The sequence below is a fragment of the Balaenoptera physalus genome, assembly GCF_965194825.1.
Source record: "Balaenoptera physalus genome assembly, chromosome: 4".
Classification (NCBI taxonomy): Eukaryota; Metazoa; Chordata; class Mammalia; order Artiodactyla; family Balaenopteridae; genus Balaenoptera; species Balaenoptera physalus.
Genome location: NC_138891.1, coordinates 114,359,387 through 114,431,475, shown reverse-complemented (window position 1 = coordinate 114,431,475; position 72,089 = coordinate 114,359,387).

The window sequence follows — 72,089 nt, the reverse complement described above, 5'->3', positions numbered from 1 at the left end:
GATCTGTACAGGCAATTCTCATTTTAGGAACAGATTCAATTCTTAATGCTCAGTATTAACTCTGTTATTTGAACTTTAAATCCATTTTTATATAGAGGCTTTATCTACAGGGGTTGGAGTATGGCTTCAATAACATAGGGAGATTGTTCTTGACTTGTCACTTAAACACTGGCTTCAACAACATTGAGAGACAGTTCTCCATAATATTAATATATCCAGTAATATTAAGATTTATGAATGTCTTAGCAATTGAATTTTAGGAAATGTCCCATGTTCACTCTGTGCCTTTATATTACAACTCCCTACATAATCTCACATAACTCTGGTGATGTGCTCATTCATATTTGAGAATCAAAATGATAGGCAATGGGCAGCCAAAGTAGCAAGGATATAACGTGATGAAAGTTCAGTGAAAAATGCCCCTTCTATTTCCAGTGGTTATGTTATAATATGTATCAGCATATATAATTGCTTGGACATGATTTATTTTGTTAATTCTTGTTTTAGAGTTGTTTTTTTTTTTTTGTAGTTGATAGAAAGGATGTTGGAAGAATTTCTTACTACTTTCATAAATCTTTCCAATAATTAGTTGAGAAAACAAGAATAAGATTGCCCTAATATTTCTCTAAATTTTCATGGTTCCTTGTCTACATAACCCTGCCATATAATTTCAATAAATCTTTGAAATTTTGACAACAGAATGGTTGATTTCCACAAATACATTTTTGTCTCCTCCAGAATGGGGGGGGGACCGTGAGAAATATTGTCTAGCTTCCTATTTTGTCACATCCTAAAATTTCTCCATGTATATCTTCATTTTTAAACATAGAGGGATCTTCTGAATTACTTAGTTGTTTCTGCTATGTTTAGCTTTTTTCTCTGTGAGCCACCTGAGAATTGCATCAATGTGCTATTTCTGTTCACTAATGAAAATGTCAAAGATCAGGTTTAAAAATGTTAAATAAAACTGAGCTAATCAGTCCCCCACTGCTGTTCATTTTGAGGCCAACTTTATTCAAAGACTGCTTTACTCCCTGTTGTTACTTCTTAGCTAAGCCTGTAATTGTCAGTAAACATTATCAAACAGGTTTTGGGATTGTCACTGTGAAATAGATGCTCCTGACTATGATCAAAAGTAACCATTCAAAAGCAGGATTAAGTCGAATATCATTAATTCATACTGCTAACCAGAGTAGTGCTGAAAATACCCAAGCCACCCTCTCAAACTTGCTAAAATGTTCTCAAGGATTGATTCTATTCTATATTTCTGTTGAAAACCATCAGGAAAATAATAAAAATTTTAAAAAGAAAAATTTTAATTATAAAGGATAAGAAATATTCCTCTTAAAACTTTGCTAATTCAAGAAACCACACCAGTAGAGATAACCACTGTTAACATATCATATTCTCTTCCAAATATATTCATAAATTTGATATTGTTACATATATAAAATTGTGTGTTTATATCCTGTTTTTTTCACTTAACATAGATACTGTGAAGTTTCTCACATCCTTAAAAACGTGTAATCTGTAATGTCTATATAACTCAGGGTGTCCACAAAGTTGGGGAACAGAGAATAAACTTATTTTTAAACAATATGTAAGTTACATATTCATATAATGCTCAACATGTTTTCAGGTGAAGTGCCCCTAAATTTATAACAATGGGTTCAATTGTTAATCTAAAAACAGTATAATAAATATAATACAGGGTACCAAAAGTATCTAGAAACACAGAGAAAAAAGGTGTATTTATTGCACTTCTGTCAGATTAACAATTACACCCACTGCTTTAAATTTAAGGATGTTTCATCTGAAAAGTATCTGGAGGCTAATGAAGAATGACTGGAGTATATTATTTAAAAATATAGCCAAGATATGATTTAAAAATAAGTTTATCTTACAGTTCCCAGAAGTAGTTTCTTTAGTTAAAATTACACACCTGTATTTGGATATCAGTTTTTGGTATCTTTTTTCTTAGTGGTAAAACACATGATCTGCCATTTTATTTTTATTGGGAAAGCAAAGATTGACAAACTTTCACTACACTAATACTGGCTCTCACCCTATTCTCTGTAAACTCTGTCTGGAATGAGATCTACCAAAATGTGAAGTCACATTTGAACTACATTCTTGGAACTCTCATGGATCCCATCCCATCCCATTAAATTGATTATTTTGTCTTTTTTTTTTTTTTTAATCCTCTTTGTAATACTCTTAACTGTAGAAAAGCAGACAGATATAATTATCAGAAAAAAAATCTTACCATTGGATCATCAAACATAAACACTGAACCAAGATGGAGTGCAAAAGAGTTATTTTGGTTTTTAAGTCCCTTATCAGATCATAATTAGGCATTATTTTCACCAGTATTATAAGAACCCCACCTTCACTTTCTTGTAAACGCCCTCTTCTGTTAGCTTGGTTAAATGTGGACCAGGGCCCCGGAATAGGGCTAAACACTTCACCCCAGGATGAGAAATGCTGCGGGGAAACCCCACCTGGCCAAATTTCATTTAAAAAATGGTGCCTGCCATGCACCAACCTCTCTACCAAGTCATGAAGATATGAAGTTAATTAAGACAGAGTCTCTGCCCTCAAGAAACTCACAGTCTGATGTGGAATATAGATAAGCAGGTCTTTGATTATAGAGCATCATGATAACAAAAGAACAAGTAACACAGTGGATGAGCCTAAATCAGACTGTGAGGTTAAGAACGAATTCCTGGAGGTGTCACTTTGAAAGCAATTAATAGTTAGAAAGGGAAACCATATGTATCCTGTGTGTATGCATGTATATATGTTTGTGTGTATCTGTGTGTGGCTTGTATTGCATGGGGACAAATGACAGAACATTCCAGTCAGAGTAGAGGTGAATTTAGGGAAACCAAAGGACTCCTTATTTCTAAGTAAATGAAGTATTAGTGGAGGAGCAGAATATAAAGCAGGTAGACAGATATTAGAAGAAAAAAGGACTTAGAACACTTGGTTAAGATATTTATCTTTTCTCTGAAAGCTCTGAGGAAAAATTTAGCAGTTTTAAGGAGAAGCATCATATGTTTATATTTACATTTTAGCTGCAATATGGAAGGTGAATTAGACAAAGGGAGCTCTACTGGAGGCTGCAGACCATTCAGGAGAACTGCATTATACCAAGACTGCAGGGCTGGCAGTTGAGAACAAGGCTGGTTGCCTGGTTGGCTGGTTGGCTGGTTAAGAGAGGGATTTAGATGTTGAATCCTCAGTCCTTGGTGAATGAGTTAGTTTGGTGGGGACAGTAACAGAAAGTGGGTGTCCAGAATGATTGCATGTTTCTAGCTTGGGCTCTCTGGGAAGTTAAAATAGACAATACAGGAGACAGTGTAGGTTTGAGGGGAAATACAATGAGTCCAGACTTGGATGTCATACTGAGTTTGAATTGCTCACAGAACCTCCACATAGAGATGTTCTTCAAACAAATCTATGGGTTTGCAGCACAGATCTGAGATCCCTAAGAATATCAACAGTGGTTAAAGACATGAGAGATATCTGATAAGGGGTTAATATCCAAAATATATAAAGAACTCATACAGCTCAATAACATATACACACACACTAAAAAACAACTGATTGTGGGCAGAGTATCTGAATAGACATTTTTCTAAAGAAGATAGACAGATGGCCAACAAGCATGTGAAAAGATGCTCAGCATCACAAATCATCAGGGAAATGCAAATTAAAACCACAATGAGATATCACCTCACAACTGTCAGAATGGCTTTATCAGAAGGATAATAAATAAAAAATAATTGACGAGGATGTGGAGAAAAGGGAACCCTCCTGTATTATTTGTAGGAATGTAAATTGGTGTAGCCACTATGGAAAACAGTATGTAGGTTCCTCAAAAATTAAAAATACCATATGACCCAGCAATTCCACTTCTGGGTATTTATCCAAAGAAAACAAAAACACTAATTCAAAAGATATATGCACCCCTATGTTCATTGCAATAGCCAAGATATGGAAAAACCTAAATATCCATCAGTGATGAATGGATAAAGAAGATGTAGTATATGTATACAATGGAATACTACTCAACCATAAAAAAGAATGAAATCTTGCCATTTGCAACAGCATGAACAGACCTTGAAGGTATTTTGCTAGGTGAAATAAGTCAGACAGAGAAAGATAAATACAGTACGATTTCACTCATATGTGGGATCTGAAAAAACAAAACAAACAAAACAAAACTCAAAGATACAGAGAATAGATTGGTGGTTGCCAGAGAGGAGGAGGGATGGGGGTTAGGCAAAATGGTCACCCATTTTGATCAAGAGGTACAGTCTCTCAGATGTAAAATAAATAAGTCATGGAGATGTTTAAAAAAAAAAGACATGAGAGGGAATGCAATACTTAGGAGGGAAAAAAATCCACAAGATTGCAACAAGGGAACATTAATAAGGTATGGATGAAGAAAAAGATCTTGTGAAAGGAACTGTGGCAGAAGTAGCAAGAAAAAAAAAAAAAGAAGATAAGGAAGGCAATTAGAAAAGTAGGATTTGCAACTGAAAAACTAATTTCTTTAGATTTAATATTAAAGAGGTCATTGATGACTCAGGTAGAACTGTTTTTGTAATTACTAGTTAAAAAAAAAAAAAGGAAATAAAGGTAGAAAAGAGAGATGATATTTGGTGGAGAAAGGTGCCAAAGTAGGCAGGAGGGTATTGAACCAAAGTCCAGGTGGAGGTATTGCTTCGGGTTTGGGGACACTGCTTCCACTGATACGGGTTGAAGGAGAAGAAGATGCCTCTTCCCATTTACAGCAAATCTGCAAATCTCATTAGGCAACAGTGGAGAGAGAATGAAGAGCTACATAGAAGAACTGTGTGAGCTGCTTAACTCTCTTTCTTATAGGCCACCTTCTACATCCTGAATATCAGAAAGTTGGAGAGATATGCTACCACTTGCTTTTACTCAGGATGCACATTTATTTTACAGTGAGGCTGAACTGAAACCACTCTGAAATAAGACAAAGCAGGTCAGTTTAGAAGAAACATTTAATGAAATAGTGGTATCTTCACACTCTGTCACTGGTTGCAATGATATACTCTTCATCAAAATCCTTTTCAGGACCATTTTTGAAACAGAGAAATCCCAAGGCACAGTGAAAATGAAGTCACAGAAGTTGAATTATGTGTGTATTCGTGGTGGTCGGGGCAAGGGGACAATTCTGCCCTAGTTTCGATGGGGGAGGGGAGACTGATTACATTGAGCTACGCTTCCTTTCAGGGTCATTATTCCTCCATCAACAACCTGAGTCTGGGACCTTGACCCTTGTTTATTCTGCTGTAGGGAGAGCTCTCTCTAGAGTACAGAGCCAGTTCTTGCATAGAAAGAAAAACTGTCCTTTTCAAATCACATGGCCCCCAAAATAGCTCTGTCAGTAGAATATCAAATATCTCTTCCCAAAGAAGCAAGACCCTCAAGCTCCTGGTTAGGTTGAGATACTGGTGATGAAGTCAGATGGCTGAAAGGAGTTCTACTGGCCCAATGGCTGTAGGTCAGGGAATACAAGGAACAGTCCAAGAAGTAGAATCTTGAGGAGAAGCAACATGCAAAGCCATGCCAATCATCCATGAGGAAACAGTCTGATAAGGCTATAGAGAATCCTACTGGAAGGCAACATGACACAAACCAGGGGAAGGCAGAGAGTTGTGGGTCTCTAGAGAAACGTTCGGATTAGAAAAGGTAGCTAGAGGACGTGTTGTTTACAGGGAGCAGGAAGTCTATAAAACTTGAGGTTCTAAACAAAACACCCAGGATTAAGTGGAAAAGTTACTCATTTTTCAATTTTCCCTACACAGTTGAGTGTTTGACATCATAGATAGATGACACAGATAGATGACAGTTTCAATTTTCATCTTGATGTTAATTGTCCTGCAGACAGGACTGAAATGTGGGAACAAAACATTTTAACCAGTAGTTTAATCCTTGGTATTAAAGGAAGTCTAACAATAATATTTGTGTGCTTTCATCCAGATGCTAGACTTATCATAAGTTTTTGTCAGACCTCCCCTTCTCCCTGATGGATAGTAGGAGGAAACAATCAGCCTAGTTCATGGGAATCTTATATGCCTCCCCTGGACAGCTGTAGGAATAACTTTCAAAAATTAACCCATAAGCCTACACTTCAAAAAATAGGACACACCATGGATATGCTTGAATGAAAAGTGGAAGCAAATACTGTTAAGCAAAGTCTACCCAAAGCCACAAAGCTCAAGAAAATATACTTTTGAAAAAAATTAATTTCTTAGTTGGATACTTAGGATGGGCTCCATATAAATTAGCATTCTCAGTGTACCTTTAGTGTTGGAAACAATTATAGAAAAAAAAAAAACCAGAATGTTTATGGAGGATCCCGGTTCCTAAACACTCCCCTCTTCCTGATCTGTAATGCAGGGTCATGAATCCCCTGGGAAAATAACAGTACACAATGTACTTTGTCAAGAACTCACAGTGGTCTGGCTATTGTTCTTGTCATGTCTTGTCCTACCATGTCTTAACTCATCTTTTAGGAAGGGAGTCTAGAAAGACAGAGCAACCCACAGAGGCATTTGGTTCATTTTATTTGCTCAGGATTTTGTATGAGTATGTACACACCGACAAATACACACACACACACAAAGGTGCTTTGAAACCCAAAGGAAAAAACAGCTCTACTGCTGCTATTCATTTCTATTAAGGATACAATCAAAATTTATCCAAGCATTTCAGAATTCTTCCAATTAAGATTTTGTATACTTCACTCTGTAATGTACTTGTTTCTTTCCTGACCTCTTGAGTATTTTTAAATGAAGGTTATTGTGATTATAGTGTGGAATAGCAACTGTCTTCTATTTCAGCCTTATTTATCCTACTCAGAGCCATTTCTAGGCTATCGTCCAAAATAGCCTCTAACCACCTAAGCTGTTCAATGAAGTGTATCAGAAAGCAATCCTTGAAATAACTCTCGAAATACATTCTTTTCCTTCATTTGAACATAGTTGCATGCCAATCACCAGCAAAGCAATTAAAATCCTGCCAGGATCAAAAAACTTGCCTTGCCACAGCTTTTGCCAATCTATAAAAACATTTCCCCATCTCCTTTTGTTAAGGCCTTGGCGACCTACACTACAGCAATATCCAAGAATCTATTTATTCTCTTTATAGTTCTTAATTTGTTTCCAAATATATGTCAACAAATTTCTTGCTACAAAGTACATGCTGTCAGTTTCCAGTTTTCCCCACACTGCGTTTTTGTTTTGTATTTCCCCATCTTTTTGTAAACCACCTGTCTTAGCAACTTTAATATCCCACCTTTCATCTTGGATGTATATACATTTGATTTTAAGATTTTCATTGAGGCTACAGTGCTTGAGGATTTGTCATGTACTCCTATCTATTGTGTATATCAATTTTCTTTATGTGTTCTCTCTCAGCTAATAAGATAATCCTTTTGCAGACTTTTCTGGTGCAATCTATTGAATCCAGGTACACTCTGATATCAGTTTCCTTGAGTTAATCAGAGAATACATTGCTGTGGGAGGTAAGACAGTCCCTTCCTGGATTATTCTGCCTTCTCATGGATAATCGAAAAGACCAGCTAAGCAATTTTCCATATTCTCTCCTAATCCTTTTGCTCCCCTCTGAGTGCAACTGACATGCATCTCATACTATTTTACTCAAGAATTTTGAAGTTTCTGGGGGGCTCTGAGCACAGCTGCGTGACAGAATGTCAGGAAACAGACCGAACAATTTCTCTGAATCCCAAACTGTCTATGAATGCAAAGAGACACATAGAATTGCTGCAATTAAAATGAGTAATTCAAACCAATAATATGTCAGCTGAAATACCTAGGTAATTGAGGCAAACTTATGTTTTGTTTTAAATTACATGAATAATAGCTCACATGTAACACTTCGTCTATAGTAAATTCTGTATCACTGACACTGTTCCATTCTCATAATTGCTGGGGCCTGGTAAACTCTGTTTTAAAGCCCTTGGCAACCTAGGCATTAGTCTAACCCCATCGCTCCAGCATTACCTTAGACTTCTAGTGTATTTCTATAAATTTATTTATTTATTTATTTAATTTATTTATTTTTGGCTGCGTTGGGTCTTCGTTGTTGTGTGTGGGCTTTCTCTAGTTGCGGCGAGCGGGGGCTACTCTTCGTTGCCGCACGCGTACTTCTCATTGCAGTGGTTTCTCTTATTGAGGAGCACAGACTCTAGACGTGCGGGCTTCAGTAGCTGTGGCACGTGGGCTCAGTAGTTGTGGCTCACAGGCTCTAGGGCGCAGGCTCAGTAGTTGTGGCGCACGGGCTTAGTTGCTCTGCGGCATGTGGGATCTTCCTGGACCAGGACTCGAACCCGTGCCCCCTGCATTGGCAGGCGGATTCTTAACCACTGCACCTCCCGGGAAGTCCTTCTAGTGTATTTCTAATCATTGCTTCCCAACTTTACTATCAGTCTATTTGTCTAAAATATATTCTTGCTTGTTTATAGAGTTAATCAAATGTAACACCCCAGAATGTCCTTAATCCTTCAACTCTTTCATCAGATGAGCCTCAATATTATTTAACTTTAAGAAAAAATAAACTTCTTTAAGATTTAAACATTTTTTTGAAGATGAAATATCTTTTGCTTTCAATTTAATTTTAATTCTGCAAGTCTGAAACACTATGTCTTTTGGCCTAATGATATTCGTTTTCACGTACATAGATAAAATTCAACCTTATTAAGTCTTCCTCCTCCTCCTTGTCTACCCCAGCCTAATTTTCATCCTGTTATTCTACTTTTCTCTTGGAGTTACACAGAAGGGGAAAAAAGTTGGTCCACCTGGACCAGCAGTTCAAAACTGGGGGTAGCATGGGTCCATGTAGAGGCATTTGGAATGTGTACGTGTGTGTGTGTATGGGGGTGGAATTTGACCTTTTGGTGGTCAAATTAACTGTGAAGGCAGGTACTTATTGGACAGGATCAGGCATACTAAAAAACCTTTATCTCTAATTATTAAGGTAGTTTTGTTTTAAATGTTAAAAAAAAACCATGTTTGAGAGAATTTAAACAACTGCAAGTTGAAGTATGGGAAATTCAGGTTTTATATTTAATCTCCTCACTTTTTTCACAGACATAGTCTCATTTATGGAAGTGCCAAACCCTGATATTTTATTCTCCTCCACTTGTCTCTCAAACATTTTCTCCTTAGAAGGTTGATACTTTAAAAATTATATTTCTCCAGAGAAGTTCCTGTGTCAAATTCATCTTGAACTTGTGACACTAGAAGTTCTCCACAGCTGCTGTCATTTCTTTAGAGGTTAAAAGTAGTTATGTGCCATGTCACCAGTGACCCTTTCATGTCCGTTGTTTTTCCTGAGAACATCAAACTGCCTCAATAAATAAGTGCCATAGCTGACAGTACTCACATTATTTTTAGAAAAACTTAGACTTCCTTTTTAAAAAGCAACTACATTACCTCCAGTATACTATGCCTTTCTTGTTAAAAATTTCATGGTCATACTATCTTATTCTACTATGTACTATCATTTCTTTTAGATTCTATACTGAGATAAACCAAACAATTCGTTTTTTCTCTGAAAAAAAAATGGCAAACAACTTTTTTGTGCTGCTTGAATTCCTTTTAAGACTTTATTTTTTAATTTGTAGCAATAACATTAACTATAGTCTGAGATATTAACAAGTGAATTTTACCTTTATAATGACTTTCTGGATTCCACTGATAGAACAAAATATATTTTATGAAAACTGCAATGATTGACAGATACCTACAATACACTAATACATAGAACATCAGGAACTTATAAAATGTCTGTATATAATAACACCATAAATCTAACACAAAAGCCTTGCTGATAATCAAAAATATATTGTCTTAACATTTATTTTCACTAAGTAATTACATGGTTGACACACATGATACCCAGTGCTATGACGGAGTCTGTTATTCTCCCCTGATCACTTTAAAGGCAGAGATCCTCAAGATGCCTTTATTGCATCACTCCCACATTCAGAAAATGTCAGTGGTTCTCCTAGCACACAAGGTGAACTTCAAGTTACATGCTGTCGTCATCACAGCTGTCCATAATCTCCATCTGCATTGTCCTCATGCTTGGCAAGTTCTGTCCCAGCCCCAGTCTGCCTAACTCCAGTGCAGAGTTTATGACCATGTTCCTCTCTGAGCTCCTGCATTATTTAATTTTTTTATTCATCTAGCCAAAAAGCTATGGAGCAACCATGAACAGAGACCTAAACAGCAAGGGGGCGGGGGGCAGCTGTGTGGAGACAAGGATGAGAGTGGGGACGATAATAAACCAAGGGAGCATCTAATTCAACAGCTTTAAGGCAAAAAGGAGTTAGAGTATTTGAGAAACAGAACGAAAGCAAGTGTATTAGAAGCATAATATTTCAGGAGAAAAGAGGTTAGAGGATACAGGCCTTGTAGGCAATAGTAAGGAGTGTAAAGGAATGACGGTCTAAAAGCAGCAGAGAATAGAGGAAACAACCCTTGTAGCAATATCAATCAAAATTACATTTGCATGTCCTTTGACTTAGCAATACCTACCTCTCAGGTATACTAGCACATATGTGAATGAAGTTTGAACAAGGTTATTTATTGTAGCATATTAGCAAAAGATTAAAAGCAGCTCAAATAGCCATCATAGGGACCTAGTCAAATAAATTAAGGCATATCATACAGTGAGGTATTATGCAGCTGACAACAAGAATACAAAACTCTCTAGTACTGTTATACAAACAGCTCCAAGATACACTGTTTGGTGGAAAAAGCAAAATGTAAACTGTATGATGTTATGATGCTCTTTATATAAAAAGGAAAGGAAAAATAAAAATATTATACCCATTTTCTATTGCTGCCATACAAATTACTACAGACTCAGCAGTTTAAAACAACATAAACTTATCGTTTCATGGTTTCTGTAAGGTTACTTATGTTAAGGTCTTACAAAGATGAAATCAATGTGTTGGCCATTCCAGTCTCTTTGGAGATTCTTGGGACAAGTACACTTCAAACTCGTTCAGGTTGTTGGCAGAATTCAGTTCCATGAGCTTACAGGACTGAGGTCTCCGTTTCCTTGTTAGCTTTTGGCTGGGGGTCGTTTTCAACTTCAGAGGCCACTCACATTCCCAAGCTTAGGGGCCAGTTTATCTTCAAGCAAGGAATGGCTGCTCAGTCCTTCTCACTGTTCAAATCTCTGATTTCCCCCACTACCTCACTTTCCTGCCTCCTTTCCTCCGATTTACTTTTATGCCATTCTCTTCTGTTCTTAAAGGGCTTCATGACCTTGGGTCCAGAATAATCAAAGATAATCTCCTTATTTTAAGGTTAGCTGATTAGTAACCTTAATTACATTTGCTAAGTCTCCACAGTAGTACCTAGATTAGCATTTGGTTAAATAACCAGGGGACAGGAAATTGATGAGACATCTTTAGAATTCTGCCTTTCACAGGTATATTCTTATTTGCTTTTATATGCAAATGAAAAATCTCGAAAAAAATAGATGAGAATGTAATAACAGTGGCAACCTGGGTGTGTATGTGTGTAGTAGTGCGAAGAGGGGGAGGATGGGAAAATGGAAGGCAGGACAGAAAGATTCTTTTCTAATATTCTTTTTGTCATGTTTGGACCATGGAACAATATAAGTAATACAACATACGAGATTTTTAAAGTATAAAAAACTAGTCAAATCACATTTAAAACATTTTATTTTGCTGAAGTTAAGATTATAAGCAACATGTATATCAAACTGAGAGACATGGCATAGTTCTTTCAAGTTTGGTATACTTTTATGACAAATAGTGTGTTACAGCATAGGTCTAGTACTTTTCTATATTTAAACTTCTGCAAATCGTTCTTACAGCATGCTATAATATCATTTGACTTTAAATTTGGGTAAATGGATCTTTTACATATCAACACTGGCTCTGTTCTCTTCTCTTTAGCATATGTCAACTAAAGTAATAACATTTGAGACATCCATGATGATCAAATGTGCAGAGAGAGAGACTGAAATAAGATGACTACATAAGATAGTTAAACAAATAATTCAGCATATGCTTACATCATCTTTTCTAGAATACATTAAAACTGAACAAGGAAATTAAAATTTTATAGAGAAGTCTCACATCCCAAGGATATGTCCAAAACCCTGAGAAGTCAGTGAATTCCAATTTGTGGAACATTTACCTCAATAATACCAAATAGGAAACACATTCACATTAAAAGATTACAAAAAACATCTAATGGCCAAATCCATGAGCTTCTTTCCAGAACCATCCTATCTTCTTGCAACATGTGATATGCTGACCATACCCTCCTTCTTGAAACTTTCTGTTGGGAGATAGTCTTCCATGGGGCTCTTATACATCTTGCTTATACACACCAAGAAGGTAAGGCCTTGACCACTCTTCACAGGTTTCTGTTTGCAGCCAGCAATCTTAAGGGATGAGGTAATGTCTCCCCCTTGAATAAAAATACAGGCTTCCTTACAGGCTGCTATAAAGTGGCAAGTTCCTGAGGTTCAGAGTCTCTCTCTTGTAATATAGTCCAATGTGTGGGCAGACATCCATCTAGGCCCATTTGTATCACCCCTGTGGGAACTAAAGATCAGAGGACCTACGTGACCACGCAGACAATCTGGCTAGTGCTTTTGAAGGAATACTGAAGTCCTTCATCTCTGACCCAGCAGTCTCGTGTCTTCTGTCAGCACCCAGAAAAGAGTGGAAGGTTAACTTGTTTGCTTGCAAGCAAGGTAAAAATGTCAGATTCTTCACAGTTCTTGCCACTTTCTCAGTACATTTCTATGAAAATGTTCTTTCATTTTCATCTATCTCCCTGATTACTCCTCCACTCCCTCTTTCATCCAATCTTCCTCAGCCATTTCAGAAATGTTAATACCATGCAGGGCTCTGTCCATGGTCCTGTTTTACTTTTATGTTATACTTTTGCCTTGGCAACCCTCTTTTTATCCATCAGTTCTACTACTATATGTATACTCAGATTACTTTCAAGAATACATTCTTCAAAATTCATCTATTTCTTTAGCTCCAGCCATCTTTGTCCAACTTCTTAATAGATATTTTCTATCCAAGAGGCTATAGACTCATCAAACTTAGTATCATCTAAAATAATTACCATTATTTTATGTAATGTGCACTATGTTTCAAAGTGAAAAATATTGGGGTCATCTTCAGCCTCTCTGAAAATTGTACAGTCACATATCTAAGTGTCATAAGTTTCATCTTTATTTCAAGGCCATTCCTCTCTCAACTGGTGTATTACATTAACTCCTGACCAGTCCTCTTCATTTTATTCACCTCCCTCATACATATTTCATGCTCTGAACTGCTCCCAGAGTTATCTTTATTAAACACAGATTTGAATATCTTACCGTAAGTCTCCTCTATATTACTTATAGATTAAGTAGGCTACCTTGAAATGGCAACCCAGATGCTTCACAACATCCCATATTAAAATTCTCTAATTTCACTTCAAATCACTTTATTATCACCATGCTGACAGGCGCACACACAGTCCAAGTGTGCACGTTCATCTTGTACTATACCTAACGCCCTTACAAGTCACAACAACCATCTCACTATTCTCACTATAGTCTCTTCTCTCTTCTGCCTTTGTGCGTGCTGTTCTTTCTGTTGGAATTATAGCGGCCTCCTGAATAATTGCTACTCCTCATTTAAGTAATAACTGAAATGCAATTTCCTTGCTTCTTTAGCCTCACAACTTTCTTCCTCATCTATTATCTCACAATACCATATTCTCATTTTTATTATGAGGGCACCCAAATCTCTTACTGTTGCCCTTCAAATATTTCCACTCTAGGCCATGGCACAAAACAACTTGTATCCTTAATATATTTTCATATGGTCTATACACTAGATTTTAACTAAACTCTACTTCTTTCCCACATCATATAGCTTCTATCAGTGCTTTCAAAGATAGCCTACTCATTATCTTATGTTTGAGTGGAGAGATGTGTGAACTGTCTTCTAGATTTCCAGGTCTGTCTCCATAAATCTATGTAAAAAAACTCATGTCTTTCTGCTCTATCTACACTTATCTCTACAATTTTCTAAAGACCTATTCATATCACCATATTAATCAAAGACTCTGTCATAGTCTTCGTCTCCACCCCAAGTCTAATTGTCATTTGGGTAGCTTCAAAATCCATGTAAATTTTTTTTAATACTTATTTATTTATTTTGGCTGCACCGGGTCTTAGTTGTGGCATGCAGGATCTTTTTTTTTTTTTTTTTTCTTTTTTAGTTGCGGCATACAGGCTTCTTAGTTGCGGCATGCAAACTCTTAGTTGCTACGTGCATGTGGGATCTAGTTCCCCAACCAGGGATTGAACCCAGGCCCCCCGCACTGGGAGCAATGGAGTCTTACCCACTGGACCACCAGGGAAGTCCACACGTGGATAAATTTGTCCAAAATTTTAGCCACAGAGTTTGGTGTCTCCTCATCTATATCTGAGTCATTCACTCTCCTGGCCATACCTTATAACATTTTTCACCTATAACATTTACTTCTGAGATCCTGAACTCAGTTAAATACTGACCACAACTTTCTGCACTTTGTAACCTTTAGTTCATGAATCACACAACTCCTGCTCTTTAACTTTATAAAGACTTATAATCCCTTGATGTCTCAATTTTCTTCCTCAAAACATCTGTTCTTTTCTGATTTAGCCTAAACCCTATGAATATTAAATTACTTTTCCACCACATTCCAAACTTCTTTTCTATTTATCCTAAAATGTATTCACCCAGAAAAAAATATCATATTGGCTGACATTACTATTCACTTTCATTGGTCCAAAGCCTAGTGGCTGTGTACTATGGAAGAAAATTCACACAGAGCTGTCACTCCAAATGTCTGCCCTTCAGTCACAGCTGGGTATCAGAGTACTGTCTGTCAAACCTTCCACTGATCCTCACTTATTTCTCTTTCAGGTGTTCTCCAGTAGTAATTGCTTGCAGTTCTCCTCAAACCCTTTACTCAGTCCCTGATCCCAGAACTCTCAGAAGGTAAACTTGCCTCTTATTTTAGGGACCACCACAATTTCCACTCTGCTATTCAAACATTTATTGATATCTCCATTCATCTTCAACTTTCTTCTAGTTTTGGAGGGTGAATTTCCCTCCAACATTTTAACACAAATATGTTTCATCTTCAGCTTTCTGTAGTGCTTAATTTTTTTATCAAAACCATATTTCCTCTCATGTATTCTCTTTTTCTCTTTCCTCTTTCCCTCTTTCTTAATCTTTTTCTACATTCAACTTCTTTTCATCCTATTTGCACCCTCAAGACTATCACTTTGAAAAATCACATCCCCAGACACAAAATTACCACTGAGCTCATCTTCAAGTCTTTTTCTTTCCAAAAGAGTAATCTAAACTTGCTGATTTTACTTCCTGACCTCTTATTTATTGTTCAGCACTTATTATTCGATCTGGTTTCCTCCTCAATTCCACTGAACTTGATTTTTCCTAATTATCAAATCTAAAACACACTTTAAATCATGTCCTAGACTCTCTCTATTGTATTTGATATAACCAAACTCTCCTAAAACCCTTACTCCTTTATGTTTATGACAACAGAGTCCTCTGGTTCTCTGATTCTCCATATAACTCTAGGACTACTTCTCTCTCTCTCTCTCTCTCTCGTGTGTGTGTGTGTGTGTGTGTGTGTGTGTGTGTGTGTGTGTGTGTGTGTGTACTTTTGCCTACCCCTTAAAGCTTGGTGTACCCAAGGAATTTTTCTCCCTTTAGCCCATTGAAATTATCATGATTCACTCTCTCTGATACCATCCATTCTCTTGGTTTCGATCATCACCTATATGCTAATGGCTCCCAGTACAAGTCTAACCCGGACTTCTAAGTTTTACATTCATACGTCAAATCATTTCTTTCTTTCTAAGTTTCAGATACATATATGAACACACTGGTAAGTATCTGAAATGAATATTGCAAATACACTTTCATATCCATTTGTTGTTATATATATTGTATATATTAAATGCCTAAAATGTAGCATGAATTGTGCTAGTCACCATGTGTATGGTTACTAACAAAATAGACTTTATTCTGCCCTTCTGAACTTTACAGTCTATGTCTAAAATCAAACTCATCATTCTTTTCCATTTTCAGAAAGAAAAATCTATTGCTTTTCTTGATTTTTTTTCCCTTGAGATCTAGGCATGAAACTGGTTCTTTTCTTTTCCTTATTCCCCTAATCCAGTTGTAATCAATCACAAATTCTTGCCATATTGACATGATCCTTTATAATTTCTAAACCTTTTATTCATATGTTCTACCACTCTCTTTAATCTGTGGTCATCACTGGCCTGATCTAATGCATCAGTCTTGTAATTCAGCTCTCTACTTTGCATCTTGTACCAAGAAATTCAATGTCTAATATACTGGCATGATGGTGTATGAAAATGCAAATATAGTTATGCTGCTCATCTGTTCAAAACCATTTTATTACTATTTTTTGACCAAAGGACAAATGTCAATCTCTCTGATATGACATTCAAAGTCCTTCAAAATCTTGCCCTGCTTAACTCTCTGGTTTTATCTCTAACCACTCCCTGTATTGTGTTTTACACTATGTCAACCACAACTGCTAGTAGATCCCCCATGTACACCATGTTATTTCTCACTTTGATATCTTTATAACTTGTGTTCTACCACTAAGGTAATAACTCTTCCAGAAAGGTTCTCCTGATCCTTCAAGTCTGAAATAGCTCTTCCTTCTCTGTGCACCCATAACACCATTTACATATCTCTACACTTACACATAATCACAATATATTACACTGATCTCTGTGTATGTCGGTTGTCCCAATAGATGGTGAAATTGAGGACAGAGACTGTACTCTATTTATATTTGTATCCCTGGAAACTAGCAGTGCTTAAAATGTATCATTTAATAGATTATGGTTAAATAAATGAGTAAATGAATGCCACTCATCTTCCATAATATTACCTTCTCTGTTTTATTAGTTCCCTGAGTACATTAACTATGGCCTATTAATCTTTATATTTCTACTACTTAGCACAGTGATTGGTGCATAATAGATACTCAGCAAATGCTTGTTCTACGAAAAGTTGTGGATGAGAACCAAAAGTACTACAAGGCAGTGATACAGAATAGAAAAGAAGAGTTACCTCTGAAGAAAAAGAAAAAGTAAAACACTGACAACAGGCAAATGACTCTAGTTTGGTATATTAATTATTAGAAGTCATTATTTGACTATAGTCTAAAAAATAGCTCCATTATCCTAATTGTACTGAAGAGAGTTTAAATAAATCATGACAATGCCTTCACTGAAAACAAAACTGAATTATAATATTCTTTTGGATTTTTAGATAGATACCTGTTAGGTATTTGGTTTTCTATAAAAAACAATGGCAGCTTCCATGCTTCCAAACCAAACTCGTTCACTACTGTCAACATATATGCATTCACTGTGACAAACAAAAATAAAGTTAAAGACAAAATTCACACTGACCTTGATGAAAACTCATTGTAGCAACAGTAGACTCTTACAAGCTGATTGCTATGAGAAGCTTCAGTGCACATGGCTGTGATGATTCTGAAACCTAGAGGTGTGTTATTAGCTGCCACAGCACTGACAAACATAATAGCAATGTACTCATTCTCCACCCTAACTTCTCCAAACGGTAGCTAGTGATTGTCAGGATTGTATTTCTGGTGAGTGAACAATTTATTTTAATCTGGGAGGTATTTGATAAAACAAAATAGAAGACATACTTTATTTATTACGTTGCTTTTGGAGCAAGCACTAAAGAATTAAATTAAATATCAAATGTTGGAAAGGCACCATACAATATATTCTAAAAGTATTAGATACAAGAAGTACATTGTAAACTATGAAGAAAATCAATATAATTATTGGAAAACTGACTTGGGAGTTGGAGGAACTGGATTCTAAAACAAAATCTACCATTATCTAATTCTATTGACATGGAACTAATCCACTTATATTTCTGAGCCTCATTTTTTTTTTCCTCTTGTACCTGAAGAGTTGGGCCAATGGCTGGGCATATACCCAGAGAAAACCGTAATTCAAAAAGACACATGCACTCCAATGTTCACTGTAGCACTACTTACAATAGCCAGGTCATGGAAGCAACCTAAATGCCCATCGACAGATGAATGGATAAAGAAGATGTGGTACATACATACAATGGAGTATTACTCAGCCATAAAAAGGAACGAAATTGGGTCACTGGTAGAGACATGGATGGATCTAGAGACTGTCATACAGAGTGAAGTAAGTCAGAAAGAGAAAAACAAATATCGTATATTAACGCATATATGTGGAACCTAGAAAAATGGTACAGATGAACTGGTTTGCAGGGCAGAAATAGAGACACAGGTGTAGAGAACAAACGTATGAACACCAAGGGGTGAAAGTGGTTGGGGGGGCGGTGGTGGTGGGATGAACTGGGAGATTGGGATTGACATGTATACACTTATATGTATAAAATTGATAACTAATAAGAACTTGCTGTGTAAAAAAATAAATAAAATTAAATTTAAAAAAACCCAAAAAAGTTGGGCCAATGGCTTTCTCAATTATATTTCAAATCTCACATTTTATAATCTTATGAAAACTCTGGGGAAAAAAGGTGAACTGCCATTATAAATTTTTAAATAAAGCATTTAGATAATCAAAGGTATTTTTCATCCCCTCATCAGGTCAAGGGAAGATCTTTCATTTCAGCATGAATAAATAAGCAGCCTAGTCAAGAACTGTAGCTATGACTGTTAGTAATAGGCTCCAGTGGAAAATGTAGTGGAGCTACCATGAGCAACATAAACAACCTTAGGAAAAGAATTCTGAATCTGCTGCCTCTTTGTTCTTTTTCAACCCTTTGCTTTGTGCCCATCACACGGTAAGGAATTTGGGTTTTATTCTAAGTGTAATGGAGAGCTATTAAAGAGTTTTAAGCAGGAGAAATTTATAATTTTATTGGTTTAAATGATTCTGATGTTGGGAGATAAGCATGCACAGTTCTGCAAAGAGTAGTTGGGATGCTATTGAAATGGGCCAAGTGAGAGGTGGCTTAGAGTAGTGTAGTTTCAGCAAGATGAAATTAAAAGGAATAATTTTGGCTATATTTTTAAGGTACAACATGCCATTTATTGCCAATTTGTCCTACTGACTCTCAAAACTTTTTCATCCTTCTCTGATCTACTCTGCATTTAGGAGGCTGATCATCCCTACTGCATCATCCATGCTCCCTTTGTAGGTGTTTTCCATTTGGTTTTAGCCAACAGGAGATGCTGGTAGAAAACTGGAAGGTGCGAAGGTATTTCTCCCTCCCCTACACACTCCTTACTTCAGGCCTCCATCTCTGAGAGTATCTGCATTTCCCTATGACTATGATTTCTCCCCCATAGGCTCTACTTCACCTTCTTAAGACTTCCTGATTCTGATAATATTCCTTTCTCCCTTTATCCATTCAGCCCCTGGGACTTTATTGACTTCCTACTGTTATTAATCTGTTTGCCTCACCGTTCTTTGTCTTTTTCATAATTCTTCTCACATCACCGAAACTCATCCTTTTATTGAAGTGTTTTTATTTGAACCTTTTGGGATGAATTCTGTTTCCTCTGGGGACCTTGAATAAATGAACAATCAGGGCTTGTTGATACGCCACATGTGGGGAAGTGAGGAAACGTAGAGTCAAGTTCACCTCTCATATTTTAGGCTTAAGCAACTGAGTGCATGGTGGTTGCATTTAATGCAATGAAGGAGGCTGGGAAAGAAATCATTTGTGAAACCAATATATCATCATACAACAGTATACATATCACTAACATATGCCAGATGGATACTGATACAAGTACAGGACGCTGACAGCTGAGGATCATGGCACTCAGGCTCATACTAAGTTTTGGAAGAATCTGATGTGAGTTTTATATAATTACTACACCAAATATTTCATATGTGTACTTTTCTGCTTTTTTATATTACATTATTTTCACAGGACACTTTTTTATATTGCATTAGATTCATATGATCCTAATAATATTAGAAAGCACATGAATTTAGCATTTGATGAAAAGTGTCGAAAGAAAACACCAAACAAATTTTAACTTCAATCACATAAAGTTTAGGAAGACATATTTGTATCACATGACTCAGAGTAAGGAGAAATGTAAAATTATTGCCAAACACAAGGGTTGAGAAGGTCAGATGCATATTTACTGAAAAGGTTCAACAACAATCTAATGAGTCACTCATATCTCCAAAAAATAAGTGACATAGGGTCTTTTTATTTCTAGCTAAAATATTTACTAACACTTAACCATGGTTAGGAGTTAGGTCTAAGAACTCTTGGAAACATTTGTTCTACTTCCCAAGGAATGTTTATCAAACACTCCTTATCACAATCTTACATGATTTAATCAGAAACCTCATAAAGAACAGTATATGTATGTTATTGCTTAGTCTAACTACTCCCACTTGTTTGCCTGGTTCAGTCTTTGTTGAAACAATCTTATCATCCCTAATTTCTTTGAACTTTATTATCCAAAGTGACCTAGATTTCTTAAACATTGAATATAACTAGTGATTTTTGATATCATGTGATAATTAATATTTATATAAGGGCTAAGATAATATTATAGAAAAGTAGTGAAAAAATTATGTACTAAAGAGATTTAAAAAGTTAATCTCCAGATATTAAAAAATAGATTTCTATATTTTAACTGATTTCTAAGCTTTCAATATAAACTCTGTCATCAAATTAACATTTAATCCAGCTTTGGTAGCTTGGACGTCAACTGAGAGCACTGTATTATCCTGGGAAGTGGTCTGATAGATTTGGTAAGTATATGAAGATCAGTTGATTGCCATATCGTAGCTCCTCCTCCTCTAACCCCTATAATTCCACAAAAGCAAAGAAACTACACCAAGTACCACTCACTCTGACAACTACTGCCAAGTTCACTGCCAGCAGGTTTCCATATTTAGTATGTTGTTTTGTCAGTTAGGGTTATAGGTACTTGGGGGTGGAAATTACCATAAATATTTGCTTAGGGATCTGAGATTAAAATGTTTGTTGAGTGTTTTGTCTTATAAAATACATCCCAAATTCTGTTATGCTCATCAAAAGTGACCAGTGTCTAGGGAATAATATGTGATATTTTGAGGTATTTTAAAACTTTAACTGGCAAGAAGTATTTGGCAGAGTAAATTTACGAATCTTTTCTTGTTCATTTATTCTCCTGTTTCATTCAAGACTCTTTTTTAAGCTGATATAAAAACATAAGTATAAAACTGCACAGTAAATAGAATTATTCTAGCTCAGACTACTGCCTTATTATTTGAGGTCCCAGCTGGGTCAATAATCATGCTTTGGGGAGAAATCTCAATATTTTCCCAATTCATGTAAGCTAACACAGGCGATGCCATCAAGGCTTCACATCTTTTTTCTGCCCTTCAAATGTTGTGACATTGCATGGGCTTTTCTAAGATGATTAATGACAGGTGTGACTGGGGGAAGTAATTACAGGGAGTGACTGGAAGTTTAAGACTTTGGGGATGAAAGTGAATGATATGAACATGAAAGTTTTAGTGATGAAGTCAACTTCTGACAAGCACAACATGCTCATTATGGAAATTTTGAAATAGAATAAAGATCTGAAAAGTAAGTTTGAAATGCAAGAACATAATTTAATCATTGACCTCTTTACTGTGGAGGCTAAAGTTATATCCTGTGTTGAAAGCATTTGTGATTTGGAAACCTAATTATTTATACTCCTACAATTTTATTCTATTTCATGCCTAAGCTCCTTGTACATTCTCATGGACTGTGCAATTTTCTCTGGTATTGAGGTTGTGTAGGTGGTGGCTGACATGGTTTGGAAATACTAAATGGAACACTCAAGTCATTTAATTTTATACTAGTCCTTTATAGGCATCAAATTAGCCCACATGAAGAAGCCCTATAGAGAGACAAAGAGCACTTCCAAGTATCTGTTGACTTTCTTCTTGGTTGGTCCTTTGACAGCACTGAAAACTTAATTAGATTGTAAACATCTGGAGGGCAAAGATCATATCTTATATACTCTTTCTCAAATAGCATCTAGCTTTGTGCCTCATGAATAATAGCTTTAAGATGAATGTATAGAATGAATAACTGGCAAGATCACAGATTCCTTGGAAGAAGATTTAAGAAGAAATTGAGTGAGCACATCTGAGCATGAACTTTAGACAAATGAGTTTTAATGATTTCGAAACAAAATTATTTTACCTATTTTGAATTTGCCAAGGACAGGTTTGCTTCTCACTTACTGCTTAACTTAAAGTCATAAAACTGCATATATTTCTATACTAATCATTTTCCACTAATGCAAACTAATAAGAACATGGGTACCAAATTTAAGTTTTCATAGAAATTATATATATCCAGAAATAACAAAAAGACAGGAGAGTAATAATACTTTAACAACAGTTTTTTTTTTTTTTTTTTAATTATTATTTATTTATTTGTTTATTTTTTGGCTGTGTTGGGTCTTCGTTTCTGTGCGAGGGCTTCCTCTAGTTGCGGCAAGTGGGGGCCACTCTTCATCGCGGTGCGCGGGCCTCTCACCGTCGCGGCCTCTCCCGTTGCGGAGCACAGGCTCCAGACGCGCAGGCTCAGTAATTGTGGCTCACGGGCCCAGCCGCTCTGCGGCATGTGGGATCTTCCCAGACCAGGGCTCGAACCCGTGTCCCCTGCATTGGCAGGCAGATTCTCAACCACTGCGCCACCCGGGAAGCCCCCAGTCTTTTTTTTTTTCTGGGGGGGATCAGGAGGGAACAAATTTACTGAGATTGAACTTCAGTTCTTCATGGCACATCTCAATTCATAGCTAATATCCAGTTGCTTAAATATTTATCAGTCTGAATATTCTATTTCTTTCTGGACTTCAGTTGGTTATGCCACCAGCACCCATCCATCCTAGTCCTTGAATTACTGACTAAAATTTTCTCTGGAAACTGACACACTTCCCACTTTTAACCCATGTGTTTAGGTGAGGTTTCACTCCTAGAGAAGGTAGAGAATGTGAATCAAGCCTACCTAGTTGCCCATCACATTCCAATGTCTTCAGTTCTTGGTCCAAGTATGTAAAAAAAATCCAAGCCACTGGAACATGGTTTTGGAAGTAGTTTGGGAAAATAACAGACCCACATGAACCAATACTGTTGACACCAAACAACTTATAACCAAGAAAAACCCAGTTCTGATCACACCATTTTAACCCTGATTCCAGCTGGGCCTGAAATTAGAGCTAACTTAACCTTTTTCAATTTTATGAATCATAAATTTCCTTTTATTTCTTAACCTAAGCTAAGTTGGATTTTCTGCCAATTGGTCCTGAAAGTGCCCTGACACTGACTTGCTCAAAGGCAACATGACATGTAGTTGTCTGTCTCCAACCAAAACCAACGACTAATGTCAACGGCAGGCATGACTGGATGGCTATGATTTTCTGAGTGAAGGATCTCCCAGAGTGAAGCTCTATTTGTCATGCCACTTGTGAACAGAATCTGGAGAGAAGCAGACAGCATGTGATTTTGGCTGCCTGCCACAAATTAGATCTAGATGAGAAACAGCTCCTTTGCTTCAATGATAACAACACTTCTCCACAGGCGACAAATTTGTCTATTATCTTTGGCATAAGCAGTAGTAAGCAGTGAGTGAATTGTTGGTGGTCCCAAACAGTAGTGATTTCAGAGGTCTGAAGCTGGCTGGAAATTGTAGGCTTTCCCAGAGTCAACTCATGAGCACTCAGGCAGGGTAAATTAAACTCACAGGAGAGGATATAGAGCAAGTGACCATCAGCATCACTTCTCAAAGGAATGTCCATTGGCCATGGATCATGTGTAACTCCAACAGTGGACATTTATTAATATCCATTGTTGGATCAAGCATGCCAAATTAAAACTTAGTCCTTAAAGCTTCCAGAAATCCACAAGTTTATATATTACTTAACTTGAAATCAAGACTCCACCCCTTAGAGAGTTCTGCTCAGAAATACTACTTCTTCAGTAAGCCTGGGATAAAAAGTTGAGGACAGAACTAGTGTGTAACTTAGCTATTACAGCCAGTGGCTGAAACCTTATTTTCAGAGAACTAGAAGTTCTTTGGCTCTGTTAGGTGTGTCCCAAGAGCTGAGATTAGACTGGAGGGTGGAACTAGCCCATGGGCTTTAAAACTTGAAGTCAGGTGTTACTGAAAGATAGTTTAGTAAAAATCAAGTTCAAGAACAAGATCACCCAAAAGAATATCAACCCAAAGACTAGGCAGTAAGACTAATAAATTTGAAGTTATGGAAAAGTAAGAGGAACCATCAGGATATAGAAAGCTGGTAAGGCAGCACTAGTGGAAGGTAAATTTTTAAATCTTTTAAATGTGGGTGCAGATAATATTTTATGAAGAATTTGGGCCTCACCCATACTTTGGGAGCAGCTAGCAAGTTTTTGCAACTTCCCTGAGCTCCAGATCATTCTTCCTTTTAGATTAGAATTAGAGTCATGGTAGTAGTTTATCTTACAGCTCTCCTATATTTTGTAAAAAAGATGTGTATCCACAAGAAAAGTAGAAGTATAAGAAAAGATATGGTTCCTGCAAAATGAGCCATCCAGCTACTCTCTGAAGGATTAATAGCTAATAGTAGTGTACCCATTGTTATTACATGTTGTTTATCTGCTAGTATTGAGATTGCTATCAGAAATATTTCATTCATGTCTTCAGCAGTCTGTGATGAAATGGAAGAAATAAGAACAATATATGAGGTTGTAACAAAGCTAAATGTATTGAACTTAAAGGAGAGTGATGTTCTAAGATGCTCATTCTGAGATGATGTTCCTTCTACATTTTAGTGTTAAACTGTCTTTTTTATATAGAATAATAGTGATAGCAAATAGATGTTGCCAAAATAGTCCTTGCTGTGTAAAATATAAGCTGATAACCCTGTATTGGTTTCCAACTCACACACACACACACACACACACACCCCACAAACACACCCCACAAGCACATACGCTGTAAGGTTCAGATATATTCTGGAGAACTCAATGTTGTGACAGGAAGAAAAAAAAAAAAAGGAGGGTTCAGAACTGGTAGATTGATTTAATTATTCTAGGTGAAGTTGGTAATTATGTTTTGAAGTAGAATTGCCAGTCATCTAGGAGGTCAGAAACAATTGTCTGAAACAGATTCCTCCAAATCAAGTGAAATAAATCTCCACCAATCCCCATATGATGACATAATATGTATTGAAACCAGCGTTGCATAAATAACATGTTCAATTGGTAGGCTGTGAATACATTCACAAAGTTATTGATGACCTTTCATCATGATTTTCTAACTTTGCTTTGCCCTAGCAGTCCTGAGTTATAAGCTCATCAATAACTCATAGAAAAAATGATGTACGTAGAGTCAGTAAACAAACGTATGTCTAGTCTAGCTGGTAAGCAATAACGTCTCTATAGTCTACTCTTGACAAAAATTTGAGGGTCATGCTGATCACCCTCACTGTATAAATATTATTTCACTACCACATATACTTGCCTTTGATTTACAAATATTTTTAAGGTATAATGATTTGAGGAGAATTGACAAAAATGAACATAAAAACATTAAATATACTTGCTGATACAAGAGAATTGTATTTTTAATTATCAGTTCCAATGAGTTAGTGACATTAATCCAAAACATTCTATGTAGACTATGTCTAAACATGTGGAAGAAATGAAAAAGTAAGTCAAATTTTTTCCTTAGCCAGATATTTTTGATTCACGTAGACACAGTTCACATACATTATATTTGTGGTGTTCAGTGATTTTATTATGCAAATTGAAGAAGTATACGTTAAAATTTACTTTTTGACGTCTTGTAATACTAGAAAATAAAGAAGTGCTCAGAAAATGATGAGAGTATGTCAAAATGATACAGGAGCCAGATTGAAGGAATTCCCAATAGCCAAATGTGGGACAATTTGAGCAGGATAAGAATTAAAAATAGTACTGATTGTAATACTATAACCCTTAAAATAATATAAATATCCTTTAATCCAGAAGAAGTAAGATAGGCAGATAAAGGGACTGTGCTTCCTTATAGTGGAATTCTGACTAACAAATGTAGAAAAAAATGACATAAACAGAAAATCATTATTTGGCAAACACACATGATTGATAGTGATGATTTCTAAATTTATGATTTAGAATCATCAATAGTTGCTGAAATTAGCAGGTAAAAGTAAAAGGAAAAATAGCATTTGTATAGCCTCAAAGCATCTCTTCACATAACACTTATTAATTACAATGGAAAAAATACCTTTACAGTTGGGAAACCTGCTAGACACCACCTTAACCAACTGGTCAAGATTAATATCCAGTAGTTGGACATATTGATTCTATGAGATATACTGAGATATGAAACAGTGAGAAAGAATAAATACCACTTCTTGAGGTATTATTGCCAAAAATTCATAGCATGATTTCCACCTCAGACAAGTGAAAACTGAGGCACATTCAACAAAATATCTCTTTAGCACTCTTCAAATGTGAGAATTTCATTAAGACAAAAACTGAAGAAACGTCACAGATCAGAGGAAACCAAGGAGAAATAGAACATTTGGGGAAGTAGAGAAATCTGAATAAGGTCTGTAGATTAATTAACAGTATTGTGTCAATATTAATTTCCTGGTTTTGATAACTGTGCTGTGGTTATATAAGATGTTAATATTTGGAAAAGCTGGGTGAGGGGTACAGAGAAATTCTTTGTATTCTTTCTGCAACTTCTGGTTAGTCAATTTCAAATTGGAAATAAAAGCATAAAAGGGATTTGTTACTTTTTTTTGTAAGTTTTTAAGAAAATTAATGCAAAGCTCTACAGGATCATGCTAAGTAAGGATCTTGATAGGAATTTAGAGGAGGGAGCAATCCTGCTCAGCTGGATCAAGCCAGGTTCTGTCTACACCCTAGGCCCTGAGGCCTTCCTTTCAACCCAGCTGAGGCCAATTAATCCATATCTACAAGTTCCCCCAGGGCACCTCTTTGGAACCAAACCTTATCTTGGACAAGAATGTGGTACTAAACTCTAAATAAGCACAACCAGTTTTAGCATCACATCAATTGTACTGCTACTCTGGTCCTGAACCTGCACCCTAGTTCTGGTAAGAAGGTTTCTGCCTTGTTCCATTAAACTCCAGGTGGCATTTCAGTTCTTCAGTCCCTTCAGCACCATAGTCCTACCTTCCTCGTGCACTGTCACTTATTTCTTAATGATAGACTTCCCAGATGCCAACATGTTTGGGCAGACCTGATCCCTCTGATATTCCCATCTCCTATGCCATCTCCATTACTTCACATTAACCCTCACCACAAACCAGCTCCTTGTCTACATTCTATGTTATTCCTTGCCTATCTTTCAAAATCTATGAATGCTTGCCATTGTAAACTTTCTGTAGCTACATCTATTTCCCCAGGTCATGCCTTATCCCATTAAATAGGCCCACTATGGCTGGTGCCCAGACAAGTTTTAATGCTTTACCCACTGCTTTCACATAGGCGTTATGGTTCTTCGTGCATGCAAAATGTATCCCTAACAAGCTAGACATGCAACTCCCACAAGATGACAAAACTCATCATGACTATTCATGAGGAGCCAATCTGATAGGCAGTGGGGAAGGATTTTGTGACCATAACTTTTAACATTACTGTTCAGGACTTCCCTCGTGGTGCCGTGGTTAAGAATCCACCTGCCAATGAAGGGGGCACGGGTTCGAGCCCTGGTCCAGGAAGATCCCGCATGCCGTGGAGCAACTAAGCCCGTGTGCCACAGCAACTGAGCCTGCACTCTAGAGCCCGTTAGCCACAACTACTGAGCCCGTGTGCCAAAACTGCTAAAGCCCACGTGCCTAGAGTCCATGATCCACAACAAGAGAAGCAACCACAATGAGAAGCCTGTGCACCGCAACAAAGAGTAGCACCCGCTCACCACAACTAGAGAAAGCCCACGAGCAGCAACGAAGACCCAATGCGGCCAAAGATAAATAAATAAATTAATTAATTAAAAAACAAAAAAATTACTGTTCATAACCACATTATGAAGCAAATAGCTGCTGTTAGTGAAACAGGTACTAGAATTAGATAACTCAGCAAACAGAATCAGGAGCAGAGGCGATATCGTCCTCAAGAAAGATCTGTACTTTACTTTTTCCATATAGAAATTGTATGCAACGATCAGCTTAACCTTCTCTGTTTAGACTGTGAACAACTTGAACATAACATACAGTAATTTGTACTTTTTTTGAGTTGTAGACATTACTTTGCACAAAGACTGAATTGACTGCTGAACCTGTGAATTCCAGCATGACTTTATTGTGCTCTAATACACAGTTCATATGCAGCAACTCTCATCAAGGATGTGAGGACTAACATATTGCTCAAAGATACTCAACTGCAATTTAAACACTCAATTATTTGTTCTAGGGGTATTTTGGAAATGAGAAAATTGAGACTTCTTTCTCATCATACACGACATGTATAAGAGCCTTGTGCTTGGTTGTATTTTATTTTTTCTCATTTCTACACACAGATATTTTTAAAGTTGACTTAATTTTTTCCAGGGGTAAAACGTCAATAATCTGAGAGGAGCTTTAACCTATGTGCTCTGCACTGTTCAATACAGTAGCCACCAGCCATGTAGGGCTATTTCAATTAAAATTAAATAAAATTATAAATTAAATTCCTCCATTGCACTAGTTACATTTCAAATACCCAGTAGCTACATGTACCTAGTGGCTACCATATTGTCAGTACACTTCCATGAATGAGAAAGTTCTATTAGACAACACTATAAATCTGGAGTGGAAAGAACTCCAAGAAATTTTTGATGTCCGAAATATTTGAATGATGTCACAAAGAAATGGTTAACTCTCAAAAGACTTTGGTAACATCGTAGTGAGAAGGAGAAGCTATATAGAATGCTAAAGGCCCAATTTTTCCCTAATAAAAATATTAATTCCCTTATAACTGAATTACGTTAAATTTCTCTATATGTCATATACTCTACGAAATGATTTTCTCTGTAATGATGTGAGTCAAAGCATATCTTTTTCTAGAAGTTTTAAACATCTAATCACAATTTTTTCCCTGATTCATTAGCAGCCTACAGTAGCTTGAAAACATAAGGTGCCTATCTTACAAAATCATGGTATAACATGTAATGCCCCATTTACAAAAATATATCTAGATTTTGTTCCATACAAATGTGTGTAGGTCAATTTTCTAATCTTTTCCAGTGTTGAATCCCATATGGCATTGAATTAAATCAGATCTAAAAGTAATAACTATAATAATAATGTTTCATATCATCTTAATCTGCAGAAAGAGAATTTGTTTCACACATGTAGCTTAAAATGTTAAACACATTGAAGATGCAAGTAAAGCAATTAAAATAAATGTGAAGCTAGAAATTTAAAAAATATATATGTATAGTCATGCCACGATTGTACTGCAGAAAAAATCATTTTGGTTCTTTAATACTATTTCTCAACTAATTTTAGTTTTGCAAAACAAATATGCCAGGCAATCTCTTGGGCTGAGAATCATAGAGGGGAATACCACGCAAAAATGTCTTCTAAGAAGCTCGCATTCTGCTGAGAGACGCAGACAAAAGTGGGATGTTTTGTACAGTTTTGTCTGTTCAGTGATGCTGGTAGACCGTCTTTGAAAGTCTGGCTGACTAGAAGTCTAACAGTTTGTGTATTTTGACTAGCTGCAATTGTCAAGTTATGCTAAGAACTGACAAGTCAGGCCTGATATGTCATGTCTCAACTGCAGATACATAATTTTTTAAACTTTTTTTATTGATGTATAGCTGATGTATAATATTATATAAATTAGAGACATACAATACAGTAATTCACAATTTTTAAAGGGTATCTATACTCCATTTATAGTTATTATAAAATATTGGCTATATGCCCCGTGTTGTACAGTATACTCTTGTAGCTTATTTTATACCTAATAGTTTATACCTCTCGTTATAACTTTTTGTAAGCAGAGTATTTTTAAAGAAGAATTTTTCAAATATTCTAACAATCATTTCTCTCTGAACTCTAAATTATTATGTATCCCATAGATAGTTCATTTAGTTTCTCATTGAGGTGGATCAGCCCTACTGAACACCCCTCAAATAGAATTGGTATCTCCCTCCTTAATTTCCTGTTACAACTTAATACAGATCACAGTTGAGGTATTCTGTATTGTATTTATTTGTTTGGATGCTTATTTCCTACACTAGATAATAACATCTCATGGAATGAATTATGTCTTAGTAGCTTTGTTCCTTAAGTTTGTCAGTCTTAGTTCTTTGAATGCATAAATGAATGAATGAACTGCTACAATTAACTTATTATTTCTTTAGGCTAGATTCCCCTGTCTCCTTTGTTGTAGTTCTCACAATTGTAGTTAACACTTTTACAAATTTAGGAATTTATTGTTTCCTAACTTGAAAATAGGTCCTTGAGAGCACAGACTTCACCTGCTGGAAGGAATAGTAGGACAATTAATTAATGTTGTTATGTGAAAAGTGGAAACAAATAAGAAAACAGCAAAAAGACCATGACTAGGATTATAGGTTGGAGACTCACCTACTCAGTGATATTTGCAGTCTTGAAAATGTATTACTGCATGGAGGAGTGAAAAGACAGTATCAAAGGACAAGTACCAGAGGCTTGGGTGACAGCCACATTTAAGAAATGGGGAAAGAAAAAGAAAATGAATGAGAGAAGTAGAAGCAGTGATTAGAGAGGTTGGAGAATGGGAAAATGCAGAGTCATGGAAGGCAAGGAAAATATAGTTCGAGGAATGGAGATTTAATGACACCACATGCCATAGACAGGTCAAGTAGCACTGAAGAAAGGTAATTAAATTTGAAGGTTATGGGTGACATTTGAGAAATTAAATTCAATATAGAAGTGGGAGTTTAACCATATAAAATGAGATTTATGAGGGGATGGATTGTCCAAAGCAGCAGTTTTGGAGTACATATTAAAGGATTTGGGGAGTAAATGGAAATAAAACATTACACTACTTTACTATTTAGTAAGAAATTAGATCAAAGATTCTAAATGTCAAGTCAGTGGACTGACCAGATCAATCTTGCTGTGGCAGGGATGAGGCTGGTGGTAAGGATGTTTACAGCATCTCTAATGTAAGAGTCATGATGTTTATTTCCCTTACTTTGTGATCCTTCTGGAGACAGAGGACACTCTATCACTGAACTTGATGAGTTATTTCCACATTAATGATTAGTATATTACATATGTGCCAGGAATGAATAAAAAATCTAATTTTCTGAAAACTTATACTTAATTATAAGCAATGTAGGATATACAATTCAAATAAAAATAAAAGTTTGAAATTTATTAGCAAGTGGTACAGTCTTTTATTCCCCTGACGAAAGATTATAGAAAAATCTAATAAGTTACCTTGGAAATGCTTACAAGGTAAAAGTTAATACTTAATTTCAAATATGTACCATTTTAAAAGTACATATGTGCCATACAATGGAATATTACTCAGCCATAAAAAGGAACGAAATTGGGTCATTTGTAGAGATGTGGATGGATCTAGAGACTGTCATACAGAGTGAAGTAAGTCAGAAAGAGAAAAACAAATATCATATATTAATGCATATATGTGGAACCTAGAAAAATGGTACAGATGAACTGGTTTGCAGGGCAGAAATTGAGACACAGATGTAGAGAACAAACGTATGGACACCAAGTGGGGAAAGCCACGGGGGGTGTGGGGGTGGTGGTGGGATGAATTGGGCGATTGGGATTGATATGTATACACTGATGTGTATAAAATTGATGACTAATAAGAACCTGCTGTATAAAAAATAAATAAAATTAAAATTTAAAAAAAGTACATATGTACCAAGTTTTTAAAGTTAAAACAAAGTATATTTTGTAAATTCAATATACATTATTCATTCAAAAAAAATTTTTTTTTTGCAAGCTTACTTTGTGTCAGGTATATCAGTGAACAAAAACAAGTAAAGATCCCTGCCCTCATGTACCTTACCTTCCAAGGAGAGTCAGACAGTAAATATAATAAATAAGCAATTATATATCCTAGGAGGTGATCAAAGCTATGGCTAAAAGAGTAGAGCAGAGTAGGAAAGATGGGGAGTAATGGGGTAGGAAGGCAGAGTGTAGTCTCAAATGAAGTGGTCAGGGTAGGTCTTAAGGGAAAGTGAATTTGAGCAAATGCTTAGAGGAAGACTGCAAGGAAGGTAAGCCAAGGTAATACCTAGGGAAGAGCATTCCCGGTAAAGGAAACAAAGGTTTTGTGATGTTCGAGAAACAGCAAAGAGGCCAGTGTAGTAGAAGCAGGGAGCAAGGAGAAACCGGGAAGAGGCGGCAGAAGATCAGAAAGGTACTGGTGAGCAGGTGAGCGTGATCTACGTCTTTGAAGGTCATTGTAAGGACTTTGGTTTTTATCACAAAGATAATCAAGTCTCCTTCTCTTTTACTAGCTCCAATCAAATCCCTGATAGTTGACGTGGGGATACATTGTTTGGGCTTAATGGATATGTTTATGTATGCTCCAATAACTTCTGCTTCTAAGAATGGTATTCAGAATCTTCCTACCTACACTGCAGTGACTCAGTTGGCTCATCATGCTTTGAAACAGCAAGCTATATAATAATATGACAGTGTCCTATGGCACCAAAAGGTGAGATGAGGATTGAGATATATGCAGCTAGAAGCTAATCTATGAAACTGAATCTTACAGCACATCTGTGAAAGAAACGTAGCAGAAGTTTTTTCAAACTCAAACAATCAGAAATTGACATGTACGTACCGATAAATAGTTGTGACACTGAAAGAAAAAATTTAATAATAAAAAACAAAATTTAACTACACTAGAGGAAAGACTAAATTATCTCTTTAGATGCTCTATAGAACATGGTAGTACCAAATTATTATCATATGAAGAGATAAAAGAATATGCAGCCAAAACTATAGAAAACAATTGATCAAGCAGTTAATAAAACATGTTGTTTTACTGATTTGGTGATACTTGTGGTATTAGATTTTTTTAAGTTTATAATTTGGTGGTGATTTTTTTTCGTTTACTAACTTCAGAAGATAGATTCATATTTGTTTTTTTGAAGAGAGAACTATATTTTATAAGCTTCAATCCCTTAAGCCCTAGACCTATCCTTGCTCTGAGTAAAATGGAGAGGTATTTCAGGATTTTTAGCTGAGGAATGGGTATAAACAGAGAGGGTATGAGTGAGCAAGATCTCAGATGAGCTCTAACATTAAGAAATGCCTAGAGATTATCATTCCAAGTGAAGTAAGTCAGAAAGAAAAAGACAAATAGCATATGATATCACTTATTTGTGGAATCTAAAATATGACACAAATGAACATATCTATGAAACAGAAACAGACTCACAGACATAGAGAACACACCTGTGGTTGCCAAGGGGGAGGTGGAATGGGGGAGAGAAGGATTGGGAGTTTGGGATTAGCAGATGCATGCTATTATATATAGGATGGATAAACAACAAGGTCCTACTGTATAGCACAGGGATCTATATTCAATAACCAGTTTTAAACCATAATGGGAAAGAATAGAAAGAGAATATGTATAACTGAATCACTTTGCTGTACAGCAAAAATTAACACAACATTGTAAATCAACTATATTTCAACAAAATTAAAAAAAAAAAAAAAGAGGCAAGAAAAAAGGAAGAAGCAGCAAAGACCTAGGAGCCTCCACAAAGAAAAGCAGGAGAGGGTTTTGTGCTGGAATCCAAGTGAAGAAAACGTGTAAAGTAGGAAAGTGAGCAACTGTGTCTGCTAGTGGATTTAACTGCAAATGAATCAAGAACTTGCTGTTTCTTTATTTCAGAATATTTTTGATAGACAAATAAAATGTCTTATGTTTAAATTTATTTTAAATTTTCTTAAGGGTTGTTTTTTCTTTCAAATTTTCACTCACTGTGTTTTCAAAATTATCTTGTGTGTTGCCTTATATGCTTCCCTCATTTGGCTACAAGCTCGAGGAAAAAGATATGATATCATCATTTTGTATCCTCAGCCTATAGTTTGATGCCTATGACATAACAACTGTTCATTCAGTGTTCAGTGAGTGAGAGAATAAAGGGACAAAACAAGTAAAACTGTTAGGTTTCCCATTTCAATTGAGCGTTCAACCTGAAGAGATATAGTTTCTGGAAATATTTTTCACACTTTACCAATTTCAGAAGTCACGAGCCAGGAACACTGATATGTGCACCATCCAAACATGCCAATAAATGCATTCATGAAAACGTCCCTTTGTTCCTATTGATTGTTAATTTTGTGACTGCGTTGGGTCAGGGATGGGGGAAAAGGAAGCTGGTCAGGTAGACAGCTAGTGGCCTTTAGATGATTAAAGAGGCTTATACTTCCAGGAAGTTCCTTTTGTGTTTTAGATGCAGACCTTCTGTTCCCCTTTAAAAAGAGAAAAAGGAGGGGGAAAGGATGTTACATGAAGAAGCTTGGAGACCCATAGTAAAGCTACCTTTTATCTCTTGAGCTTTCTCATCTCCTCCATTGGTTACTTCCTCCTGATGTTGCCCTTTTTGCTGCATATTCCATTTCAAGGTCACCTTTCTTACATTTCTCTTTAAAGTCAAAGGTCCTTTTTTACTGCGGTTTCAAAAACCATCATCAATTGCTTACTTCTAAGGCTTACTGAAAGAGTATGTCCTCTGAGGACTAAGAGAACTGTAATCTTTATATACAGATTCTAATGCATTAAATACAGAATTTTAAGTGCAGTTTAAAGATTACTGAGTTGTATGGCTTCCTCACTATTTATGTCTGGAATTGCATTTGCTATACCCAGGCATAGACAGAATGTAATTTAATTAATAAATTGCAGGGGGACAGGTACTAAGTCTTGTTCCTTATTTTCAGAGTCCTCAATGCAGGTCATGAATATGCAGCTATTTAATCATAAATTCACAGCTTTCCAATTACTACCTGTGTGACCCTGGCAAATTATTTAACCTCTATGTAGTTTAAAGATTCATGCTGAAAAATAGATGTTAACTAGGGTAACCATGTAATTTATTCTCCAAACAGAGACACCTTTGTGAATGGTAGAGAATGTTAATGATTTTACTCTAAGAAAACAGGCATAAAAACCAGGACCATTCAAGAGAATCCAGGACATATGGTCTTCCTACAAATAATAGTACCTACCATTATTAAATGAGAAAGCACAAGGAAAACACGTAGACTTAGAACTGTAGGTGCTCAATAAATATTAGATTATTGTTGTTAATATTTTAATTTATTATTATTGACCTAGGAAAACCCTTGAGCCATCTTTGGTAAGTAAGTGTAACCTTCCCGAGACAAATAAACCATCTAGGACAGTGCACTTGTTTTGCCACTTTTGCTTCTTTTACATTTTCTTTTGATAGCATATTCCAAAGTTAAGCCATTCTCACCATTAGTAAACTTCTGTAATCTGGATGCAATAAATGAAATATTTTGCTGCACTGAATGATTGTTTGGTAAAATTCTATCCCCAGTAGAGATTTAGAAGAGCTGATCAGTTTTTTGAGTGAGCCCTGAAGGATTATTTTGAAACTGGTCTCAATCTCTCACTTTAAAGGCAGAATCATTTCAATCCCTTTAATTTCTCCTCATAAGTATAATTTTCCAACTCTTTGATTTATATGGCTCTCCAATGAATCCTACACAAAGTTCATTAAAATCCTTAAGAAGCCTCACATTGGGCATGGTCCTCTAATAAAGATAAAATGTTAAATATAGCAAGAGGATAACACTGAAATTGCCATATGCTAATTTGGCATTGTAGTAAAACATTTTTGCGTGTATATTTAGTATCATGATTGATTTGCTACTTTCCACTGAAATAAACTTAGTCTTTGTGCCTTAGGAGCTTACAATAAAAAAATACAGACTTCTTCAGGTCATTAAGATCTTTATGGTAGTGTAGTGTCACATTTCACTCAATGTGCAGCCCTACCAGGGTTCTGGTTTATGCAAGGATCTTTGCTTTGATTTCCCTCCTGTATTGCTCCAATGCCTGGTCTCTGGTCCCCATTTAAGCATTTAAACCTAAGTCAGTTGGTTGTCGAGACAGCACTTCATCTTTTTCACCTTATACTGTCTACCACCACACTACTGAAGCACCAACTTAATGCATTTATACTCTGGCTTGCGATTTGTTGGTTCTTTTCTTAGTTTCTGTCACCTAGGTATTCCTTTCCTTTTATCTTTCCAAGATTAGCAGGTATTAAGTTAAAGTTTTATCTATATTTTATCCAGAACTTCTACATATTTGTACTGAAAGAATTTTTAAGTTATCTTATTCCACTAAGTTGTCATAACCAGTTATACTTCCTGGCTCTTCTTACATGTTAACTCTTTCATATGAATTTTACAATCAGTTTGTCAGAATTTTTTATACTACAGTTTATCGATTAAGTTTAAACATTTTATTAGAGGCATTATTTTCCAATGCTTAATTTTCTCTTATTATAAATTGAAACTTTTAAATAATACTAAGCACACATCTATAATTGAAACCACAGATCTTTCATTTGTAGAAACTTGTTGTTGCTACTTGTAAATAGAAGTTTTACTTTCTCCTCTTCATCAAGATACTTTCTTGGGCTTCCTGGTTCCCCAAAACAGTAGTGGACCTTGTTTTGACTTTCAAGTTTTCCATGGATTCACTAAAGAACAAGTAGTCAGGACTGACCACTTGAATACATATTTAACAAAAAATGTTTTATTTCCAGCTTAGTTTATTAGATTCTAAGTTTAGGCTAGCCCAGTTCCAATTAATTATTCCTAATCATCACCAGAGTTTTAATGAATTCATTAGTAGATTTTTTATTTTAGTTCCAGCATCAGCTTTTCATTCATGTCTAATAAAAATTAACTATTTTCATTTTCCAGAATATTTGACTACATTTGTATTCTAATTTATTCCCTTAGGCCTAATTTTCTGCTTAAGCTGCACTGTCCTTACCATTACAAGTCTTTTCTAGTTATTTGTGCACCGTTGTGTTCTACTTTACTTGCTCCCTTTGAAAAGATGTTCATTGCTACTTTAGCAATTTTGGCGTTTTCTTTCCACTCCTAGATCTCCCAACTATCTCCTGCTTTTTATATAAGGATATGGAACGTTCTATTCCTTCAGGCTAAATTCATTTTTTTCCACTCCTACACTAGGAATGGATCCCTATTTGCTGCTTTTAAATGTCATTCACAACAATTTGTGTTTACATTCCCCCATCCCTCCGCTGCTTTTCAGACTTTTTCTCTATCTCTTATTTTGAGCAATTTGATTATGATGTGCCTTAGGGTAGTTTTTTTCATACTTTCTGTGTTTTGGATTTATTTTGTTTCTTGGATCTCTGGGCTTATAATTTTCATCAAATCCAAGAAAATTTTAGCCACTGTTTCTTCAAATTTTTTGTTGTCCCTGCTCTCTTCTTTCCTGCAGGGATTCCAGTTACACACTTGAATTACACTTGAATCATCCCATAGATCACTGACACCCTGTCCATTTTTTTTTTAAGTCTCTTTTCTTTCTCTATTTCATTTTGGATAGCTTCTATTATGTCTTCAAGTTTACTCGTCTTTTCTGCAATGTCTAATCTGCTTTTAATCTCATCCAGTGTATTTTTCACCTCATAGTTCTTGTCTCTAGAAGTTCAATTAGGGTCTTTTTTTTTTTTTACTATCTTGCATATCTCTATATTTTTGAACATATGGAATATAGTTACAATAACTGTGTCAATGTTCTTATCTGCTAATTCTAAAATCTGTCAGTCTGGATCAGTTTCAACTGATTGATTTTTTAATTGAAATTTTTATTCATTTAATTGTAGGTTCCCATGCAATTGTAGGAAATAATACAGAGAAATCCCATGTACCCTTTACCCAGTTTCCCCCAGTGGTAACATCTTGTAAAACCAGTGTAATATCATAACCAAAATATACTGATCCAAAGCACTGATCTTGTTCAAATTTCCCTAATGTTACTTGTACTCATTCATGTGCGTGTATGTATGTTTAGTTCTATACAATTCTATCCCATGTGTAGGTTCATGTATCCACCACCACAGTCAAGGTACAGTTCCATAACCACAAGAATCCTTCATGTTGCCCTTTTATAACCACACCCACTTCTATCCTGCTCCCCACCATACATTTCTAATTCCTGCAACAACTAATCTAGTCTCCATTTCTAAAATTTTGTCACTTCAAAAATGTTATATAAATGAAAGCATACAGTTAAAAAAAAATTTTGTGTTTAAAGTAATGAGGCTGAGAATTCATGACCTTCTGCTCTTGTTGGAGACTAAGATGACTACAGAGTTATTATTTACTACTAAATTCTGTGCCTCAAAAATTAATCAATTCTAAGAGAAAATCATAAAGTTGTATTCATGAGGGGACTCATGAGAAACCAGTCATCACTATGTGGATTTGCCTGGGATGGGTATCTAAAATAATCTGAGCTCTGATTTTAGGGAATGCCAGCACAAAATGAGAGCTTGGATAATTTATATTTATGCAAATACCTGCTAGTAAAATATGTCTTTTCCAAGATTTTTTCTAGGTAAATAAAAATGGTAAGCAATTTAATATCAGGAGTCATGGTTTATTAATATATTTTCCACATCACCAACTTCACTGACATATTCACAGTCACCCTTTAATAAGTACTAACTGAATTAAATTATTTTAGAATTAGCCCACCAAACACTCACGACATGCTCTAGATTCCTGAGCCCTTCAACTCAGGGGTATTGAGTTAGGAAGGTCAATTGTTAGGTACTTTACACATCTATCTGGACCACCATAACAGCTTTTGCAAAACTGAAACAGATGAGATCTATATGGAAAAATGTCCTGAAATCACTTCTGAGTAGCCGTACGTTTATTTTTTCCTGATATACCCAGTAAGTTAGATAAAGAATTTGTTTAACAACAACAACAACAACAAAATCCAGATGAGTGATAACTGATAATAACATCTATAAATAACTCAGTTTGCTGTCATCAGTTCACACCAAAGTTCTTCTTTTACTTGTTCCTTTCAAGTGAATTCAAAGTCTTACTATATTTCAGGAACTTTTTTTTTTCAGGAACTTTAGTGAATGCAACTTACCCAATGATTCTCATACAGAATCACCTGCAAAGCTTATTGAAATACTGATCACTAGGCCCCATCATCAGAATTTCAGATTCAATCAATTTGGGTTAGGACTTGAAAACTTGCTTTTCTGACATGTTCCAAAGTATTGCTGATGCTTCCGGTCCTGACGTCACACTTTGAGGATCACTTTGCATATGCATTACTTTTTAAAATTTTATTTTTCTCATTCCTGACCCTCCCCATATTAATTTCTTTTATAGTGCTATACTTTTTATTTGAATATAATATTTAGGACTCCATTATTCAAAGATTAGAACTTTTCTTTCTAACCCCCATAACATTTCTGAGATAACTGGTCACTATACAATGGATCAAAGATGACTATGGATCAAAGTTTGTATTAGGCTCTTATTTATTTAGATATTTATTTCCCATCTTGTTCCAAAATTTGAGGCAGACAGATCAAAGCAAAGCTAATTAAACCACAAAGTTACTGAAATCAGGACCTGATTTCCTCAGCCCCTTATTGTGGACTGAGTCATCTTGCTTCTAACTGCCTTCCCACAACTCACGTAACCACACTGGCCAAGGCAAGAATCATGATGATGACGGTGAGACTGGTCTGAGACTCTGGCCTCATTTTCTAACATATTCCAAATACTCTGTCTACAGAGTGCCTGATTTTATTACATTACACTCAGCAAGAAAGTCACCTTAACGCCTCCATCTATCTGCTGCCTGCCACAGAGGAGCTGCAATGTATTTACCGTCAACTGAGAAAGAAATCTATATTTATCCGGATATGGAAGATGCTGAATTTACTGACAATTGACAAATTAGTCTGGAATGAGAATGCATATAGAAATAGCCTGCAGTATGCCATTATGTTGTGACATAAATATATGGTCTCTTCCCTCAACTTATGCCAGAAGCAAATGAACAATGTTTCTGCAACATGAGTAATTTCTCATCTACATTAGTCTGCCTTTATTGTTTTTCTCTCAGTTCTTAACAGCTATAAGGGATATCCTAATAACCATAGTGAAATTTACACTTTGAAATCCATGTTAGCAATTAGTAAAATCTCCAAACGCTGTGTCAAATTACTAATTTAATAGAAAATTTGATTTAAATTTACTCTCTCTCTCCCTCTCGCTGTATATTTAGGTGTGTGTGTATATATATATATACATGCATATATGTATACACACATAGCTCTATAATAGCAATATACTACACATCTTAATATAGACTGGTTAGGCTTTTCATAACGTTGTCAGATAGATTTTTACTTTAACTGTAAATGGATTTATGTCCCAAATCTAGTCATTTCCAATGAGGTGATACGGTCTAGCAATTAGGAACATAAATCAGAAGTCCTTGTATTAAAAATCAACATTGTTCCTTACTCTCTGTGAGGAACAATGACTATCCTTTCACAATCTAAATTGACTATCCTTTCACATAAATTGACTATCCTTTCACAATCTCCCTTTCCTTACTTTTGAAGCAGGTATTAAATATGCGACCCTATTTTAGGTATTAAATTCATACTATATACAAAGTGATAACAATGGCTGGTACATTGTATTGAATATTATTGAGTTATTAATAGTACTATTAGTAATGATTATCGAGTATTATTAGTAGTAGAATAAATATATTAAATATATGGCCTTATTCAGTATATTAGTCATCCTGTCCATTGATCTCAGTGTGGTGATGAAAATTTTGTTGTTTATTTTCCTTAAGGATTAGCTATGTGTAACAACTCTGATATCGCTCTATAAACTAGAAACCCATCAACCTTGCTCTTTTCGATCTTACAGAGCTTTGTTCAACAGATATGTAAGTTTAGTTAACTTAGTAATAGCCAATTCCTACTGAAGCCAATGTGATAGATCTTTCCTATTACCCCTTCCATAGAGTATACACTGTACTCTTATTGTTCATCAACTACATAACAAACACTAAAGTTTACAAGACCTGCTGAATACTACAGAGACTGGCTCAGTGAGTGCTCATTTCAAACACTTATTGACTAGTAAAAGAGAAGCAAAATCAGCACAAATATACTGCAAACAGTAAAGAACATATATTTTTATTTTTATTGTGCACACATTCTTTCTGGGAAATTGTCACTGCACAATTGGAAAAGAAAGCATTTTCAACATACTAATGATAGTCAACTTTAAGTCAAAATTTTCCTGTCTGAGGCAGGACAGTTGCTTAATCTCAGAGTAATTTATTACTCATAAGAGCTGTTTGTAGAAATTGGACATTTTTTGGAGAAATAATTTATCTAAACCTCAGTAGAAGGATTTTGCCTATATTTTGATCCACTTTTGTGAGTGCATCCAGATCTCAGACAACATTTACAATAGTTCCCAGCTTTGAAACATCTACCCTCTGTTGATCCAACTCAGCATGAATTGATTGTCTTTCAAAGAGCAAAGGTAATCTCATAAACTGGTAAGCTATGTTTAGGCAAGTCTAAAAAAATCATTTTAATTTTGTTTTTAAAATACAACCTACATTTGTATTTTAAGATGCACTGATATTTTCATTTTTTCTTGATTAAATACATACAAATAAACTTCCCAAGTCATCTCGCCAAAGATATGCATGAAGGAAAAAAAAAAAAGTTAAAAAAAGAAAAAAACATTGAGCACACTTAGCGTTCAGAGCTTAGTTTCTAATGCCATTCTCCAATACAAAAAACCAGGGCTCCTTGTAGAAATGTCTGATTTTTGCACTGGGCAGGAAATATATAAAAAGAGCCCGGAGCATCTCGTAGTTCCAGAAAGCAACGAAGTGCAAAACAGAAACAGACAAATCAAAAATCCCCACACAATAATAGGATATATAAAATGGGTATCAGTGCCAACTGAAAGAGTTCCCAATGGCCAAAACTGGAACAATTTCAGCTAAATACAAAACATACACCTATACATACATAAAAGTAAAGGAATAGTATTGGTTAATGTCCCAAAACGAACATCCATGAGTCTGTACTGATATAAATAAACTACTAAATAAAAAGGTAAATGGGATGAAGATACAAATCTCCAGTGCAGAAGAATTCCAAATGATGTATGTAGATACTCTGCCCTCAAGGAGAAGGAGCAAAACTTCCCATTCCTTATATATGGGCTGCTCATTGTAACTTCCTTCTGAACAGTACACTATGAGAAGGAAGGAGAAAAAAGAGGAACTTTACAGTGGAGAAACTTGACAGAACTACCTCAGCCAAGTGATCAAGGTCAACATCAAGAGTGGTAAGTCATGCTGATAGTATGTACCCCTGATATGATATGATGAGAATGGCCCTTCTGTAGGTTTCCTCCCTGAAACCCATAATCCCAGTCTAATCATAACAAAAACATTAGACAAATTCCAAGTGAGGGACATTCTACACAACACCTGACCAGTACTCCTTGAAATTATCATTATCAAATACAAGGGAAGTCTGAGAAATCGTCATAGCCAACAGGAGCCTGAGGAGACATGATTTCTAAATGTTATATGGTATTCTGGATGGGATCCTAGAGCAACAAAGGAACATTAGGGAAAAACTGAGGAAATCTGAATAAAGTATGTAATTCAATAATATATCAATGTTCATTTAGTAATTGTGACAAATACACCATACTAATGTAAGATGTTAGTAATAGGAGAAACTGAGTCTGATGTATATGGGAACTCTCTGTACTATCTTTACAATAATTCTGTAAATCTAAAATGTTCTCATATAAAAGGTTATTTTTTAAAAGAGTTATATTTGAACAATTTAATATGAATTTCATGAGTTTCAAATTCAGGCAATTTTCATCAAAGGAATAATTTTCTGTTGTTTTCTAAAATCACACAACTATATAGGTAGCAGTCACTTCCATATATTGACTCAATGGCATGCAGATATTTAACAAATTATTTGAGTGTGGTGTAACTGAGCAGAAATAGCACGGGGTGCAATTTTAAGCATCATAAATGAAACAGCAATTGATTTCCAGTAATTCTCCTTCTGAGTAGAGTAGGTTTTGTATTTGAAAATTGTTCTGAGAAAAACTAAAGCCAAAAACTGACCTGATATATTATTATTGATATTTCAAGGGAGAGGTAGAACCTCCAAATTACAACTAATAGGATTTCTTTCTTCCCTCTTTTCCTGAGTTACACTGAAGGTCAGTGTTGAGAGTGTAAGCAGTTCTATGTGTAAAGCCTTTAAGAAAACAATTCATAATTCTCTTAACAACAAGAATCCTCTTCTACATTACTCATTTTCCTGAAGCAATTTCCCTCCTTATTTGGTTATACAATTAACTAGAATGATAGTGAGTGTTATGCCTTTAAAATAAAACTAAATTAAATGATAATGCAGTAATCCATCAATTACAGTGGGGCTACTGATGGATCCAAATGGCTTAGTATGAAAATATTTTGTTGGATTAATAATATATTTAATGCTATGTACTCACCATTACAGCAGGGAATAAAATACTGTTATAGTTAATCTCTCACTGTCAGTGCCTGGAAAATTTTACAATCAAAAGGATTATTCTTTACCAGCAAATGAAGATGGGCAACAGTATTTGACAGCCCCCTTTCAAATAACACAAATTCTGGATTCACAGCAACAGTAAATGGTGGGGGGGAAGGCCATTTAAACTTAATATCAGTTACCAAAATGACTATTTATAACCAAATGAATTACGTATTACATTCTCATTCTTTTTTTTTTCCACTGCAGTTTTTGTAAAAGTGTTTCTAATAGCTTTGTATTTGTATATATATGTAACATAATTCTAACATTTAAAGTATAGCTCTGCAAACATACTGTACAAGCAAACTCTTGTCTTGAATATGCTTTAGCTTCACATCAGACAAAAATACCTAGCCATGCACAGATGACTTTTCATCCATAGATGAAATGGTTTCATTGATGTTTCTCCACTTCAACTAAACAAAAGCCATTTTCATCTGAATTTTTAGGAATTCTAAAATTGTAGCACTGAGTTCAGCAAAGGCAAAATAATATCTGCCACAGTCTAGAATTTCTGGGAATCTTCAAAGCCATAAGTTGTCTTTAAAATATCTTTAGTCCAGAACATTCAACACTTAAGGCCACATTTTATTAGCTGTGTTACATTTCCTGCAAAATTCAAATGGGGATACTTCAAATAGCAAACCATATGGTCTGCTCCACATTTAGAAGTTCTTTTTTTTTTTTTTCCATTTCCAGAGGAATTTCTCTACATCAAATATGTACAGCAATATCTGAAAGTACTTTCTGTACAGAAAAAAAACCAACAAATTTGTGTGTCTTTACCTCTCCTTGACAATAAGACTATGAACCACAGGTGGAGAGTCAGGAGGAAGGGATCCACTTCCCAATTCTTTTCATGGTTTACAGCCAGCCTTACAGAGCCCTCGCACCCACTGTAAAAGACATGCTCTGAATAGCGTGGTCATATATTTTTTTCCCCAGTGAACCCCAATTCTGGGTCACTTACACTGAAATGGAAGGAAGTCCTTTTCTTTCTTAATTGAAGAACACCAAAGGAGGAAAGGAGACACAAGAAAAATGACCACCATGAAAAGGAAGTTAAAATGATTTTATTGAACTGGCTGCATTCCTAGCCACCTAACGTATGAAGTAATAACAATCAGTCACATTACAGTACATGATTAATAACAATGACTGATCCTCAGATCTCCCACCATCTATCTATCAGTATCGCAAGGAGGCATTATTCATATTGATTCTCAGCATGGCTGTCTTCTGTCGCACCATTGTAATTTCCTCTTCTTGGTATCATACACTCTGCAAAATGCAGCATTTAACTTAGATAAGCTTGGTGGAGAGTGGAAACTATCTTTAAATGGTGTGTATAAGTTTTTAAGAGACAGTGGCATCTGTCCCTTAAAAAGAGACACCTTCATGCACCTTGATTTTGAGGTGCATCTGAATTGTTACATATAGCTGTAATTTATCACAAAAGAACATGGGGAGAAAAAATAAATTAAAAAAATCTAAGTTCTCTCTTTGGCGCTCTCACATCACATTGTTGCCCTCATTGCACCTCACTTCCATTTTTAACAAGAGTTTAGGAATAGGTTTGCAATTGCCCCAGAGTTCAGGTCGCAGCATCCTTTAATATTTCAGGGAATAGCAGCCCATAGTAGCCTTTAAAATTTGGGGGAACGATAACCCATAAGTTATGGGAGTACTGATATTAGATTTCATCCATAAAAATAATGATGCTTAAAATTTCACAGTACTGAAGCATATATTATCTGATTTGAGGGGCAGGTTTTATTTTTCCCTTTATTTTTCAGAAAAGTTTTATGGTTTAATGGATGGAGTTAGATGATCCGATTTGCATTAAGCTTTGCAGAGTACATTATTAATATTATTTTTATAATTCCAGCTTTTCTTTCCTCTTATACATCTGCATCCCTGGTCTATATATTGGAATATAAGTTTGAACCGTGGCATGGGTTTTGAGTAGACCTTTGGTATTAACTACCGTGCATTTGCCAGGAACCTCAGAGGGCAACCGTATGTTTCCCCACCGCATCCTCAAACTTTCCCAGCCACAGAGGTACAAACAGCCCATTAGGGGCGTCCTTCCAGAGGAGGATCTCTGAGTAGCCATGCTCTCCTTTCCCATTACAGGAAAAGGCAGTGTCTTCAGTGGTTAAGAGGAAAGGTTTTGGAATCAAATGAATCTGAATGCAGAGTATGAGAAAAAGGAAGTTGAGAGATCACACAACTAGGAAAGTGTGGGATTATATTAAATCTTAGATCTTAACTATAAATTTTGAGCTATTTTCATTTCCGGCTTCTATGCACTGTTAAGAGAACAGCATTAATTATAATTCCACAAGCCATCTTCATTCAACAAAAAAACCTTTATCATAGAGAAACTGTTAGTAAGTGCCAGAGCTATGCTCCTTATTTAGTATTTCCACACAGATCGAATTAATTGGAGATCGACCCAATTATTCTTTAAGAAATGTCCTATTCCATGATTTTAAATAGTTGTAATGGCAGCAGAAAGACAGTTCAGCATTCATGGTTCTATGTAAGAATCCAGTTTTCCACCACACGGCACGGGCTTCTGCAAGTTTGAGAAAAGCACTGTTACCCTACTCTCAGGCTCTCCAGTGAAGCTCTTCTTCGTCCACAAAGAGTTGTCCAAGAGAAGTGCATGAAGTCTTAACAGCAGCTGCTTGCACATGTTGCATACAAATTAAGACCTAGAATTAAAATAAAAACTCTCCCAAACCTTTTTTTAAAGACCATAGTTAGGAGTCAAGATATCCCATCTCACATCCTGCTCACTATGCCATTTATCATCACTGAAAGCAGGGGCTGAGTCCTCACCTTTTTCTGTTGGTCTTGCCTTCAGCAGAATCAGACAAGATACATTCTTGGTGGTGGGACAAGCAGTGACGAAAGTCAACTCTGTCTCTTTTTAAGTGATGCAAGTTATTCTTTGCCTCTAAGAATGCAGTATAATATCACCATTTGTGATTCTGACTTCATGGAAATAAGAAACTTGAAATAATTACAGTGTTTCTGTCATTGCTGTTGTTACTCATGTTGATCTGAGAAAAGACCAGAAAAACAAAAGAGGTAATATTCTAGATAAAAGCCGTACTTTTGGCATCAAGATTGGCCCAGCTTTGACTTGCATTTCTCTAATGATTAGTGACGTTGAGCATCCTTTCATGTGTTTGTTGGCAATCTGTATATCTTCTCTGGAGAAATGTCTATTTAGGTCTTCTGCCTATTTTTGGATTGGGTTGTTTGTTTTTTTGATATTGAGCTGCATGACCTGCTTGCATGCATTTATTTTTGATGAGAGCAACTAGTCTTTTCTCTTCCCTATGTTACTTATTGATTAATTGGGCAGATAATGAGGGTGATACGATAAATGACTGCTTCTTCAATTAGCTCTAATTCTTGTGAAGTACAATATTCCAGTAAACTTTTAAAGTTAAAGTTGCTTCAGCTATTGTGACTGGAAAGTTTTCTAGAATGTAGAATCCTTGTGGAATAGAAATGTATTTCTAGTCTATAGCCCATCCCTATCCTTCCCCTAAGTGGCACTCAAAACCATTTCCCTATCCCAGCAATGAGGCCTTGGCTGCCTTGATTGTACTAAATGACCCCGAGGAGCAGAAATGGGTGAAACATTGGAGAAGTTGGCAGAAAACCTCCAATATGCTTTGTGAAGAGCAAGAGAGAATAAAAGAGTTAAATAGTAAATTACTGTAACATTGTGTACTTTGATGAGGTCCGGTTGACAATACATTTTGAGTCCCCTATTATGTGATGTTTTTTTTCCCCCAGCAGTATTTATCTGACCAGGGCAAGCACAGAGAAGACAGATACTTGATTTGGGGTTTTTTTTCTGGAAAATGAGACTAAGGAAATTCATAAAGATATTCAGACATATAGAAAAATGCATAGAGATGGAAGATAATTCAGAGGGAAGGTGAGTAGAGGAAAAGAGTCAATGACTAGGACAGTCCAATGAAGTCAAAAAACAAGAGTCGCAGGAGTGGCTGAACGTAATCACTGGGAGGATAGAGCCGCTGCTGGAGACTAAGAAGTGGTGCTTCTCTAATATTTCAAAGATGCAGCAGTTTCATGGGATAGAAGATTCAGGTTGTGACCCTGAGAGTCAATGAATGAAGAAAGTAAAATAAAGTCTGTTGCCATTAAATGGCTGTTGAGTAATTGGGATGTTAAATTGGTCATCCCCATGAACACGATTATCATCCACAAGATTCTTTTGATAACCAGTCATGTTATCAACATAGTAACTTAACATCTTTTGCTTCTTTTTTCCCAGCATTACAACTTCAGTTCAAGCCCTCATAATCATTCATTTTAATCTGACATTTTATCCTAACTGGTATCCCTGATTCCTGACTTACCCATCTCCAATCAGTCTCATACATAGCTTTGTCCATGAGCTTTCTAAAATTCAATCATTTACTTTATTCCCAATTAAAATCTATATTGTATATCTAGAGGAAAAAGTCCAAATCCATTAGCATGACATGGAAGACTCCAAACCAAACCTTTTTTCCTATCCAACAGACTCTTCTTTCTTTCTCCCATGTCTATTTCCAGTGCTGTCTGTACCTGGATTGATGCCACTCTCAAATCCTGGCATGATTTAAGACTTGCAGATAGGACCTCCTTTATCTGTGCAGTATTTCCTGTGTACCCCAGTCCTTTCCCATTGTCAGGAAGTGACCAACATGCCCTTCTTTCAGTCTTCCATCATACTGAGTACACATTTCTTTTGTGGCACTACATTGTACTGACTTATTTCCATGACTTTTTCCCAGCTAAATGGCACCTTGAGGCCAGAAATTTATATTATTCAACATTTGACTTTGAGCACCGAGTACAGTGTGTGGCATGATAGACACTCAATAAAGTTTCAAGGGGTTCTTTAAACTGAAATAGCAGGATAATGGAAGGAATGTGTTCAAATCAACATAAATTTGAAGGCTGTGGAATTGGAAAATAGATGGTGGTTTTGAAAGTAATGTGGAAATTGAGGGTTGATACTGATTTGAGGTGTAACATGAGTGCTTTAGGGCATGCTGAATTTATGGAGAAAAAAACATTTTTGAGTGAAAAAGAGAGACCGATGGTATTGGACACGGAGAGAGTGCAAGGTGTCTGGGGCAATTAGGAGTTCCAGGGAAAACTCTTAGTAATAGAGAGTCATGTGAATACCTTTTTCTCTGAGATACTAGGATGTAACAATAGGAGAAATGTTACTTCTTTCTGAATTCAAAATCTCCCACCTGATTATTTATAATTGAATTATGATTACTATGGATCTAAATATTTGAGATTTTTTCATAGATACAGAAAACATAATTCTCATCATTTTTTGGCCAAAAACATGCTTAATCGGATATTTGAGATCTATCAGAGAATCTACAAAACAGATACAAAAAAAATCCAATTATCCTTGATCACAAGCCATTTTTTTTTATCAGTAAAGTCTATCTATAGCTCTAACACAGCACTGATCAACTCTTTTATGGGGTTTTACTGGAGAAGATGTTAATAAAAGTCCTGCGGAAAATGTGGCTCAGAAGCGGAGTTCTGATCAAATAACTTTAGAACACTATAAGAGTTCCAGGAAATAACGCTGTCAATAAACCTCTTTAACCTTATTATTTCAACCTTGTTTTTTCAAAGTTCTTCTATTAACATCCTAGAACAATTTTCTGAGGACTTTATCAAATTATGTTTATCAAGTGATCTTCTTTCATTTTACATTCCATCATTAGGAAAAACCATCCAAATAACTAAAAATATTCATGTCTTTGATGATGTTTGTTGTTGGAAGTTAACCCCAAAAAATGGATTTTCTATTGTTTCTGTACTGAAAACCTTATTTTTATAAAATGACCCTGTGTTATTATTGAGAATGATTTTGAGTTGAAGTATTTTACTAAGTGCTGCTTATTCTGTGCCCTAGTGTGGCCTGTTTTCACTTGCATTGTAAAGAGAGAAAGAGGAAGAGAGCTATAAAAAGAGAGAGAGCGAAAGAGAGAAACAGAGAGAGAGCGAGAGAGGAACATATACATATTTTAAAAGGCAGTACTTTGAATGATAAAACCTAGTGACGTTTCCTAAAGAGGGACATGAAATAAAATGTAAGGCATGAATTTAAAAAAATACAGTAATAACAAATGACAGTGTGACTTATGAACTAAAATTAAATCTAACTAAGACAAATATAAGAATATCAGTCTCTTCAGACATACAGACAGATGCAGAGTTATTATATATATTGCCATGCAGAATTTGATTAGCCAGCCTTGTTTCTGTCTGTGCTTAAGGGCTTTGAATTAAAGTTTTATTGCTTCAAAATTTTAACAGGAGACTAAGCTTCTGTTTTCACGTGCAGTCCATCTTTAAAAAACACCCATTTACATTTCAGAATTATTTCACTACTCTTTCTAATAATTAAGGTGTCCCATCCAGATCAGCAGTATGACATGGTGAAAGGAATGTGGCTACCAGAGTAAGAGGACCTGGGCTTAGCACTTGCTTTTTGTTTATCTTTGGCTTGTCAGTTACTTTATCTGCAACACAAACTCCTTATCTATAAAAAATGTGACAGAGAATAAAAAGAGTTTCTAGGTGGCAGAATTTTTTTAATGCATATGTTAATTTAATGAAATACTTTGAAAACTCTAAATTGCCAAACAAACATGAGTTATTATTGTCATACCAGAAGCAATGGTTGTACAGAAAAGAGAATACAGTATTTGAAGAAGGAAAACTGGCTTTGAGCTCTGGCTCTACTTCTTGCCAATTGTGAGCCTTTCTGCTCTGGTGTCCCATCAGTGAGGCTGCTGATACTACCACTCACTTTATAGGTTCCTATAAAAATCAAATGAGATATTAGTGACAGGACAATCACTCCCTGAAGAACATTTTAGGAACCCTAAGTCTAGGCAGAACTCAGTTTTAGGAACACTATAGTGAGATGGAACTCAGTTTGAAAGCTATACATTGAAATAATCTATCAAAATTGTAACCATTTTTGAAAAATCTTGAAATTCTTTATTTATTAATTAAAGATAAGAATTTGGTGGTCCACCAGCAATATAGCCTTACAAATAAAAGAGTGTTAAAGAGAAATTTTAAAAGGTGCTCTACGTACATGTTAGTTGATTTATTAATCACAAAATTTTACCTTTCCTTCTCTGTCATTTCAATCTCTTTCTCTTGTGCGCATACATCCACATACACACACAAACAAATGTGCCTACATATGATTTATGGTTCCTATATGTTGCCAAAAGTGGTCTGCTCCGTTGAGGCAAAAGGCAAGAGGCAGCCTGTTGTAGTTTCAACATATCCTTGAGATATTTAATTTTCATGGGTCTTTTATATACAGTCATTGCAGAAGCCAGCCTCATGTAAAGAGATGCTATGTGCTGCTTACGGGCCTCCTTTGTTTCCTAACGTGTATGCCTATTGTCTCTACAGCTTGTACCATCCTAGCCTTGACGCAAGATCCCCAGGTCTAATTGGGTGACAGCTTTATATCCGTGGTGGCTTGTCAGCTGGTGCGTTTTTCTCAGAATGTGAATCTGAGTAGCATTTTTTAGAGGAATAGGATCAACAGAGTGTTAAAATACTGCTTTGACTTTTTCTGTTTTCTATTTACTTTCCACATCCATATATACTCTCATACACTTGCAAATTCACTCTCTTGGTAGACACTTTAAAATGAAATTGTTTTCTAATTCATGCTTGCAACAGTATAATGCAATATGACTATAACAATTTTTATAGCACCTCGCATTGTTATTATCATTCCTATTATCCCAAATATTAATGTTGAACTACATCTATCATTCCAAATCAGCAGCACAACTAAGTTTTCTTTTTTTTAATTTTTAACCATTTTTTTCATTGAAGTATAGTTAATTTATAATGTGTTAGTTTCAGGTATACAGCAAAGTGATTCAGTTATATATATATATTTTTTTTTTTTCAGAATCTTTCCCATTATAGGTTATTACAAGATATTGAATATAGTCCCCTGTGCTATACAGTAGGCCTTTGTTGTTTATCTATTTTATGTATACTGGTATGTATATATTAATCCCAAATTCCTAAGTTATCACCCCCTGACTCCCGCTATCCCCTTTGGGAACCATAAGTTTGTTTTCCTGTCTGTGAGTCTAATTTTGTTTTGTAAATAAGTTCATTTGTATAATTTTTTTTAGATTCTACATATAAGTGACATCATATAATATTTGTCTTTCTCCGTCTGACTTACTTCACTTAATATGATAATCTCTAGGTCCATCCATGTTGCTGCAAATGGCATTATTTCATTCTTTTTTATGGCTGAGTAATATTCCATTGTGTGTGTGTGTGTGTGTGTGTGTGTGTGTGTGTGTATCTCACATCTTCTTTATCCATTCATCTGTCGATGGACACTTGGGTTGTTTCCATATCTTGGCTATTGTAAATAGTGCTGCTATGAACATTGGGGTGCATGTATCTCTTCAAATTATAGTTTTCTCCAGATACATGCCCAGGAGTAGAATTGCAGGATTATATAGTAACTCCATTTTTAGTTTTTTAAGGAACCTCCATACTGTTCTCCATAGTGGCTGTACCAATTTACATTCCCAGCAACAGTGTAGGAGCCTTCCTTTTCCTCCACGCCCTCTCCAGCATTTACTATTTGTAGACTTTTTAATGATTCCCATTCTTACTGGTGTGAAGTGATATCTCATTGTAGTTTTGATTTGCACAACTAAATTTTCTTTACCGTCAAAAAACAGGCCTTCACTTCATCTTTGAAAACTGTTTAATATAATTGGAAAATAGTTTGTTCTCTACTGTTAAAAAGCACACATCTGTGGGAATATAACAGAGTACGCATGATCACTCATTCCAGGACCAAAGAGGCCGATACTGTTGCTCTGATAAAGAGTACTAAGGACTGCTCTGAGCCCAGCAAGAACAGTATCCAAAATGCTTAGACAAAGCCTGCAGATAGGACATCTCCTAAACATGTTTCACTGAAGGGCCATAACAACATCTGCAATTTAAGAAGAAGCTAGATCTGAGCCAGAGTGAACTGTCTGAAATGAAGTCACCAAAACTAAGAGGAGAAAATGAATGGTGAACAAGGAAACAGGGTGATTAGGGGTTAGTGGTTGGAGCCTTGTAAGATATTTGGTCCTATTCAAAACATCTTTTTATAAGACATTTCGTCCATGCCAAAAGGTCCTTGATATTTGGTCCTGTCCAAAACCATTTAACATGGACCAAATATGCTCATGAACATTTTGGATACAACCAAATTTCAAGGACCTTTTGGCGTGGACCATTTTGGACAAGACTAAATATCTGCTAACCAGTTGGAGAAGAAATAGCTACAGTGTAATTTTCCAAGTTAAGTACAGATGACTGAGATTGCTTTTTTACTTGCATGAAGATAAGGAGCAAAGAAAAAATGGTAAGCAGACAAATATGAAGAATAAGTGTCCAAAATGTATTAAGAGCAAGTGGAAAGATCATAAATAGAAATTTAGAAGCCATTGCTATAGGGTCACTTTATTTCTCAGTGTTGCCCTGTCTTTCAGGCCATTCTGAAGATTTCCTAGTACTGCCTTGTCCTCTGACTTCTGGACCCTTGTTAAATGCATTGTCGTTTTTATTCCCCACCAGCCCCCAGCACCACTACCAGAAGCCATAGGAGATTGAGTCTTAACCCTATACATTCAAACAGTCCTGACAACCAACCAGATTGACATGACTCTGTTAAGAAAGAACGTGTGCCAACACAGCAATGATAAAATCAACCACCAAACTGAGAAAAAGTCTAGACCTCTGTTACTCTGAGACAAGTAAGTATTAACTCCTCCATAAAAATTTTATAAAGTATTTCTATTATTCAGTCTGTCTTTTAAAAAGCAACCCTTTATAGCCCTTGAGGAAGAAAATGCCGAAAGTAAAGGCAGCGGTTAAAAAAAAGGAAAGCCTAGATTTTTTAAATCTAGTCCCTCAGAGACACTGGTCCCAAAGGAACTCTGATAAATCACCTGCATACCAATCTTATATTTTCAAAGTCTGTCTTCTCATTAACCTGATTTGCAGAAGTTGGTCTGAAAAATGGTACTAGAAAGCAAATACCAAAGTAGGATTTTGGTGTTGGATGACCAACCTCCAGACTTTTACAAGGATCTCATCACCCAGGTGAAGCACTGAGACCATCCCGGCGTGCAATGCTGGTATAATTATTAAAATATTCACCAATAATGCAATGGGAATTGATACCAGTGAAAGGGAAGGGAGTGATGATTGCAGTGCTTCAGGTGTTTAAGAAGTGCTAGAAACAATAGTAATTACAAGAACATTGAACTTGGGGATAATCAATGCACTGTTAAAAGGCACTAATAACCAATTAAAAGCTAACTGTGAAAGTCAGAGGATTTTTCTGGCAGGAAAGAAAGAAATTCCCTTCTTATGTAACCAGATGACCATTTTTTCCTGGTTGAGGACACTGTTTACCAAAATAATAAGAAATGCCATGGTGAGACGGGCACTAGTATCACCAAGAAGCTCAGTCATGGTACTCCTTTGTACGGTAAAACTAACAGTATGAGATGCTTTCATAAAACTAGGCTCAATCGGACTGACAGATTCTCAGAATAATAAAGGCCAAGCAGTACACTTAGCTGCAGAAGCCAGGTGTGAGCAATGATCCTACTGAGTGATAAGGTTGCAGTGTCAGCCTTGGGGGCCTGACCCACAGATTGCTATGGAGATGCTTAATAGGACTAAAGAAACCTAGGATGCCCAAAAAGTGTTTGCTCAATTTGTACAAACATAAGAATTCCAGTGTAGGTCAGAAGGCTAAGGGAAGCAATCCCATTTAACATTCATAATAATTTCCCGATATCCAGAACGGAGTTTTCAGACCCAGACCCCCCGAATGAAGCACAGGCTTTATCCCTGAGAGGAAGGACCCTGTTCAACCCTTACATGTGTATTTTAATTCCTCAGACTTATTCCAAAGGGCTTGTAACCATATTGGGATAAGGGATAAACTCATACATTTCAAAGACTGTTGGACATACAGTTTGAATCATTACAGGTTGGGTTCCTTGGAAAATAGACATTAAGATGGAATTTAATGTGCAGGATGTTTAAGGACACTAAGAATCTAAACCTGTGGAAATGAGAGGCAAGAAACAAGAGTGTCAGAAGTAGAAGTCAAGTGTTATGATGGCCCAGCAATAGACTGGCCCTTCAGAGTTGTCTTAAATTGACCCAATATGGTGCAGTCTTTATACTCTCTGATGAGAAACTGGAAGTGGACTGTCCAGAGAAAGGGGATGACTTTTGGTAAAGTGGCTTTCTAGAGCTAAGGCTGTTCCTGAAGACACACTCAGCAGCTGGGGCAACAAGTCCCGTACTGAAGGGGATATGGATGGCATTTCGCCATGTCCACCATAAAGTTGACTTTGATACCTGGTAATGATTCCTCCAGTCCTTCCCCAAAGGGTCCTAAGCCATTTATTCAGATAACATCACACTGGGGTCAAGGGACTACCTAGTCATTTTGAGGACAATTAAACACAATTTTCTCTGACAGTGATATTTGGATATTTGAAGGATTTGAAGCATCATCACTGACCCTCTGTTAGAGTAGATGCATATAGGATCCAAATAAAACATTAGTGAGTTCTGACCCAGATCCAACTCACAGCAGCTCCACTAGTTCCACAGACCCAAGGTTCATTTCTCCAGTTCCAAAATGTAAAATTAGGATGAACATACTTAGAGATGAGTAGAACCCCCAACACTGGCCCCTTGACCTCTGTGGTAAGAACCATCACAGTGAGAAAAGTCAAGTGAAAGTCTCTATCAGCATCCACCCCACCTCTGGCCAAGAGAGTATATCAAAGACAATACTGTATCCTACAGGGAATAATAGAGATTACTGTCATCTATTAATATCTGAATAATGCAGAGATAGTAGTTTTCAATATACATCCATTTAATTTACTATCTTGAACTCTATAAAAGCCAAAGAGATACAGAAGGATGATAGTGGATTACCGTAAACTCAACCAAATAGGAAACCCATTAAACCTTTTGTACCTGATATGATATCTTTGCTGGAGCAGATTAACAAGTTCTCCAATACACAGTATATGGCCATCGATCTGGTAAATGCATCCTGTTCTATTCCTCTCAAGAAGCAGAATCAACAGTATGTATTCATGTAGGACAAACAAGAGTATGTGTACATTTACCATCTTTCCCCATGGCTATAATTAATCCTCTTAGCCTCTATTAAAACATAGTCTGAAGGGACCTGGAGAATCTGTATATTATTCAGAAGTTTATAATGGTCACATTTTATATATGATAGATTGATGACATCATGCTAATTAGAGTGGATGAGCAAGAAGTAGCAAGTATGTTGGAAATCTTTATAAAACATAGGTGCTCCAGAGTGTAGGAGATTTCACCAATGATGCACTGGGAATTGATACCAGTGAAAGGGAAGGTGCCCACAAGATCAATGAAATTTTTAGGGCTTCAGTAGTCTGGGGCATGCTGAAACATACCCTTCAAACTAAAAGAAATAAAATAAAAGAGAATAAAAAGATAAGCCACAGATTTGGAGACAATATTTGCAAAAGACATAGCTGGTAAAGTTTTACTATCCAAATACACAAAGAACATGTAAAACTCAACTATAGAAAACAAACAACCACATTTTAAAATGAACCAAAGACCTTAACAGAAACCTCACAAAAAAAGATGTACAGATGGCAAAGTTATATTAAAAGATACTTCATATCATATGTCATCAGGGAAATGCAAATCAAAACAATGAGATACCACTACATACCTATTAGAATGGCCAAAATCCAGAACACTGACAACGCCAAATGCTGATGAGGATGTGGAGTGACAGGAAGTCTCATTCATTGCTGGTGGAAATGCAAAATGGTACAGCCACTTTGAAAGACAGTTTGGGAGTTTCTTATAAAACTAAACATACTCTTACCATATGATCCAGCAATCACGTTCCTTGGTATTTACCCAAAAAAGTTAAAAATATATGTCCACACAAAATATATGCCAGCACACAGATGTTTATAGCAGCTTTATTCATAAGTGCCAAAACTTAGAAGCAACCATGATGATGTTCTTCAATAGGTGAATGGATAAATAAACTGAGGTAATCCAAGCACCAAAATAGCAACACTAAAAAGAAATGAATTATCAAGTAATGAAAAGACATGAAAGAAACTTAACTGCATATCCCTAAGTAAAAGAAGCCAATCTCAAAAGGCTACGTACGGTGTGATTCTAACTATATGTCATTCTAGAAAAAGCAAAACTATGGATACAATAAAAAGATCAGGGGTTTCCAGGGGTTAGGGAGGAGGGAGTGATGAACAGGTGGAGTACAGAGAATTTTTAAGGTAGTGAAAATACTCTGTATGATACCATAGTGGTAGACACATTATAAATCTGTCCAAAGCTATAGAATGTACAAATCCAAGACTGAAATCTAATGTAAACTATGGAGTAGGGTGATAATGATCTGTCACTGCAGGTGCATCAATTGTATCAAATGCACCACTCCAGTGGGAGATGTTGATAATGGGGAGGCTGTGCATGTGTAGGGGCAGGGGGAATATGGAAAATCTCTGTACCTTCCACTCAATTTTGATAATTCAGAACCAAAAACTACTCTAAAAAATGTTTTTAATTTTTTAAAAGATAATAATACTTATGTAGACCTTGTCTCATGCCAACAGCAGACTGCACCACAACTCTGGGAACACTGAAGACCTCAAGTGGAAATTATTTGTAAATACCATAAATGTGTGAATAAAGTTAAAGACTTTTTCCCCTCAAAATATTATTTCTTAGGAATAAAAAAATATTTTGTATTCAAATCCTTTTTATATAAAAGGATAGACTCATTTTAATACAATAGCCTCAAAGAACCTAAATCTGTGCTAATTTCAGATGCTTTAGAAATCAGTTCACAGAATTGTAATGTACATTTATGGTTTGGAATACTCCACTATCAGGAATATCAGTGTGTAGTCTATTTAATGCCAGGGAGCAACAGTCTATTTGGTAAACAGCAAAACTTGGTGCAAAGCATGACCCAAGTCCTTTAAAATAAAATAAAATATGTGTGGGTGTGTATACGTGTATGTGTGTATGTATAGAATAGAGACTGAGAGAATATACGCCAAAATACCGACAGTGGTTACCTTTATCCGTAATTATATTTTATATTAAATTTCTATGTATTCCTTTCATCAGAAAACAATTCATAATAAATGTGATGGTTAAAGTGCAAAAACAAATTAATTCACAGAATAAATAAAAAAGAAGACTAAAGGCTTAATACAGGTTTATTCATTTTTTCTGTGGTTTGAATTCAGAATTGAAAATGTTGAACTATATTGTAAACAATTTTTAAAGGTCATTTTCAAAAGTACCACTGTGAGGGTTATAATGGCAAGATCACAAATATATACCTACTGGATGAATTCTTAAAAAAGACAATGTCCTAATCCAAAGTTTTTCAGTCTTGGCTCTATTGACATTTTAGATCAGAAAATTCTGTGTTGTGGGAGACTGTCCTGTGCACTGCAGTATGTTTAGGAGTTTCCAGGCCTGTACCCACTAGATGCCAATATCACCCTGCTCCCAGTTGTGATGTGATGGTCAAAAATGTCTCTAGACTTTGCCAAATGGTCCCTGGGGCACAAAATCCCACATACACCCCACTGAGAACTAATACCCTCAAGTCACATGAATAAATTTTGTGACGAGTTAAAATTTAGTGACAGCACGAGATACAAATTCAAAAAGGGCTGTTAGCTCCATCTACTCAGGCGATAGTGAAGCTCATGTGCTCCAGAAAGCAGAGGACTCTAGGGATGACAAAGACATGAATATTGAGATGAACAGGAAAAGTCTGAATAAACTTGTTTTACGAAATATGAGTTAAAAGTAATATTTTAATTAATATATTTTTAGAGCATGTAATTTTAAATATATGATGCAATTAAACTAATAAATTATCTATCAAAAGTAGATATTTGACTCTTTTATTGATACCTCTAAATTTGAAAGTCTTTCTTCTGGGGAAATAAAGAATCAATTTGTATTTTGATTTTTCCTTTATTGAGCAATGTAGTTTTCTGTTGCCTTGAAATCATGGAATTTAAGCAGTTAGAACTGCACTGTCCAATACAGTAGCCACTAAGCCACATGTGGCTATGAGCAAGTCCAAATTCAGATATGCTATATATGTAAAATGACCCTGGATTTCAAAGAATTAGTATGAATAAGAAGAATGCTAACTTACATTTATAACAATTAACATTTATAATGTTAAATTACCATTATAGTATCATTTATATTGCTATAAATGTTGAAATTATAATATTTTGGATATATTCATTTAAATCAAGAATAATATTAACATTAATTTTACCTGCTTCTTTTTACTTTTTTAATATGTTTCCACTAGAAAATTTAAAAATCATACATGTAGCTCACATTATATTTCTTTTGGACATCACTGCATAAGCTCTAGTTGGAGAACTATTAAATAGACCCCCTGAACCTTACAAGAAGCCATTTAATTCACAAATAGCAATTGATTAAAACAAACAAAACAAAACACTGTACTTTCTCAGTGAAATATTCAACTCCAATATACTTGTTTTTTAAATCCAATTTCAAGAAGAAAATTAGTCACTCTTGTTTCACCAACCCCTGCAATCAAATTATAACTAATATTCACATCTTATTAAAAAATTATAACCACTATTTGGTGAGAGATTGGAAAATAAAGACTGTCTTTTCATGGAACACCAATAAAATATATGTTGTATAAATAAAAATAACACTCATAAAAAAACTGTAATTAAAACCTTTTCTGAATATATTACGATAAATTATGTACTTTCTTTTAAAAAATGAATTACAATCTGAAATATTTAAAGAATTCTGGATCAATATGCATAATATTGTAACTCTAAAAAACTAAAAGGAGATGCATATAAATAAATAAATATGTCATTGATTGGATAACTGTGAAATATAAAAATCTCTGTAAAATGAGATATACCATTAGGCACTAACTAATATCTAGCCCTTTTCTTCCTATAGCTCATGAGCATGGACACAAAAGAAACACACTGACTAAGGCCTATACAGTAAAGGCATGGCTTGCAGACAAAAGATAAAAGCCGAGTGGAAAAAAAAAAAAGAATCCTGCTGCCAATTACATATCAAGTGGTATTTTTTAAATGCTTAATGCTTTTAAACTAAGACTTTAGAAAAGAGGCAAGAGTGCCTGGAATCTCATAATTCCATGAAATCTTAACTCTTTACCAATTTCTTTTTCCGTGCTTTGAGAAAATGGAAAACACTTCGCAAATTACAGTGTTTTATACAAGTCAGATTTTACTCAGACTCTGTCCTGACATTTCTTTCTCCGCAGATTAACCAATAGCCAGCTCTGTACAATAATTTAATCCTGTTGATTTCCAGGTTTTGGTTTGATTGTGCCATGAAATTGGTCCACCGCTCAGTAGAAAATATACAAAATCCTCCTGACTGAGACAGTTATTTGACTTGGTTACAGGGTAACTTCCCTTTTTTTCTCATGTCTACTGCTTGGGTTATTTCCATGAATTCTTCTGCATTATTGTCTTCAAGATTACAAGATTAGATTCCAGATTCCCTGTTGCAGATACTGCTGTTGGCCCGCCCAATATCCTTTCCTCCACTGTCCTTCTTCCACACTAATGGATTTCTTTTTTTCCAGAGTGGCAATGAGACCAGTTAAAACATTCTATTTCCCAGCCTCTCTTGAAGCTAGGGTACCTATTAGCAGAATTCTGGTCAGTAAGATGTAATTGGATTTCTCCGGGGAAGACATAAGATCCTACATTTTTTCTTTCTAAGAGAAAATCCTTTGGGTTTTTGCTCTTAGCCCTTAACCCTTGTTCCTATTTCTTATCTAAAATGTTAATGCAATGCCTGGAGATACAGCAGACACCTTGAAATCATAAGCATGAGAGCTAAGTGTAAGGAAGGTAGAGAAAACAGAAAGATCTGGGTCATTGCAAAATCTTGAACAGTTGCACCAATTCTCAACTCTCTACTGCATTTTCTTTGTTATGTTATTAAAGTCACCTCTGACCTGCTTACACTCTGCATGTTATCTGATACATAGGTAGTGCAGTCCCTCATTGGTCTACTATTCATTTCTGCTTTCCTGTGTTGTGACTTCACCCTGGCCCTATTCAGGGAGACATGTAAGTATATCCTGTTCTGGGAACCATCATTGTTGTACACCATTTCCCTGCAATGTACCTCTAATGCCACATGGGCAGCACCCAGCACTGGTTGTTTTACAGTGAGTCAACTTTACACACGTTGGATCCCTCATCTTCAAGCACCTGAACCTGGGCCAGCTTCCCCAGTAGTTACCCCACACAAGTGGCCAGAGTCAGGTTTCTATTCCACCTAAGTTATGTCCAACATGTCTTGAAAGATGTCAACCCCTGAATCACTTGGTCTTCCTCATTGCTTTACTTTAGAATTCTAGTTTCATAAATAAACTTTTTATCTGACTGTGTTCTAGCTGTAAAACTGTAGTTCTCAAATGGGGGTAATTTTGACCTCAGGAAAATATTAGGCCATGTCTAGTGATATTTTTTTGTTGTCACATGGTTGGGTGCGAGGAGTTACTACTGCATCTAGTGGGTAGAGGCAAGGGGTGCTGTTACATATCCTATAATGAACAGGAAGAACAGCGTCCCACAACAAAGAATTACCCAACACAAAAGATCAATAGTGCTGAGACTGAGGTAGTCTGCTCTAGGACAATGATTTCTACCTCAGCTGCACTTTAGAATGAAATGGAGAATTTTAAAACAGTCTCTCTACACCTGGGCTCAACCCCCAGAGATTGTAATGTAACAGTTCTGGAGCAGGGCCCACACATATTTGAAAGTGCCCCAACTGACAGCCAAAGTTGAGAACCACTGAGGCAAGCATAACCCTCGAGCCTAGGGTACAGGCTGTTAGAGAGTTGGCTGGGGACGGTGAAGGAAGGAAGTCAAAAAGTGCAAACACACAATCAGACCCATAAGAGGGCTTTCTGTAAGAGAATTAATCCCAAGGTGAAAAGCCAGGAAGGAAAGGAAAAGTTACCAGAGAAAGTGTTGTGTGTGTCAAGAAAAAAAGTTCAAGAATTAAGTTAGAGCATAAATAACTCAAAGGTGTTGGAAGCCCTCTTTTTAAATTATGAAAATATAAGTCTGGTTATACATCTATAGTTATAGTTTTATGTTTAGAGCTAAAACTATCTAGTTGTCCTTTTTTAGCCCTGATTATAAGAGTGATGCAGATGGATAATTAAAAGCACTTGTATGCTAGGGTAGAATTTGGACTAAGCTCTTTTTTATTAAAAAAATTCTTTAATATTGTTGTATTATACGACATCAACAATTTTATAAAAAGTTAAAAGTCAAAATAATATGGCTTAGTGTTAAAAATTTGAAAAACAAAAAATAAACAAAAAAATAGAAATTACATAAATACCAGCTTATAGAAATACCCATCAATTTTTATATTAATTAATTAATTAGTTCATTCATTCATTCGTTTATTCATTCATTACCATAGATAGTGTAACCTAATGGCTTAATGGTACTGAGCAGGAGCCAAAATGTCTTCTCCACGTTCATTTTCACATCCTGACTCCAAATAATTCTGCCATAAATACCTCAATATCTGAAACTGGTATAGTGTTTCTATCAGCTTATAATCACCAGCTTATTTTCATCTCATAAAAAAAGGTGAGTTTAATGTCATATTCTCCTAGTGTAATATAGAATATTGCATGTACTCTGAGTATAAGATATGAATCCATGCCCTGAGTGTCTGTGCTCAGGGATTATTTTTCAAATTCACAGTAACCTGGTTTGGTTAAATATGGTGATTGCTTTTGCAAATTCACAGGAATGTAGTTCAGTTAAGTTTGTTATATGGTCAAACCCATCTTAATTTTGCAGTATCTACAGCCTGTATTACATCTTTGACTTCTGTTTAGTTTCATAATTCATTTGAAATATGGTTATGAAATGAAAATCTGTGCCTGTAATATTCCAGTGCTAATTTAGTAATAGCCAGTTTCTTCTCTCAAGGATGTTTTTCACTAAGGATTGATACATAGATCTGTGACAGTGAAATGATTAAGTCTAACACTTCGTTTTTCATCCTTATGAGCAATTCATCAACCATCAGTGAAATCTTCTTCTCAGCATTGAAAGTGGGCCACTTGATCATATTCATTGTATATATTCCAAAATATAGATAAAATACAGTAAATGAACTACTGACATAAGTAACAGGAGTATACACACAGTGTTCTTCAGTTGCCTTTCATCCAGTCCAATGGCTTTTCAGTAATGTTTTACCAAAACATGCAGTAAGAAATTCAATTTTCCTTGCAATCTAGTATATATAAGTGAAGCAAATTTTTCCATGAAACGCATCCTTAAAATAATGCATGAAAGGCACTCTAATATTTTCTGTTCTGTAGTTATAAATTTTTTAAATTCCCTGCTGCTAATTAGTGAATTTCAACCTGTAGTTGGAAAAACACTAAACAAGATCACGTAAAGGAGACTTACAAACCACGAAGAAAAATTTTTAAAGTAAACAAGGAAAAACAGTGAATAATGGAAATGGAGATTACTAACACTGAACAATGTAATGAATAGTTCAACATTTTAAAAATTGTTATAATTCCTTCAAAACTCAACATTATGTACATAAGTATAATAGAGTTACCTATGAGCTCCCTATATAGGGTGATGTACTATACCAATTACATTTTATCCTATTGTTAATATCTTCTAAATTATTCCATTAATTTTCTATGTATTACCAATATTTATATACCCTTATTTATTCATACATAAACTCCAAAACTGAAACATTGAGATTTTCCTTTCATTCTGACTTTCTATCTTCACTACTTCTAATTATGGTTAACAAAGGACTGAAAAAACAGAACAATGTTCATGAAGAAATACCTAAGGAACAGAATAGATACATCCTCAGTATTAATTAAGAAGATTCCAAGTCACAAAATATATGCCTGAAGAATGCATTACATTTGACAACAAAAAAGAATCATTAGGATACACAAATCCGAGAGGAAATCTTATTAGTTTGTCTTATTGATAAACATATTTGTCAAATACTAAATGATTTCATTTCATGTAATTGATAGCCTATTGTGAATATTTTAATTAAATATGAAATAGTCACCTGTCCCAGAGGTGTTCAGTAAATAAGTTGATATTATTATTAAAATTAAATAATATTAAGATTCTTGACATTTTTTCTTTCATTAAATGTACATACAGAAATTAACAGCATAACTGTTTCCAAAAGAAACTAATTATAATCATACAAACAGCTTAAAACTATGCCTATAACTTCCTCTTATTTAAATTCTTACAGTATCAAACGTTCTACACATGTATATGTGAAATTACAGGAAAAAGATTCTCTAAGAGAGTTCAGAGCAAAAGAATAGGCAATTTTTATCAGCAGCTTCTTAACATTCATTTTAATTTAGACCTATCTTTTGAAAGCAAACTACTGTCTTATCCTCTGCTTATGAGTCTTTTTTACTTAGGTAGACTCTCTGTGATTTTATACCTTTCATATCTTTCTATGGATTTGTTTTCATTTCTTCATATCTTCATTTCACATTAGGCTATCTCTCCAGAGTGACACCAGATTATTCAGATAAGAACTTATGAAAATTTAAATTATGTTTTAAGAATCGTTCTCTTTAATTACTGAGGTAAAATTCAAGGTACTATTTGATATAAGGCAAAGTATTCATCTGTTTTCTTTTTCTATTATAAAACTATTGAGTTATTTTTAAATAAAAAAAAAATTTTTACGAAGTCAGAATTTATGCATCAAAGAGTGATGAAGTTTTAGAGTTGGGCAACATTCAACTAAAAATTTGTGACAGTGACTTGTGTAGGAACGAGAAATCCCTAGATGGTCTATTTGTCATTTTCATACAGAAATTTAAGAGTATGTTTCCCTTTAGCTGAGAAATTAGAGTAAAATAAATAATTTGAAGGTACACCAATTTCTTAGCAGAGAATACCTATTGTAAGCTGTGTTTAAGAACAAAAAAAAGAATATAAAAGTATCCAAAGACAACAGCATTTACCTGGCACAGCAATGAAAATGTCAAATATGTGAACCTCCAGAAAAGATGCCACTATTCTCAGATAATATACCTACGTGTACTTAAAAAGTTTGTATATTTTCAAATATATGCATATATACGTGAATGTGTGTGTACAAATATATATATATTTTTAGCCTTTATTTTGTTTTTGAAAGAATTATTGCTTCTTGGTTAATAAGTTTCAAGTGCTTTCATATTTCAAAATACGTATGTGATTGTGCTAAAGGTAAAAGCTGACAAGCAAGGCGTAAGTTCCACTGGATCTTGGAAGTAATGACTGTTGGCCTTTGTATAACCTCCTACTCTCAACACTTCCACACACACAAACACACTGAGTCAACCTCTGTCATCAGTTACTCACTCACAACTCCAAAGCTGAATTGGGCCCTCAGCGGCACAAACTGAGATTCCCCAAGGAGTCAATTAGAATTACATGGCAACTGCACAGGGCAACATCTGGACATGGAATTTTACCTAAGATAGTGGCAGCTGACTTTGTCCTAGCATGTCCATATTGTTCTCACGACTCCTGACAAAGGGTGAGGTAAGATGTTCAAGCAATTAAAGACTGTGTTTGCAGTTGACATTTAATATTGACATTGGAGATGTGCTTCAGCATTTGAAAAACAGAGATGTTATTTAAAACTTTACTACAAATTTAATTTGATGACTTTCCCCCTATGGCAATTCATAAGGACAAACCAATCTCAAAACTTAAATGAAAACTACTGAATAGAGTCAGAGAAAAAAAAAATGCTTTGTCCATGTCGAGGCACAGAAGTTTACTAGTCCAGCAGAGACCAACCTATGTTGCGTAAAATCATTTATGGCCAACTCAGTTTAGTTTTACACATTATCAAGATTATTTTTGTCTAATATAAGTTTAAAACTTGTTTGGCACATAACTTTAATAATTTAATGGTATTTAATAAAGCACCTGTGACTGAGATAACTACAACTTTTAACTGAATAGATAATCGTATAATATATACATATACACAGAGAGAGAGAGAGAGATCTCCTCAACTTCGTCTGTTTCAAATCCAGTTTTCAAAGATGGTGATCACAATTTGCACAATCAAATACCAATCTTTCTTCATTCAAATATCTCTTTTTTGGTGATAACTTTCCTCATGATCCTTTTAAAAGCTGTATTACCTCTTTCCACAACACTTCAAATCACCTGCCTCCACCTTATTCTTCTTTATTGCAACTACCACCACCTGATGTGTTACATCTTTTCAGTTGTATTTTGTCTATCTCCTACTAGAACATAGTCACGAATCTTTTTGGTGTTCTGTTCATTGGTATATCCTCCATGCCTAGAACAGTGCCAAAACACAGAAGATGCTAAGTGAATGTTTGTGAATGCATAAATAAAAGATCACTTTCTACAAACAAAGGATTTTACCTAAAATCAGGCATGTTTGATTTTGGAGGTGGTGAAACTGATAATAATTTAGCTCAATAACTCTTTCACTAGTTAAGATGAAGTAAGCACATCCTACCCCTTCTCTCCTAATGACTGAAGCTATGAAATCTGGAGAGAATGAATGAAGCCACCATTTGAGAAGTCTGGAAAGGAAATAATAGCAGGAAATTGTAGTAGAACAGAGTTAAAGGACCACAAATCCAGTAGTGAATTTACCTTTTTTCCCCCTTTAGTATCTTCAAGCTTGGACCCAAGGCTGTGAAAGCCCAGAAGTACGCATTGGCACAGACAGAATACTAGGAGAAGCCCTCCTGTTCCAGTTTGAAACATAGAAAATAAATGTTATTTTCCAGTGCATATGGAACATTCATCATAACAGATCATATCCTGGGACATTAAACAAATCTTAACATATTTAAAAGAATTTATATCATACAAAGTATGTTTTTAAACCATAATGGAATTAAACTTGAAATCAATAACAAAAGATACAGAAGAATCATAGAAATTAAAATGCACATATGTTTTGAAATACCACATAAATAAAACAGGAAGTCTCACGGGAAATTAGAAAATATTTTGAACTGAAAAAAAATGAAATGCAACACGTCAAAATTTGTAGGATGTAGCTAAAACAGTATTTCCCTGTTAAACTGTTAAACAGAGAAACAGTGTTTTAAAAAGTCAAATGCTTATATTACAAAAGAAGAAATGTTTCAAATGAATAACCTAAGCTTCCACTACAAGAAACTAGAAAAAAGAAGAGGAAAAAAAGCCCAAAGCAAACAGAAGAAAAGAAATAAAAGAGAGCAGAAATAAATGAAGTGGGTGCCTTTATGATTCCATTTATAAGACATTATCAAAAGACAAAACCATAGTGATGTTGAATAGATCATAAGCTGCCAGGGGTTAGAGAAGAGGGAAAGAGTAACTACAAAGGTATAGTACAGGGAGTTCTGGAGGATGATGGAAATTTCTGTATCCTAACTGAGGTGGTGGTTATACAAATCTATACATACACTGAATTTCATAGAACTGCACACCACAAATGTCAGTATTACTGTATGTTACTTTAAAAAATAATATTCCTTTAAAATTCTTACTCATGTATTCATTCTGTTTAAGAGGGGATATGAGAATTTTATAAATATAAAATATGTTATTAATTCTCTATTCAAACACTGGCTTTCAAATTACTAACTTGAGAACCTTCCTGAAATCCCTTCACTCTAAGCTTTGCATCCCTCATTCTAAAGGCAGGGATAGTACCAGTTGCATACAGGGTGGTGATGAGCAATCCTGATCTGAATGGTTCCTGGTTGAATGGAGTTTCACCTCACTCTACTACTCAGGAAATCTTTCCAATGTATCTGAAAACCTTACATTTAAATCACAGTCAAGAAAAACTCACCTACATTTATTTTAGAGAATACACTGCTGTAATATTTTACAAGAAAGTTAAAATAAGGATGTTTCACCAAATGGCTACCAATAAATTTAAGAGAAAACTGCCCAGTGTGAAGTTTTGTATAGCCACAGGTGTGGTATAGATTAATAAAATACGTTCCTTCTCTAGAAAGAAATGTAATATATAATAAATAGTTTCATCCAGCTGTGTTTTTGTTTGTTTTTGTTTTTTGTCCTGAGACATCATTCTGAACCACAATTACAGTATTATAAATATGTGTTTAGAATTGGGAAGAGTTTCTGTATGGATAGGTTAACTGTCCCTGCTGTTTTATGGTTTCTCTTTTTCAATAGCTTCAAAATGTGGACAAATGCCTATTTTTCATTTATTACCACAACATTTCTTTCCTTGACTCTTTAACGTTCTCTATCTTCAGTCTTATTAATCATAAATAGAAGTCTCCTTTAATCCTGAGCAAGGCAAATAATTATTTCAGCTGCCTTTCAACAAACCTTCTGGGTTAACATGTGGCTTGTAGAGTTGAAAATTATGCTAAACAATTCAATAAACTTCACTGGTGAACATGAGAGCTAAATTGTCAACTAATTGTAAATATGGACTGGAAAATTATTTTAAACTGATATTTTTACTCACACTGGAACTGAATTTAATACATATCTCATTGTAGTCTGTAAAATCAGCACACAAAATAAGCTGGTGAAATTACACTTTCAAATTTTATATCCCCTAATAAATCATTCAATACCAAACTTTATTTACAATTATGGATTTATACAGATCAATTTTTAAAGCAGTCTACCAGAAAATGAAAACCAGAAGTTGGCTCAAATAAAAACTAAATCAAAATAATTACCTCCTGAATTACTTCTTTACATATGTGTATTATATTTTCCAAAGACATTATAAACTGTGTTTGGCAAAACAGGAGAAATCATGTCTCAACTATAACATTTAGTACTTTTTTGTGTCACAAGGACAGATAAACTGGATTTAAACTGGAAATTTAATTACCTTACATGACTAAAATTTTAGAAGTAATGCAGGTCTTTTATCATGACTTCACAGCTTAACAACGTTACCATAGACCAAATTCTCTCTGCCCTTGCACATTGCTTTTCATGCTGTTGCCTTATCCTTAGGCTCAGTAAGATGCCTCTTCCCAAAAGTTCTAGACACTCCCTCTGATTGGAATCAAAATGGCTGTAATAACATCACAGTTCATATCCTCATATCATACAATCCTATCCTAGGGAAGAAAAAAATCTCTTCTAGTAACTTCTTTGAAAAAAGAAGAAATTTTCTCTTTCCCAAGACTCTTCTTGCTTCTCATTGCCCTGATTGGGTTATAGGCTTATTTATGGGGGGTGGGGAGGGGTAGTCACTTTGGCCAGGACCTATCATTGCTCCTTGACTGGAGTCAATAATACTCCATGCCTAGTACTTGGGTGGATTCAACCTACCAAAAACCATATTGATTTTAGAAAACAAAAAATTTTAGAAGATAATTGTGTGTGAGCAATACCAGGGTATATTCAAGATTCATAATGTTTGAGATTAACTTTGCCTGCTTCTCGAATTTATAGTCATTATAAGTATATGACAGAAGAATCAAGTAAACAATACAAAATTTATATTAAAATCTCTTTTATCAAAAAATATTTTATTGTGAAAAAAATCTTTTATTGTGTGTATACTGACATGAAATCCTAATTACATATGTTGACTGAACTTTTTTTTTTTTAAAGTATTTGTTTATTTATTTATTATGGCTGTGTTGGGTCTTCGTTTCTGTGCGAGGGCTTTCTCTAGTTGCGGCAAGTGGGGGCCACTCTTCATCGCGGTGTGCGGTCCTCTCACTGTCGCGGCCTCTCTTGTTGCGGAGCACAGGCTCCAGACGCGCAGGCTCAGTAATTGTGGCTCACGGACCCAGCTGATCCGCGGCATGTGGGATCTTCCCAGACCAGGGCTCGAACCCATGTCCCCTGCACTGGCAGGCAGACTCTCAACCACTGTCCCACCAGGGAAGCCCTGACTGAACTTTTTAAATGATGTAGTTAAATAAAACATTTTATACTTTTCTTTAAACCACATATGTTCAAAATTATTAATTTATCAAATATTTATTGTGTACATACTGTATGTTTTTCACTATTATGAGTGCTATTGATGTAGTGGTAAACAAAACATTCTGTCCTCACAGAGCTTACATTCGTATGGTAAGGCTTATATTCCAATGAATGACTTGATTGTGTTAATACAGATATCATTATATAAAAATCTAAAAATTATGGTGAGCTTATTGAAGATGGCTAGTCATTTTACACATATTGCTAGTTTTGTTGGTAAATTTTCCCTATTAAAACTCTGAGGTTCGTTTCTTTAATCATTCTTTTAACAGATAATATTTTATACTAATTATGAGTTCAAACATCCTGCCAATCCCTAAGGAAACAAAGGGGAACAAGTGGACAATTTTTTTCCCAGTAATAATTGTTCAAGGGAAAATATATATTGCAAATCTAAAACCATTATAAGTAATTTCATTTTTCTAAAATATTAGTTTAAAATTTTTCCAAAAGTGATTGAAAATCGGAATAATTACAATTGTCACCTTAAATAAGATAGATACGATATGTACATATAATACATTTTTACATATAACAGAAAATATATACATATATATTAAAAGCCTGTGGATCACTTTTATATGAAGGTGTTGTTTCAGCTATTCACAAACCAACCTCATCCCTCTTTCCCTAAACCCCTGTGTATCCATATGTAGTACACATAGCATCAGAGGTGCTAGAACAAACACTGGTATCCATAGTTCTTATAGAGGAATTTCCAAAAGGGACATTCTCTTGGATGAACTCTTTCTAAGAGGGTGTAATTATCATTGATATAGAAAGTTAAATTCAGAAAATCAAAATTGTATCTATACACAAGACTTTGCATTTGGAAACAAGAAACATTTTCCGCCTTTGTCCCATTAGTTGACACTATGTTCAGGAAGCCAAAAGAATAGAACCTTTGTGAAGCCCCTATTTGCACAACTACAACTTTCAAGGTCAGGAAAAAGACATAATGGTTCGGTACAGATTAAAAGGATACATCATAACTTATTATAATTTAGCCAATTATAGATATATATATATTTTAAAGGAATTCCTTTATTTATTTTTATTTATTTATTTATTTATTTATTTATTTATTTATTTATTTATTTATGGCTGTGTTGGGTCTTCGTTTCTGTGCTAGGGCTTTCTCTAGTTGCGGCGAGCGGGGGCCACTCTTCATCGCGGTGCGCCGGCGTCTCATTATCGCGGCCTCTCTTGTTGCGGAGCACAGGCTCCAGATGCGCAGGCTCAGTAATTGTGGCTCACGGGCCTAGTTGCTCCGCAGCATGTGGGATCTTCCCAGACCAGGGCTCGAACCCGTGTCCCCTGCATTGGCAGGCAGACTCTCAACCACCGCGCCACCAGGGAAGCCCGCCAATTATATTTTTGTCCATGAAATAAAATGCAGCCATTAACAAGAAAAGGTAGGGCTTCCCTGGTAGCGCAGTGGTTGGGAATCTGCCTGCCGGTGCAGGGGACACGGGTTCAAGCCCTGGTCTGGGAAGATCCCACATGCCGCGGAGCAACTAGGCCCATGAGCCACAACTACTGAGCCTGCGCGTCTGGAGCCTGTGCTCCGCAACAAGAGAGGCCGCGATAATGAGAGGCCCGCGCACCGAGATGAAGAGTGGCCCCCGCTTGCCGCAACTAGAGAAAGCCCTCGCACAGAAACGAAGACCCAACACAGCCAAAAATAAAAATAATAAATAAATAATAAATTTTAAAAAAATTAAGAAAAACAAGGAAAGGTAAATTTTTATGTGCTGAGATATAAATATCTACAGGATATATTACTAAATGAAAAAAAGCAAACTGAAGAACAATACATGTAAAACTATTATATTTCTCATTTTAAAGAGAGAGAAAGGAGCAAGAGAATTTTACCTCTG